We start from the raw sequence: 60948 nt of genomic DNA on the forward strand, positions 1-60948 counted from the left end.
TCTGGTTCCTGTCTTTTTAAGAATCTGCCCATTCTATCTAAGTTGTTTAATTTGTTGGCAAACAGTTGTTCTTACTATTTGCTTAAAATCCTAATTTTTTTTTTTTTTTAAAGATGACTGGTAAGGGGATCTTAACCCTTGACTTGGTGTTGTCAGCACCACGCTCTCCCAAGTGAGCCAACCGGCCATCCCTATATGGGATCCGAACCCACGACCTTGGTGTCATCAGCACCACACTCTTCCAAGTGAGCCACTGGCCGGCCCTTCCTTCTAATTATTTTAAGATTGTTTTTGATGTCTTCTCTTTCATTCCTGATTCTGGTCGTTCGTGTTCTCCGTCTCTCTCTGCTTGCTTTGGGACGCTATTAGAGATCAACTGTCCCGTGGTCCCAGGATTCAGAAACGTGGAGCTGAACACAGACAAGCATCGTAAGATAAGAAGTAGCAGATGGATCGGCTGAAAGGGGCTGATTTGGGGGAAAAGGAATAGGAGCTGGGGCCAGGCGATGGAAACCTTTTCAGAAGGAAGCCTTGTAGGAATATTTGTACTCTTGACTGTGAACACGCGACTTCCATAAACATAAGAATCACCTTAAAAGAAGACCAGTGCTGGCCCGTTAGCTCATTTGGTTAGAGCGCAGTGTGGTAACACCAAGGTCAAGGGTTCAGACCCCTGTCCTGGCCAGCTGTCCCCCCAAACACCGGTTTTTATTTCCCCATGCACGCGCACACAAGGGGCCGTGGGATGCTTGGGGAGGTCAGTGGCCACTTTCTCGTGGATGCGCTGGTTTGAACATGCGGGTTAAACACGCGGGTCAGCCGCCGTGAGACCTGCCCCGCGTCCTTGGCGGGGCTCAGCTGTGGCTCTGCGGACTTCCCTTCAGTCTCCCATGGGGAAGGGGCGCTCCGGGAAGGGGCCACCGAGGGGCTGGGGGAGCAGCTGGGGTGATGAGCTGGGAGGGACGGGCGCGTCCCCCTGTCTGAGTGGGAGGAGGGAGCGGGGTGTGGACATGCTCGGGTTGTGGAAGCAGGAGGACAGGCAGGTCACAGGGGCTGGGGGAGGACGGGGTGCAGTCCGGTCTCCCACGGCTGTTTTTCAGGAATGCCGACGTGCGGCTCGCTCCGTCCTCCAGCCCTTCTGCTAGTAACGCTCGTGTTGGTTTTCTTCGGGTAAGAGACATTGACCTGCGCAGCTGGCCCAGCTTGCGGGAAGCTGACAAAGCAGCCAGCCCGACCCTCGTGGGGATCCCCTGAGCCGCCCAGCCCCGAGCATCACAGGATGCTGAGGGCCCTGATGACGGGTGTGGCACATGCCTGGCTCCTGCCAGCCGGTGTGTCCCCCTTCGCCTGCTCCCTTGCTGAAGCCTCACCTGGGGAGCGGGCTTGTCTCCCTCCCGTTTCACAAACAGGGGGGCTGGGGTTAGGAGGCTGAGAGCAGCTGCATGGCTGGGGGTGGGGAAGACAAGCCTGGGGGCCCGAGCTGTCAGCCATAGACTCTCCTGGAGCCACAGATTGAGGTCACTGGCCAGCTCTCCTAGGGCATCTGTGGACACAGCCAGAAAACGCTCCAGGGTGGCCTTGGGGGCTGCACTGACCCAAGTAATGGGAACCCCCTGCAGCTGCCATAGGTGCCCACACATGGAGCACAGTCCCCAGGGACCTCCTTCCTGTCGACCCCCTGGTGTGGGATGTGGGAAGTCACCTGGGCTTTGCCCAGAACGCACCTGGCCCTGCAGCAAGGCCTTGCGGCCTCCCTGGGAAGGTCTGTGCTGGCTCCAGCACGCGTTGTTCGGAGGGAAGGCTGGACAGGTGGGCGTTGGCTCAGTGTCCTGAACCGCTGCCTTCGGTGCACTTCCTCCCCACAGCTACGGGTTCCTGAGCCCCAGAAGCCAGACGCTGGGTAGCCCGGGAGCTGGGGACAGGTGAGTGAGGGGGAAGCACGTGTGACTCTCCGTGCTAGCCCTGGGGGACTGGCTCCACCGGTTTTCCCTGCCCTGCCAGGGCCTCCTCTTCTCTCCTCTCTATACTCTGCCTGGAGCAGCCTCAGCCACCTCCATGGGCACCACTGCCTCCACATCTGTGGCTCAGCCTCGACCTTCCTCTGACCTCCACCCCCAACTCCACGCTTACCCGGAGAGGTCCCATGCGTGGCCTCTGCTCCCTGCCCGTGCCCCTCCCCTGAACAGCCCACTCAGTGGATGGCTCTGCCTTGCCCAGTGCCCATGCTGGAGGCCTGACCATGCTCCTGGCTCTTCCTTCCTCCTCACCCCTATGCAGGGTGGCTCCAGATCCTGTTGGCTCTGCTTTTCAGTGTTTCTCATGCCTGTGGCTTTGCCTCCATACCCTGCTCCGGTCGAGGCTGCTCTCAGCTGCAGCAGCCTCGTGCTTGTCTCCCTGTCTCTCTCTGCCCCGACTCCCATCCTCCTTGCAGTAGCCAGAGAGATCTTTCTGGAACATAACGTAGCAGCCCTCTGTGGTCTGACCCCGCCTGCCCAGCCTCTCCAGCCTCATCTCTCCCACCACGGCCCCCACTCTCTGTGCTGCAGCAGAGCAGCCTGTCACCATTTATCCATGTGCTGTGTGGTCCTGACTCCAGGCCTTGGTCCCTGCTGTGCCCTCTGCTGGACCACTCCTGTGTCCTGCTTTCTGTATCTGCTAACTCCCACTCACATCGCTTATCCACTAGTGGAAAACACTCGCGATCCTGGCTTGCCATCTCTCCCTGGGTTCCTGGGGCTGCTGGGGCTGACTGGGTTCAGCTGGGCGGTCCTCCATGGTCTCTCCAAGCAGTCCTAGGCAGATGGTGGCTGGCGCCAGGATCATCTCAGAGTTCCTCATGTTTCTGGCATTGATGCTGGCTCTTGGCTAAAACACCTTCCCGGGGGCTCCGCATGTGCCGTGGGCTCCTCTCAGTTTGGTTGGGAGGTTCCAAGACCAGCATCCCAAGAGACATGAGACAGAAGCTGTATCGCCTTTCAGAACCTGGCTTCAGAAGTCACCCTGCATCATTGCTGTCGCATTTTATTTCCTAGAAGAATGGGGAATCAGACCCCACCTGTTGAAGGAAGGGGGCTTCAGAATTTGCAGACATGTTCTGAAACCTACACCCTGTTCAGCCTCAGCTTAGGAATGTCTGGTGGATGTGTGAGCCATGTGGATCTGCGGAGGACAACCTACACTGCAGTGTGTGATGTTGTGGTGGGTGGGTACCTGGCAAGGACACGGGCAAGTGCCACAGCCCCTTGCCACAGTGGCAGCTGTGCTGTGACTGTTTCAGACAGATTCACTGCACATTCCAGGCCACCGCTGTACCCCTTCCACCGGGACCCCCCGCTAGATTTCCTGCTCTTGTGCCCCTACAACCCCATCTCCTATGTTCTCATTCCGCAGTGTGGCTGTTAGAGAAGTGGATGGCCTGCAAGTTGTAACACTGTCAAGGTATAACGTCTTCATTGGGTGCCCCCCACATCCCAGAGTTGCCCCCCAGCGAGAACGGCTGCTCCTTCCCAGGTGTCCCCGCTCTGACTTTGCCCTCATCCTGCAGTCAACGAGAGACCAAGCTATAGCTGATGCTTTTGTTTTGACCAGCTGCGTGTCATTGGCTTTGAAGGAGGCTGACAACTATATTAGTCCATTTTCTGTTGCTTATAACAGAATACTTGAAAGTGGGTGATTTATGAAGACCTGAAATTTATTTCTTACAGTTTCGGAGGCTGAGAATTCTAAAGTCCAGGGGACACATCTAGTGAGGGTCTTCCTCTAGGTGGAGACTACGGTGACGCAGGGTGTCACATGGTGACAACGGTCTGAGCGAGAGTGAGCTACCTGCTCACCTGCCCTCCTTATAAAGCCATCAGGCCCACGACCATTACTCCATGAACGGATCCATCCATTCATGAGGGCACAGTCCTTACAATCTAATCACTTCTCAAAGGCCCCACCTTGCAAACACCATAATCAGATTTCCCACCCTCTTAGCACTGTGACAGTTGGGGTCAAGTTTTCAATACATGAACTTACGGGGACACATTTAGTCCATAGCACCAACTGACTTCGTTTGCCTGGGACTCAGGGAGCAATTTCCTGGGATGTGAACCTTTACTGGTGCTGAAACGGGGACAGTCTCAGGCAATCCAGGCTGAATTGGCCACTCTGCTCTTCATGTATTTATTTTTATTTTTAACTGTGGTAAAATACACGTAACGTGAAAGCTCCCACCTTAGCCATTTTCAAGTGTACTGCTCAGTAGTGTTAGTTACACCCACATCTTTGTGCAGCCAGCACCACCGTCCATCTCCAGAACTTTTTCATCTTCCCAAACTGAAAGCCTGTCCCCATGAAACAACTCCCCGTCCCCTCCCCCAGCCCCTGGCACCCACCAGTCATTCTGCTTTCTGCTGCTGTGAGTTTCACTGCCCCAACTACCCTGTATAAGTGGAATCACACAGTATCTGGGTTTTTTGTTTTTTGTGTGTGACTGGCTTAATTCACTGGGCATAATGTTCATCCATGTTGTAGCATGTGTCAGAATTTTTTTTGCTTTTTAAGGCTGACTCCCTACTTTTAAATTCCATCATTGGAAATGCAAATTATAGCCATTTTTTACATTGAAAATGGCCCACTGGCTGCTGTCTCCCGGGGGCTCTACCGTACTCTGGGTGGGTATCCACTGCTCACACATTTCCACAGGCTATTGCACCTGACAGTGCTCTAAGCCACCGTGGGAACTGGACCCATGAGGACCGAGAGAGGGAGGTGTTACTCTCCCATTTCCCAGACAGGAAGCCTTGGCTCTGGGAGCCATAAGACCTGCCATGTCACCAGCCAGTGAAGGGGCAGAGCAGACTTCAGGCCCAGGTGGGATACTCTGTGATGACGGCCTTTCCCTGGGAACTACCAGGGACAGAGGCCAGGTCCGACACCCTCCCTGCCCACAGTGAATTAAAACAGAACCCCTTAGGTCTCTTCCAGCCTGAGTCAAGTAGAAGGCACCATGCCCTGAGGTGACTTCATTCCTCTTCCATTAAAAATGCTGAATCGGAGGCTCTAAGCTTCAGCCCTTCCCCAGGGCCTGGGATGATGGGATGCTTTCATTAGCGCAGCCTGCATGGGATTGCTCGCCCTGGCCAGAATGCAGGAGCTCAGTCACATTTCGGCAGCTGTACGTGCCCCACCTACTACGTACACCCCACATAATTTTCATTCAAACTCACGTTATGCTGTCTTGCTTTTGCAGGATGGTATATCCCCAGCCAAAGGTGCTAAAACCTGCGTGAGTAAATTTATTGAAAATTTAACATAGAACAAGGTGCTGTTCTAAAGATACTAAAGGGTGGTTTTCTTCATTTCAATCTCAGTATCAGTTTGCTTTGTCAGAGTCTTTTCCTCTTAGGTTTTCTGATATCTGAATTTGCAGGCCCACTGTTGACCTAAAAGTAACTGACGCCAAATGTTTGAGTACGGGGTCTACTGAGCCCGTGTGATGGCTGCAGCCAGGAAAGACATACGTCAGGTGGCCAGGTGGCAGCAGAGCTCGGCATTTTATGACACAAAGGTGGAGAATCAGAGAGGAGAGGAGAGGACAGCCCCTGATCATGACATCAATTTTTCTATTGGCTAGTACCTATGTGAGGGGTCTTCAAAAAGTTCCTGGAAAGATTCACGTTATTTTTTAACCCTATTTTTCTATGAATTTTTGGAAGTACCCTCACAGATAGATTTTGGATCATTCCTAAGTTACATCCTACATGCAGGAATCTAGGGTAAAGTTTACAAGAAACATTCTAGGTTATTTCGTTTCTTCTTCTGGTGCCTGTATGTCTGGCTTCTTAAGTTAGAATGTCCTTATGATTCCATTTTCCAGAACACGTGGATGTGACGGCTAACGTATCCCAGATTTCCCAAGGCACTACAGCTTAGCTGACCTGGTCACAGCAGATGTTTTTTAGTTTATCAACCCGTAGAGGGCCAGCCCGTGGCTCACTTGGGAGAGTGTGGTGCTGACAACACCAAGTCTAGGGTTAGGATCCCCTTATGGGTCATCTTTTAAAAAAACGAAAACAAAAACACATAGGATTCTCTTTCCCTTTTCTCTTTGACTTGGGTCTTGTTTCCTATCCCTTTGTCCACCAAAGAATGTGGAGAGGTGTGATGGGCCCTTCTTTCTCCAGCGGGGATTCCTGCCTCTTTGCTGGCAGATCTCAGCCTCCTTTGTGGTCCAGCAGAGTCTCACATTCAGTCAGATCTGACAGTGATCTGCCCAGTTGGAGTCTGGATTTGCCTCTGGTTGGTGTTCTGGCGAGTGCTAGCTCTGTCTGGAAGGGTGGTCAGCTCTGGGGGTTGCTGAGGAGACAGAGGCTGAGTGGGGGGCCGGGGGCAGAGGCCAGCAGCATGTGTGTGTGGTCACCCCTGCTGTCAGCTCACATGTTGCTGCGTGGCTTTCCCTGTGCAGTAGAAATGATGTCCTCGTTGTGACTCCTTGGCTGGCTCCCATTGTCTGGGAGGGGACCTTCAACATCGACATCTTGAACGCACAGTTCCGGCTCCATAATGTCACCATTGGGTTGACCGTGTTTGCCATCAAAAAGTAAGTAGGTGAGGTGACTGAGTGCAGTGACCTGGGATATGGTGAGTGACTGGGGACTTCAAGATCTGTCCTTATGTTCAGGACACAGTGGGGCGGGGATAGTCTTGTCCTCCCAAATGGTACATGTTAAGGCTCATGTGCTCCATGGTCATACCAATCTCTTGTGGGCTCCCTGGGTGAATAAAACCCAGCTGCTTCTCCTGAGGCTGTGTCTCACCCAGGGGTGGCAGCTCCAGCCTGCGGCTCCCACTCTGTTCCTGTCAGAGGTGGGGGACAGAGAATCCCAGGCAGTCCCCCTTCTGAGCCTGGCCCAGCTGCACCCCCTCAAGACAGGTCCCTTTCACTGACCAGAGATGGCAGGAAGGGGGTAGCCTGTTTGCTGTCCTCGGACCAGTATGAATAGGATGCCCGCAGAGCTGCAGCTGCTCTGTCCAGATGTAGGATGAGGCAGAGAGGGAGGGGCAGGCCAGGCACCTGTGGAGGCAGCTGATCAGTGAGGTCTTGCAACTGGGTCCGGCCAGCTTCACTGGGAGCTGGCGAGGCCGCTGCAGGCGCGCAGTACCATCCCTCGGAGTCTGTGGAGCGGGGCTGGCAGCACTAACCAACCCCAGGGACTGCTGTGGGGCACGGTTCCTGCGTGCTGAGGTGCCTGCATGCGGGAAGGGTTGCAGGAGGGAGAAGCCTCCTTCCCTCACAGGCTGGACACCTGCAAGGTGGCCCTGGGGCCTTTGTCATCCTCTTTACCAATTCAGACATGGGGGCTGGCCAGTTTAGCTCAGTTGGTTAATTTGCACAGACTGAGGGCAGAGAGGTCGGCCTGAGAATTCCTACTCCAGCTCCCAGGGACAAAGGGCTGTGGAGTCAGCCCCCACTAAGCACACCGCCCGCCTCCCATGGCCAGCACAGGGCTCTGTCACAGCACTGCCTTGCTGTCTGTCTGTCTACCCTCTCGATCCCGGGCGTGGTCTGTGCCACGTGTGGGCAGGTGCTGTGCCTTCATGGAGCTCTGCGTCCCCAGCCCCTCTGAGGGAAGTGGCCGCACAGCCAAACCACAAGCCCTGTCACCCATCCCTGGCGGCCAGGCCTGGAGCTGCACCTGGCAGCCTGGCTCTCCTGTCTGAACTCCGGGGGCTGGGCTTTGTCATCCCATGCGTGTGTGGGTGTCCCCTAATTAACCATAGTGCCTTCCTTCCCCTTGTGAGGGATTTACCCACCAGCCGGGTGAGGGTAAAGCAGCCACGGTGTCTGCTCCAGACACTTAGGGTCTCACAGGGGGCACAGCACACTCTCTGGGAGCCCCTGTCCCCATGGTGGGGAGCACATAGTCCTGGGGGGCCTCAAGGAGGGACCAGCCATCTGAATGAGTTGGAGAAAACTTCCCGGGGTGGGGGGCCTAAAACATTTTACCTCTGGATTCAAGGTTTGAGGCCTAAGCAAGCCCTTACATGTCCCTTCTTTCTGGGACCCCCTTTCCCCCCTTCCCCTGTTCACAGTGCTGGACCTGATCCTTGATCCAGTGAAAGAGTTCAGGAATGACACCCTCTTAGGAGCATAAGCAGTTTACTGAGGACCTTGTCAACACAGCACCCTGAACCCTCCAAGGGAGGGAGCTCTAGGGTGTAGAGACAGGGGAGGGGGCCCCAGGCAGAGCCCACCGCAAGTGAGGGCAGCAGGTGACGGCCCCCGCTGTTCCCAGCCAGGCCGGCTCTGCCAGGGCAGCAAAGGGGGCGCGTGCCGGACGCTTCCTCAGGCCAGCCAGGGAGGGTCTGCCAGGGGAGCTCGGGCGGGGGCGTGTGTCCCACCTCTGGCTCTGCTGCCTGTGGGCGGTGGCAAGTTTCCCAGCCTCCTCAGGCTCAAAGCTCCTTCCCTGCTGAGACGGGGGTGCTGATGGGCCCGCCACCTCTGGGCGGGTCACAGCCCACGCTCTGGCTCAGGACAGGGCAGGGGAATGTGCGCCTGCTGCTCTGAGCCTTCGCGAGGCGGCTGGATCCGCGCAGGGCCCGCCTCTTTGGGCACCGAGGTGGCCCTGGCCCTGATGTCCCCCGTCCCTGCTGTGGCTCCCCTGCAGGTACGTGGTCTTCCTGAAGCTGTTCCTGGAGACGGCGGAGAAGCACTTCATGGTCGGATACCGGGTCAACTACTACGTCTTCACCGACCGGCCGGCCGAGGTGCCGCGCGTGGCCCTCGGGGACGGGCGGCGGCTGGAGGTGCTGGAGGCGCGCAGCTACGCGCGCTGGCAGGACGTGTCCATGCGGCGCATGGAGGTGATCGGCGACTTCTCGGAGCGGCGCTTCCTCCGCGAGGTGGACTACCTGGTGTGCGCCGACGTGGACATGCAGTTCCGCGACCACGTGGGCGTGGAGATCCTGAGCCCGCTCTTCGGCACGCTGCACCCCGGCTACTACGGCCGCGGCCGGGAGGCCTTCCCCTACGAGCGCCGGCCCCGGTCCCAGGCCCACATCCCCCGCGACGAGGGCGACTTCTACTACATGGGCGCCTTCTTCGGGGGCTCGGTGCCGGAGGTGCAGCGGCTCACCAAGGCCTGCCACCAGGCCATGATGACCGACAAGGCCAGCGGCGTCGAGGCCGTGTGGCACGACGAGAGCCACCTGAACAAGTACCTGCTGTACCACAAGCCCACCAAGGTGCTGTCCCCCGAGTACATGTGGGACGAGCGGCTGCTGGGCTGGCCCGCCGTCATGAAGAAGCTGCGCTATGTGGCCGTGCCCAAGAACCACCAGCAAATCCGCCACCGCTGACCGCGTCCGGGAGCGCAGGGGGGCCGGGCCCGCGGCCGCGTCTCCCCGGGACCCTCCTAGACCCGGGCGGGCTGAGCCGGAGCTGCGCTTCCTTCTTCTGCCCTGTTGACAGGAAGGGCTGCAGCCTAGGCCGCGCCACCACCTCACGTTCAGACAGGCCTAGCAGCAGGACACGCGGACACGCAGACACGCAGACACACGGACACAGACCCGCGGGCGCGCGGACACGCAGACACAGACACACGGACACAGACCCGCGGGTGCGCGGACACGCAGACACAGACACACGACACAGACCTGCGGGTGCGCGGACACGCAGACACAGACACACGACACAGACCCGCAGGGGCGCGGACACGCAGACACAGACACACGACACAGACACACGACACAGACCCGCGGACACGCAGACACACGGACACAGACACACGACACAGACCCGCGGGCGCCGGACACGCAGACACAGACACACGACACAGACCCGCAGGGGCGCGGACACGCAGACACAGACACACGACACAGACCCGCGGGCACCGGACACACGGACACGCAGACACACGGACACAGACCCGCGGGCGCACGGACACGCAGACACAGACACACGACACAGACACACGACACAGACCCGCGGGCGCCGGACACGCAGACACACGGACACAGACCCGCGGGTGAACGGACACACAGACACAGACACACAGACACAGACCCGTGGGTGCCGGACACACAGACACAGACACACGGACACAGACCTGCAGGGGCGCGGACACGCAGACACAGACACATGACACAGACCCGCAGGCACATGGACACACAGACACAGACACACGACACAGACCCGCGGGCGCCGGACACGCGGACACAGACACACGGACACAGACCCGCGGGCGCACGGACACGCAGACACAGACACACGACACAGACCCGCGGGCGCCGGACACGCGGACACAGACACACGGACACAGACCCGCGGGCGCACGGACACGCAGACACAGACACACGACACAGACCCGCGGGCGCCGGACACACAGACACAGACACACGGACACAGACCTGCAGGGGCGCGGACACGCAGACACAGACACATGACACAGACCCGCAGGCACATGGACACACAGACACAGACACATGACACAGACCCGCGGGCGCCGGACACGCGGACACAGACACACGACACAGACCCGCGGGCGCCGGACACACAGACACAGACACAGGACACAGACCCGCGGGCGCGCGGACACGCAGACACACGGACACAGACCCGCGGGTGAACGGACACACAGACACAGACACACGACACAGACCCGCGGGCACACGGACACGCAGACACAGACACAGACACACGGACACAGACCCGCAGGCGCGCAGACACGCAGACACAGACACACAGACACAGACCCGCGGGTGCGCGGACACACGGACACAGACACACAGACCCGCGGGCGCGTGGACACACGGACACAGACACACAGACCCGCGGGCGCGCGGACACACGGACACAGACACACAGACCCGCGGGCGCGCGGACACGCAGACACAGACACACGGACACAGACCCGCGGACGTGCAGACACGCGCGCACAGAAACGCGGGCACACGCGTGTACTTAGCCCCAGTTAGTATCTGCGGTGGCCGCCACCTTCGGCCTCCCTGGGCGCTCCGCGGCTCCTTCAGCTGGGAGGGTCTCAGCTCCTGACAACATCAGAGATGAATTCTCTTCCCGGACAAGGAAGGACACTCTGGGACACAGTGTCACAGGGGGTCTGCTTGGCGCAGTCGTCTTCAGCTTTAGGTAGAATTCTTTCCTCTTCTCCGTCCCCTGCTCCTCCCCAGGCCCCCCCAGCTCAGGAGATGGCAACGCTGGTCTCCAAACTGTCAGCAGATCCTGCCAGCTCTACCTGCCCCAGACGTTTTTGATCAACCTCCACCTCTACCGACCTGGGCCAGGCCAGTGCCACTGCTGCCTGGACGGTAGGAATAGCCCCACCTGGTCGCCCTGCTGTCCCCCGGGACCCCTCCAGTCCACACTCCCCTCAGCTGCTGGAGTGATCCTGTGCGCGGCTCCCTCGGGGTGCTCCCCTGCTGCCAACCCTGTGCCCACGTGCTTCCAGTGGCCTCCCTGAGCCAGCCCCCCACCACCTGTCCTCCTGCCCACTCAGGGATGGAGCCAGGGTGGACGGGGCCCAAAGCTCGGGGGCTTGGAGGGCTCTTTAAGGAAGAGGATAAGCACTAGGCACAGATGTGACCATACAGAACGAGAGGAGGAGAGGAGGCCCCGCCAGGAGCTGCCAGCCGCAGGCACCTGGCTCTTCCTCCACGCCGCAGGCACCCTCCTGCCTTCAGGCCTTTCCCTGAATCTTTGCATCCTGCTGTCACTTGCATACGATTTGTCCCCACCTAAACTCGTGTTGGAATTTGATCCCCAGTGTGGCAGTGTTGGGAAGTGGGGCTAGTGGGAGGTGTTTGGGTCATGGGGGCGGGCCCTTATGTGGAGGTTAAAGCCCGCCCTCAGGGGTCAGCAAGTTCTGGCTGTGCCAGTCTCCACCAGGGTGGGTTGTTCAAAGAGCCTGGCACCCTTCCCCGTTCTGGCTCCCTGTCTTGCTGTGTGATCTCTGCACACGCCCGCCCCTTCCACTTTCCTCCATCAGCGGAAGGAGCCCGAGGCCCTCGCCGGGCATGACTTTCCAGCCTGCAGAGTCGTCAGCCAAACAAACCTCCTTTCCTTACAAATGACTCAGCCTCGGGTGTTGTGTTATGGCAACACTAACCGGACTCACCTGGCCTTCCCTGCCCAGCCGCTCTAAAAACAGGACTACACCCAATACTGCTGCCCGAGTCTGCTGTTTTTCACAACACAGCGTTCTGAAAACTTTTTATTTTGAAATAATTACAGACTCACAGGAAGTTGAAGAAATGCTGGAGAGAGGGGTCCCACGTACACTTCCCCCAGTTTCACCCACTGGTTGCCTGTCATGTAACCACAGCAGCATATGCAAACCTGGACGTTGCCATCGGTGCAGGGTGTACAGTTCTGTGCCGTTTTAGCCCATGTGCAGATTCCTGTAACCACCATGGCAGGCAAGACGCAGAACTGTCACCGGCACAGAGATCTCCCTTGCGGTCCTCTTTTATACCCACGTGACCCCTCACCCCACCAACGTCCCCACCTCTGGCTTTGTCATTTTGAGAATGTAATACAAGTGGGATCATTCAATATGTGACCTTTTGAGATTTGTGTGTATCAAGACTTAATTCCTTTGTGCTGCTGAGGATTTCATGGTCTGGATGTACCAGTTTAACCATTCACCTGTTGAAGGACGTTTTAGATATTCCCAGTTTGGGCGATTACAAATCACGCTGCTGTGAACATTTATGTGCACATTTCTGGGTGGGCATAAGTTTCACCTCCAGTGGGTAGATAGAAAGGAGCGTGGTTGCTGGATTGTTTGGTAAGAGTATCTTTAGTTTCGTGTGAAACTGCCAAGCGGTCTTCCGCGGTGCCTGTGTCATTCTGCATCCCTGTGAGCGGTGCCCGAGAGCTCCAGTTGATCCACGCCCTCGTCAGCGTTTGCTGTTGTCAGTGTTTGGGATTTTGGCCATTCTAACAGGTGTGTGTCTCGTCATTTTAATTTGCATTTCTCTGATGACATTTGATGTGTAGCCTCTTTACATATGATTGTCTGCAATCTGCGTGTCTTCTTTGAAAACGTGCCTGTCCAGATCTTTTGCCCAATTTTTAATAGAGGGGTTGGAATTTTACCGTTGAGTTTTAATTCTTTGTATATTTTGGATACCAGTTCTTTATCAGATATGAGTTTTTATCAGATATTTTCTCCCAATGTGTGGCTTGTCTTTTAATTCTCATAATAGTGTCTTTCACAGAGAAGATTTTAATTTTAATAAAGTCAGCTTACCAATTTTTTCTTTCATGGGTCATACTTTCAGGCTTGTATCCAAAATGTTATTACCAAGATCACCTAGGGCTTCTCCTGTGTTATCTTCTAGGGGTTGTGTAGTTTTGCCTTTTACATTTAGGTCTATAACCCATTCTGAGTTCATTTTTGTGAAACATGTACCATGCATGTGTGTTCTTTTATTTCTTTAGCACGTGAATTCCAGCTGGCCCAGCACTGTTTGTGGAAAAGACTGTCTTTCCTCCACTAACTTGCTTTTGCAGCTTTGTAGATGACCGTATTTCTGTAGGTCTCCTTTTGGGTTCTTTGTTCTGTTCCACTGATCTAGGTGTCTGTCCCTCTTGCAGTATCACATGGTCTCAATTACTGCAGCTAGACAATATCTTAAAATCAGGCAGAAGGGTGACATCAAAAATGTGAGTCCAAACTTTTGGCTCTCCACAAAAGTAACAAGTGACCTGGCAAAAACTGTAAGAATCAACTTTTTCTGAAGTCAGGAAACTAACCAAATATTTGCCATACTTAGGGGACTGCTTAATCAAGAAAAATCAGCTGAATCTCAGTAGGAGATCTGTGGCATTTTAACTGACCCTGGTTCTGTCCCACTCCCCAAATCGGTGGTGATCTTGAACAACAGCCCACATTCCCGGTGCAGGTACTAGTACCAGGGGGAGCAGAACATGCTTTATTCTGGAAAAGTTGTGATACTTTGTTTTGACCTGTCTGCCTGGTGGCTCCCTGTAGGACTGGCTCAGAGGGTTTGCCTTTATCTCACCTCCCTTGGAACTCTCCCAGTGGTGAGGCAGATACCCAGGGGCCATTGGTTTATTAGTTGTTTTGTTGTTGGCTGGCCATATGACCCTTGACCTTGTTGTTACCAGGCTGTGCTCCAACCAACTGAGCCAACTGGCCAGCCCCCCAAGGGGCATTTGTTGAAAACATTTACAGATGGTTGTTAGTCTCTGCTACCTAGAGCACTGGGTAAGAGTTGGGGCAAACAATAATCAAAAAGACTGGGGAAGAGCTGGGGAATGAGGACCTTAGCAGAATAAAGGCTTTGAGAAGCTCTGACATATTCTTGGGAATCTAGAAGGCCACCTACATACACTTGGCAGAGCACATGCTTAGGAAAGACCTGAGAGGGCCCTCAGCTCTTACCTCTGGCTGACCTTTAGGCTCTGTGCAAGCAAAAAGTGAAGGCTTAAGGCAGAGCTGAAGCAGCCTGGCTGAGTGTGGGACGTATGCCCCAACACGTACACAGAATCCAGTATGCAGAAAGCAATGGACCAAAGGAGAAATAAAAATAAAAACCAGAAAATTGTTTGAGACGAGCAAAAAAGAAAGCACAGGTAGCGAAATGCACATGGTGCACCAGAAACAGTATCAGAGGGAAACCTTCATACATAAACATCTATGTTAAAAATAGAGCGATCTTAAATCAGTCACCTAGCTTTCCATTACAACAAAGTAGAAAAGTAAGAGCAATTACACCCAAAGCAACCAGAAGGAAAGAAACAAAGACCAGAACACAGACACAGTAAATGAGACAGAGAGTAGAAAACCGACAGTGAAGACAAATGAATGAAACTAACAGTTGGTTCTGGAAAAGATAACAAAAATCACAAACTTTTAGCTAGACTAACCAAGAAAAAAATACATAAGGTATAAGTTACTAAAATCAGAAATGAAAGTGGAAACGTTACTATTAGCCTTACAGAAATAATTAGGAATTATAGGACAATAGATGAACAGTTGTATGTAGACAAATTAGATAGCCTAAATGACATGGACACATTCCTGGAAGCAGAAAACTACCAAAAGTGACTTAAGAAGAAATGGAAAATCTGAATATGCCTATAGCAAGAAAAGAGATTGAATCAGTAATCATAAACGTCCCCCCAAAAGAGTTCAGAAGCAGATGTCTTCACGGGTGAATTCTCCCAAACATGTAAAGAGGTAGCACCAATTCTTCTCAAACTCAGGGAGAGAAAGAGAGAGAGACAGACAGACAGACAGACAGACAGACAGACTCTCAAAGCCCTCAGAACCGTGCCCCTGACCACCATTTTTTTTTTTAAGATGACCAGTAAGGGGATCTTAACCCTTAACGTGGTGTTGTCAGCACCACACTCTCCCAAGTGAGCCACGGGCCGGACCTCCTGACCACCATTTTTAATCCATTCACTACTGCACAGTCCTACAATCCAATCACCTCTTCAAGACCCCACCTTTCAATTACCATAATAGGATTTCCCACCCTCTTAACAGTCACAGGGGGGCCATGTTTCTAATACATTAAACTTGGGGGACACAATTCAGGCTTTAATGAGTTTGGGGGGTACATAATTCAATCCACTACACCAGCATTACCCTAATACCACAGACAGACAGAGACCTCAGGAGAAAAGAAAACTACAGACCAATATCCCTTACGAACATAAGGCAGAATTCTTCATCAAAATGCTACCAAAGAGAACCTAGCAGAGTACTGAAAAGATTACACATCATGGTCAGGTGTGATTTATCCCAGGAACGCCAGGGTTGTGTAACAATGGAAAGTGCATCAGTGTGATGCACCACGTCGTAGGATGGAGGGAAAACCTGCAGCATAAGCTCAGTGGATGCACAAAAAGCATTTGACAAAATCCAACACTCTTTCATGATAAAAAAAACTCAACAAAACTAGGAATAGCAGGTGTGGATCAAAATCAAGGCCATTGAGGCAGAAATAATTTTGTAAAGGTGTATTGAAAGTCCAGCTTGAGGATTGACCCAAACAACACAGGTCAAGAGAGCTTGAAAGTGCTCTGAATTCTACTACAAGCAAAGACATTTTATAAGGGAGTTTAAAAAGGAGGTTTCAAAAGGGATGGGGAAAGTTCCAGGCACAGCTGTCCTTTTCTCACAGAACACCAGAATTGCAATCACTGGTTACTGACTACAACACGGACACCAAAAATGTCTATGTGCAACGTGAAGCAGCAGGTTCACGCTTCAGCTGTTCTTAACAACATTTATTTTATTTATTTTTTTTTTTAAAGATGACCGGTAAGGGGATCTTAACCCTTGACTTGGTGTTGTCAGCACCACGCTCAGCCAGTGAGCGAACCGGCCATCCGTATATGGGATCCGAACCCGGGGCCTTGGTGTTATCAGCACCGCACTCTCCCGAGTGAGCCACGGGCCGGCCCCTTAACAACATTTAAATGGCTTATTCAGAACCAGCAGGTCATGCATTAATTAATAAATCAGAAATTCTAATCACACACATTGTTTATCTTAAGAATAAGATGTCAACATCGAGGTCATGAACCTTATCCCAAGGCAGTGAGTTTTGAAGAACCTGTTTCATTTTGATGATTTCCTCCTTCACAGGGTGTGTCCTCACCGTGATAAACGGTGTCTGTGGAAGCCTGCAGCTAACTAGTGTCACTCACAGTAACAGACTGACTGCTGTCCCCCCAAGATCAGGTACAAGACAAGGAGGTCTGTTCTTACCGCATCTACTCAACATTGCACTGGAGGTTTTAGCCTGAACAAGTAAAATAAATAAAATACTTCCAGGTTGAATAGCAGGAAGTAAAACTATCTTTATTTGCAGATGATATGGTCTTATATTTAGAAATCCCTAATAAATACAGAAAAAAAAAATCTTTCTGAGGTCACATATATGAGTTGGGTAAAACTGCAGAATGCAAGACCAGTATACAAAAGTCAATTGTATTTCTATGCACTAGCAATGAATAAATAGAAAATGAAATTAAGAGAATGATCCTATTTACAATAGCATTCAAAGAATAAAATAGTTAGGAATAATTTTAACCAAAGAGATGCATGATTCATACATTGTAAACAACAAAACATTGTTGAAAGAAATTAAAGATGACCTAAATAACAAAAAGACATCCACTTCTTATGTATTGAAAGTCTTAATATGGTTAAGATGGCTGTTTTACCTACATTGATCTCCGGATTCCTGTGCAGTCCTGTCAAAATTCCAACTGCCTTTCTTTTTTCTTTTTATTGCTCCCCATCACCAAAACCTCCCTCCCTCCTCCCTCCCCCCTCTCCCCACCGATGTCCCCTCTGTTTGCTTGTCATATCAACTTCAAGTAATTGTGGTTGTTATATCTTCTTCCACCCCCCCGTTTTTTTTTGTTTTTGTGTGTGTGTGTGTGTGTGAGTGTGTGTGTGTGAATTATATATTAATTTTTAGCTCCCACCAATAAGTGAGAACATGTGGTATTTCTCTTTTTGTGCCTGACTCGTTTCACTTAATATAATTCTCTCAAGGTCCATCCATGTTGTTGCAAATGGCAGTATTTCATTCGTTTTTATAGCTGAGTAGTATTCCATTGTGTAGATGTACCACATTTTCCGTATCCACTCATCTGATGATGGACATTTGGGCTGGTTCCACTCTTGGCTATTGTAAAGAGTGCTGCGATGAACATAGGGGAACAGGTATACCTTCGACTTGATGATTTCCATTCCTCTGGGTATATTCCCAACAGTGGGATGGCTGGGTCGTATGGTAGATCTATTTGCAATTGTTTAAGGAACCTCCATACCATTTTCCATAGAGGCTGCACCATTTTGCAGTCCCACCAACAATGAATGAGAGTTCCTTTTTCTCCGCAGCCTTGCCAGCATTTATCGTTCATAGTCTTTTGGATTTTAGCCATCCTAACTGGGGTTAGATGGTATCTCAATGTGGTTTTGATTTGCATTTCCCGGATGCTGAGTGATGTTGAGCATTTTTTCATATGTCTGTTGGCCATTTGTATATCTTCCTTAGAGAAATGCCTACTTAGCTCTTTTGCCCATTTTTTAATTGGGTTGCTTGTTTTTTTCTTGTAAAGTTGTTTGAGTTCCTTATATATTCTGGATATTAATCCTTTGTCAGATGTATATTTTGCAAATATTTTCTCCCACTCTGTTGGTTGTCTTTTAACTCTGTTAATTGTTTCTTTTGCTGTGCAGAAGCTTTTTAGTTTGATATAATCCCACTTGTTTATTTTTCCTTTGGTTGCCCCTGCTTTTGGGGTCGTATTCATGAAGTCTGTGTCCAGTCCTATTTCCTGAAGTGTTTCTCCTGTGTTTTCTTTAAGAAGTTTTATTGTTTCAGGGTGTATATTTAAATACTTAATCCATTTTGAGTTGATTTTAGTATACGGTGAGAGGTATGGATCTAGTTTCATTCTCCTGCATATGGATATCCAGTTATCCCAGCACCATTTGCTGAAGAGGCAGTCCCTTCCCCAGTGAATAGGCTTGGTGTCTTTGTCAAAGATCAGATGGCAGTAAGTGTGTGGGTTGATTTCTGGATTCTCTATTCTATTCAATTGATCAGTGTGTCTGTTTTTATGCCAGTACCATACTGTTTTGGTTATTATAGCTTTGTAGTATAGCTTAAAGTCGGGTAGTGTTATGCCTCCAGCTTTATTTTTTTTGCTCAGCAATGCTTTGGCTATGCGTGGTCTTTTATTATTCTATATAAATGTCTGGATAGTTTTTTCCATTTCTGAGAAAAATGTCTTTGGAATTTTGATGGGGATTGCATTGAATTTGTATATCACTTTGGGTAGTATGGACATTTTCACTATGTTGATTCTTCCAATCCAAGAGCATGGGATATCTTTCCAACTTCTTGTATCTTCTCTAATTTCTCTCAGCAGTGGTTTGTAGTTCTCATTATAGAGAATTTTCACCTCCTTGGTTAACTCAATTCCTAAGTATTTTATTTTTTTGGTGGCTATTGTAAATGGGCAGGCTTTCTTGATTTCTCGTTCTGCATGTTCACTATTGGAGAAAAAAAATGCTACTGATTTTTGTGTGTTGATTTTGTATCCTGCTACTGTGCTGAAAGCATTTATCAATTCCAAGAGTTTTCTTGTAGAGGTTTTAGGCTGTTTGATATATAGGATCACGTCATCTGCAAACAGGGACAGTTTGACTTCATCTTTTCCAATCTGGATGCCCTTTATTTCCTTCTCTTCTCTGATTGCTCTGGCTAGTACTTCCAACACTATGTTGAATAGCAGTGGTGAGAGTGGGCATCCTTGTCTATTTCCTGTTCTTAAAGGAAAAGCTTTCAGCTTTTCCCCATTCAGGATGATATTGGCAGTGGGTTTGTCATATATGGCTTTAATTATGTTGAGATACTTTCCCTCTATACCTAACTTATAGAGGGTCTTTGTCATGAATGAGTGCTGAACTTTATCAAATGCTTTTTCAGCATCTATAGAGATGATCATATGGTCCTTGTGTTTGAGTTTATGAATATGGTGTATCACATTTATTGATTTGCGTATGTTGAACCAACCTTGCATCCCTGGGATGAATCCCACTTGATTGTGGTGTATAATTTTACGTATGTGTTGCTGTATTCTGTTTGCTAGTATTTTAGTGAGGATTTTTGCATCTATATTCATCAAGGATATCGGCCTGTAGTTTTCTTTTTTGGTTATATCTTTACCTGGTTTTGGTATCAGGATGATGTTTGCTTCATAGAATGAGTTTGGGAGATTTGCGTCCGTTTCAATCTTTTGGAATAGTTTGTAAAGAATTGGTGTCAATTCCTCTTTGAATGTTTGGTAAAATTCTGCTGTGAATCCATCTGGTCTTGGGCTTTTCTTTGTTGGGAGCCTTCTGATAACAGCTTCAATCTCCTTTATTGTTATTGGTCTGTTCAAATTTTCTATGTCTTCATGGTTCAGTTTTGGGAGCTTGTGTGTGTCCAGAAATTTATCCATTTCCTCCAGATTTTCAAATTTGTTGGCGTATAGTTGTTTATAGTAGTCTCGAATGATTCCTAGTATTTCAGATGAATCAGTTGTAATATCGCCTTTTTCATTTTTAATATTTGTTATTTGAGTCTTCTCTCTTCTTTTTTTTGTTAGCCATGCTAATGGTTTGTCAATTTTATTTATCTTTTCAGAAAACCAACTTTTTGATTCGTTGATCTTTTGAATTGTTTTTTGGGTTTCAATTTCATTCAGTTCTGCTCTGATCTTAATGATTTCTTTCCGTCTGCTAACTTTAGTTTTGGATTGTTCTTGTTTTTCTAGTTCTTTAAGGTGAAGTGTTAGGTTGTTCACTTGCCATCTTTCCATTCTTCTGAGGTGAGCATTTAATGCAATAAATTTCCCCCTTAATACTGCTTTTGCAGTATCCCACAGGTTTTGGTATTATGTATCATTATTTTCGTTAGTTTCAATAAATTTCTTGATTTCCTGCTTGATTTCTTCTTGGGCCCATATGTCATTAAGTAGAATGCTGTTTAATTTCCATGTGTTTGTATAGTTTCCAGAGTTTTGTTTGTTATTAATTTCTAGTTTTAATCCATTGTGGTCTGAGAAAATACATGGGATAATTCCAATTTTTTTGAATTTGTTGAGACTTGATTTGTGACCTAATATGTGATCTATCCTGGAGAATGATCCATGTGCTGATGAAAAGAATGAATATTCTGAGGTTGTTGGATGGAATGTTCTGTAAATATCTGCCAAGTCCAATTGGTCTAGAGTCTTGTTTAGATCTTGTGTTTCTCTACTGATTCTTTGCCTAGATGATCTGTCTAATATTGACAGTGGGGTGTTCAGATCCCCTGCTATTATGGTATTAGTGTCTATTTCCTTCATTAGGTCTAATAGAGTTTGTTTTATAAATCTGGCTGCTCCAACATTGGGTGTGTACATATTTATGATTGTTATGTCTTCTTGATGGATCAGTCCTTTTATTAGTACGTAGTGTCCCTCATTGTCTCTTTTTATGGTTTTTAGTTTAAAGTCTATTTTGTCAGATATAAGAATAGCTACTCCACCTCGTTTTTCTTTTCTGTTTGCATGGTAAATCTTTTTCCATCCTTTCACTCTTAGTCTATGTGAATCTCTATGGGTGAGGTGGGTCTCTTGTAGGCAGCATATAGTTGGGTCCTCCTTTTTGATCCAGTCAGCCCGTCTGTGTCTTTAGATTGGGGAATTTAAGCCTTTTACATTAAGAGTTGTTATTGAAAGGTGTTGATTTATTCCTAGCATTTTATTGGTTGTTTGGTTGTCTTAGGTGTCTTTTGTTCCTTGCTTTCTGATTTACTGTTTGGTTTCTGTGTTTGTTGGTTCCCTAGGTTGTAGATAGCGTTTTTGTTTGATTGTTTTCTCTTCATGAATGCCATTTTTATTATACTAGTGGGTTTTGATTTTTCTTGGGTTTTTATGGCAGTGGTAGTTATTTTTCAGGAACCAAACCCAGTACTCCTTTGAGGATTTCTTGTAAGGGTGGTCATGTGGTAGTGAACTCCCACAGTTTTTGTTTGTCTGAGAAATATACTATTTGCCCTTCATTTCGGAAGGATAGCCTTGCAGGGTAGAGTATTCTTGGCTGGCAATCTTTGTCTTTTAGTATTTTGAATATATCATCTCATTCCTTTCTAGCTTTTAGGGTTTGTGATGAAAAGTCTGATGTTAGCCTGATTGGGGCTCCCTTATAGGTGATTTGACGCTTCTCTCTTGCAGCTTTTAAGATTCTCTCTTTGTCTCTGAGTTTTGCCAATTTGACTATAACATGTCTTGGAAAAGGCCTTTTTGGGTTGAATACGTTTGGAGATCATTGAGCTTCCTGGATCTGAAGATCTGTGATTTTTCCTATACCTGGGAAGTTTTCTGCCACTATTTTGTTGAATATGTTTTCAATGGAATCTCCATTTTCCTCCCCTTCTGGAATACCCATGACTCAGATATTTGAGCGCTTAAGGTTGTCTGATATCTCTCTCAGAATTTCTTCATTGTCTTTGATTCTTTTTTCTTTCTTTTTGTCTGCTTGTGTTATTTCAAACAGCCCATCTTCAAGTTCAGAGGTTCTCTCTTCAACTTCGACAAGCCTGCTGGTTAAACTCTCCATTGAGTTTTTTATTTCGCTAAATAACTTCTTCAGTTCAGCATGTTCTGCTACATTTTTTTTCAGGACATCGATTTCCTTGTACATTTCCTCTTTCAGGTCCTGTATACTTTTCCTCATTTCATCATGATGTCTAGCTGAGTTTTCTTGTATCTCATTCAGTTTCCTTAGAATTATCACTCGAAATTCCTTGTCAGTCATTTCAAGGGCTTCTTGTTCTATAGGATCTAGAGTTTGAGATTTATTAACATTTGGTGGTGTACTTTCTTGATTTTTTGTATTTCTGGTATCTTTTTTTTTGATGTTTATTCATTGTGGCAGGGGGTTTCACAGTCCACTGGTTTGAGACTATTGACTAACTAAGATGTTGCTGTGGTTGCTAATTTGGTATGGCTACCTCCGTGACTGCTCAGTTGGCCTCTAGTGCCTTGTGTGTATGGTTGCCTCGGGTCTTGGGCCTCTCCGGGGAGCCACCTTTCTGGTCAGCTTGGACTCTGCTGGGCTCCTGGATCACGTACCACAGGGTGTGTGATCTCTGTTGAGCTTTCACTTCCCGTGCAGGACTTCTCCCTGTTCTGTGTGCTCTGGCCCGGGCTGTTGGATTGTGCAGTGGCAACCCCACAGGGTGTGTGGTTTCTGTCGAGTCTCCGCCTCCCTGGCCTCACGTCTCCCCGCTCTGTGTGCACTGGGCTGGGCTGGGACGTGTCTTCTGCAACCCTCGTCTATCAGCTGGGCCTTCAAGACCCTGCTCAGCACTGCCTCGCCCAGGAAGTCTACCAGGTTTCTGCTAGGCACAGACGACCGGTCACTCTGGGTGCCTTTGTAGCACTGTGTAGATCTTTCTCGGGACTTATCACCTTCCTCCTGGTATCGCGGTTATTTGTGTACTTGTCTTATCTCCCACACCAGAGCGTGAGCTCTTCGGGGGAGGAGCCCGCAGCACACAGTTCAGATTTGTATCCCCCTGTCATGGACCGAGTCCAGTGCCCACCTGCAGACAGCTCTCTGGCAGGTTTAAGCAGACTTGGGAACTCTCCTACCACACTATTCCCAACCAGAAATTGGTTAGGCGTTTTTCCGAACTGGTGGCTGCAGAGATGGTATCTGCCTCCCAGTAACAGGAAGTTTACCAGGGGCCGGAGCCCAGGGTGTGGTGGAGTGACAGTCGGCCCTGCCCGTACTTCCTTGTCCTCCCGACACTGGCCAGGGACGCCCCATGCCACCAGCCCCGCCATTGAACCACAGAGGGAGTGGGAGGGGAGGCCAGCCCGCAGGCCCCGGAAGCCCCGCGCTGGGGCAAGCAAGTGGGAAGGCTCAGTGAGGAGCCGAGCCGGGCAGGAGCTGCCACCACCTGAGAAAATGGAGGCAGCCCCGGGGCAGTGAGTGGCCCGGTGATGCAGGCGGAAGCCGTGTAGGTGTCAGCCCCCCGAGCAGGGCCGGGTCGGGGGTCACTCACAGGGCTGTGCCAAGTCGGGCGCTCACTCTCTGCCTCTGGTTTGTCACCTTCCCCATTCTTGGTTCCCGCCGCCTCGGGCTGCTTGCTCAGTCCCACGGCACGGTTCGGGCACTCCCAGGAATCTTCTTTTATGCCAGCCTGAAACCTCGAATCCTGAATAGGGCAGCTGGCCGCCAGGTCCCTACAGCAGCCCTGGCGCCGTGTTCCCTGTTTAGAGATGCACTTTTACAGCTATGAAACAGTTCTTTTCCTGCTCCATACTTCAAAGCTGTTGCCTGTAAATGAGGCAGCCTCTCCTGCCGAGGGCAAAGTGGCGGTCAGCCCCCACGACCAGCCACCAGCAGCGGTCCTCCCTTAACCCAACTGCCTTTCTTTTGCACATGGGCAAGCTTATCCTAAAATGTCCATAAAATTGTAAGAGACCTCAATAACTAAAACAATTTTGAAAAAAGAACAAAGTTGGAAGACTCACCCTTTCCAATTTCAAAACTTACTACAAATCTACAGCATACAAAACAGTATGAAACTGGCATAAGGATAGACATGTAGATTGATGAATAGAATTGAGAGTCCAGAAATAAACCCACACATCTATAGTAGACTGATTATCAACAAGGGCAAGGCCATTCAATGACAAAGGATAGTCCCTTCAAGAAACAGTACTATGACAGCGGGTAGCCACATGCAAAAGAAAGAAGTGGAACCCTTATTCACACTAGGTACAAACATTAACTCAAAGTCTACTGAAGACCTAAGTGTAAGATTTAAGACTATAAAACTCTTAGAAGGAAAAATAGGTGTAAACTTCATGACCTTTGATTAGGCAACAATCTCTTAATTATAACACCAAAAGCATGAGCAACAAAGAAGTAGGTAAGATGAGTTTCATCACAATCAAAAGCTGTTGTGCATCAGAGGACGTTCTCAAAAGCGAAAAGACAACTCACAGAATGGTAGAAAGTGTTTGCATATCATACACCTGATAAAGGTCTAATATTCAGAATATTTAAGGACACTTACAACTCAGCAACAAAAAGACAACTCAATTAAAAAATAGGCAAAAGTCTTGAACAGACATTTCTCCAAGGAAGATACACAAATAGCTAATAAGCACTTGAACAGATACTCAACGTTATTAGTCATTAGGAATATAAAGATCAAAATTACAATGAGATACGACTTCACACCCACTAGGATGGTTATTTAAAATAAAAATTAAAAAAAAAAAAACAGAATATAACAATGTTGGCCAGGATGTGGAGAAACTGGGATCTTACGCATTTCCAGCAGGAATGTAAAACGGTACAGCTGCCGTGAAAACAGGTCGACAGCTCCTCAAAAAGTGAAACACAGAATTACCAGATGACCCAGCAATTCCACTTCCAGATTATAAACCTAAGAGAAATGAAAACATACCTACACAAAAACTTGTTCAAGAATGTTCATAAGCAGCATTATTTATAATAGCCAAGAAGAGCAACCAACCCAGACATCTACCCATCAACTCATGACTAGATAAACAAAATGGGATCCAGTCTGCACAATGGAATAAAATGTAATCATAGAGAAGGAATGAGATATTGATACGTGCTATAACATGGTTGAAGCTCAGACACATGATGCTAAGTGAAGGAAGCTAGACGCAAAAGGCAATCGATTGTATGATTCCATTTCTACGAAATGTCCAGAATAGGCAGATCCATAGAGACAAAAAGTAAATTAGTGGTTGCCAGGGGCTTAGAGAGGAAAGGGGGAGGCATTGCTGAATGAGTGTGGGGTTTCTTCTTGGGTGATAAATGTTCTGGAACTAGATAGTGGTCACGGTTGTGTAACGTGGTGAATATACTAAAAATCACATAATTGTACCCTTGAAATTGGGTAGAGGTAAATTTTATAGTATGTGAGTTTTCTTTCTTTCTTTCTTTCTTTCGTTCTTTCTGCGGCCAGCCAGTCCAGGGATCGAACCCTGGACCTTGGTGTTATCAGCACCATGCTCCAACCAACTGAGCTAACTGGTCAGCCCATGGTAATTTTATGCAACAAAAGAATACAAGTAAAAGAAGTTAGGTAGAGTGATTTCTGAATCTTTATTATTCTTTTGAAAGCTGTTTTAACGGCCGGCCTGTGGCTCACTCGGGAGAGTGTGGTTCTGAGAACACCAAGGCACTGGGTTCGGATCCTATATAGGGATGGCCGGTTCGCTCACTGGCTGAGCATGGTGCTGACAACACCAAGTCAAGGGTTAAGATCCCCTTACCGGTCATCTTTAAAAAAAAAAAGAAAGAAAGAAAGCTGTTTTAGCTATTCTAGTTCCTTTGTCTTTCCATGTAAATTTAAGAATAAGGCTGTTTAAGTCAACGTAAAATCACGCTGGGAATCGGCAGGAATCAAGTTCAACCTGTAGCCCCATTTGGAGAGGACTGACATCTTCACTATGTCCAGTCTTCAACCCATGGATGCAACACGTCTCTCCATTCATTTAGATTGTCTTTGATTCTTCTAATTGGCATTTTGTAGTTTTCAACATACATGGTCTATTAGATTTATACCTAAGTCTTTCAGTTTTTAAAAGCAAGTGTAAATGATTCTATATTTTTAATTTTGGTCTTCACATGGTCATCGCTATTATATAAAAATACAATTTTAAAAAATGTTGTTCTTGTATCCCATGTGAAAGTTGTCAGAATCAAAATGGAGTCACTTGTGTTTAAAAACCAACCAACACACACACACCCTGACCAACAGGCCACGAAGGGCGGGTTCTCATGCACGAATGCTTGATAACAGCAACTATCACAAAGGGCTCTGCAAAACCACAGCCTTGCACAGAGGCCATCGCAACCTTACACAAAAATGCTTCTGTGAGGACATCTGCCCAGCGACTGCCCATCCACCCGTGCACTGGTGTCGGCCTTCCTTAATCTCCCCCAATACACAGACCGTCTACATGGCTCACGTATTCCCACTGCAATGCCCTGTTCCTGACTAACCATCACTTTCTTTTAGAGAGCCTCTCTCTGATTGTTATCTAGGTTGACAATAAATCGTGAGTACAGACCCTGAGTTCACAATCTTGCTGAACCCACTTACTAATTTTAGTGGTTTCCTTATCCATTCATTGATAGGTTCCATGTAGACAATCCTGTTATCTGAAAATAGGGGCAGTCCTATGTATTTATTTCTCCTCTCCATGTCCTTTACCTCCTTTTCTTTCTTGTTGTCCTTGCTTGGATTCTCATTACTATAAGCGTAAGTGTGGACAGAGCAGACGTCTCGGCCTTGTTCTCCAGCTAGGAGGAAAGCACCCAGTCTCTGACATTAAATATAGTAGCTACGGATTTCTATTGACATTCTGGACCAAGCTGAGGAAGCTCTCCCTCTATTTCTAGTTTTCTGAGAGTTTTTAATGGGTGTTGAATTTTATCAGATGCTTCTTGTGTATCGAATAATGTGACCATGTGGTTTTTCTTGTTTAGCCTGTTAATATGGCAGGTTACACTGATTTTCAAATATTGAATTAGGCTTGCATCCTTGGTCATGGTGTGTAATTATTATTATTATTTTCTTGCTGGCTGGTACAGGGATTGAAACCTGGACACTGGTGTTATCAGCACCATGCTCTAACCCACTGAGTAAACTGGTCAAATTCTCTCTCTCTCTCTCTCTGCTGATATTTTATTTGCTGATATTTTGTTTATAATCTGTGCATCCATTTTCATGAGGAATATGGCTGTAGCTTGTTCATTTGTTCTGTGCTGCTTTTTTCTGATTTTTGTATCAGGGTATTATCAGCCGCACATCATGAGTCAGGAAGTATTTCCTTCTACTCTATTTTCTGAAAAAGATTGTAGAGTTGGTTTAACTCTCCCTTAAACATTTGGTAGAATATAACAGTGGAAACATATGACCTACTGTTTTCTTTTTCAGGTGTTTTTAAATTATCAGTTCAATTTCTTCAATAGTTATAGGGCTGTCGAATGATCTATTTCATGCTGGTGAGCTGTGGTTTGTGTGGAACCACACCTTACACCTACATGGTGAAATTCATGTGTGGAGCTGTTCACAGTATTGCCTCTGTTATAGTCACACACAGGTCAGGATGGACCCACACCCACAATGTGGTTTAGATGCTGACACTGATTTGGACGCACACACACCAACAGCGTGTGAAGGGTGTTATGACTTCCACAGCTGAGGTCCAGGGAGAGTAGGGCAGGCCTCTCCAACAGCAAGGAAAAGACTGGCTGGTGGTTAGGGGAGGGCAGGGCTGGGGGTCCTGCACCCAGGGAGGGGCTCGCCTGACTTGAGTGTCCCACCCACACTTGAAGACGGTCACTGGCCTTTACCTGTCATATCAGCCAGACATGGGGCTTAGGGTAAGAGGCAAAGGGAGGCACAAAAGCTGTCAGCAAACACCAAAAAACAGAGTCCAGCTCCTCATTACACCCTGTTACTCTTCTGATGTCTGATAGTGTAAAAGAAAAATATAACTTTAACATGCGCAATTTGCTTCTGTACTAAATGCTTGCTAAAAATGGGAAAACATAAAGGCAGCTTCTAAGGCACCAAGCAGGCGGGCCCAGGCACACTAAATTCCAGGAAGGGAGGGACCACCAACCAGTTCCAGGAACTGACCAGTTCCTTGTCTAGAGGCCACCTGGCTGCAAGGAAGATAAACGATTGGGAAATACACTATTCCTTATCGGTGTGCCAGCCCGCTAAAGCCCACCAATAAATCCAAAGGTCACCTCTGATAACCTGTAAACAGTAAACAACTCATTCTGTTGCCAAAGTCTATCTAAAAAAAAAACAACTGTATAAAAAGCTCTGTGTTAAAGGCTCGGGATCGCTTTTGTCTTGAATCCTGAGTGACCCCAGCATGCTGGAATAAACTCCTCTTGCTTGATTGCAGCGGTCTCTGTCTCGTGGTCTTTGTGAGGTGAGCCATCCTGATGTGTGGGATTTGTGCACAGCACAAGTCTTACATTTTTGGTGCACTGGCCAAGAAATGGCTCTCTCTCTCTGGGACCAGAGACTAGAGAACGGAGGATCGCTCGAGCAGGTACCACGGTTGTCTGTCTTTGCGTCTTTGTTGTCTACTGTAATCTGGTTTCGGTTTTTCGGTGGCTCCAGGAGGGAGTCATCTGTCTGGTTTTGGCTTTTCGGTGGCTCTGGGACAGAGCCATCGGTCTGTTGTGGTCATAGCGGTGGGTAGACGTACTGGCACGTCGTGGCCACAGGAATCCTGGAGGACGCTCCAGATTCCTCTGTGGGAGACGAACAAGTTCGGCTCCACGGGAGATCTCTAGGAAGGAGACCCCTCCCGAGTTCTCTGATTATATGGTTGTGGTGCCTGTGGCAGGAGCGCGTCAGTGTTTTGGTTTTTGTTCATCTGTTTGCCTGTGTGTGTGGACTGACGATTTTCTAGGGCGACATGGGGCAGACTGTCTCAACCCCTTTAAGTCTGACTCTGAAATACTGGGCTGATGTAAAGGACAGAGCTAATAATTTGTGCAGGTCAGAAAGAATAAGTGGGCGGCACTTTGTTCCTCAGAGTGGCCGACTTTCCAACTCGGGTGGCCCGCTGAAGGTTCCTTCTCTCCACCACTGATCACGGCAGTAAAAAGAAAGATATTCAGTTCTGAAAGTCACCCAGACCAGATACCTTATGTCATAGTCTGGGGAGATCTAGTCACGAATCCTCCTCCGTGGGTCCGTCCCTTTGTTCCCCTAACAGGTCCGTCGACTGTATTTGCCATCCAAGAAATGGAAAAGAAACCGGAGGTCCTGCCATCCACTGACCCGGACTGGCTTCTTTCTGATCCTCCCTATCCTCCTTCCCTTCACCCACAGGCAGCCCGTCCTTCGGCCTCGCCAGAGCCTTTGGCCCCGCCAGAGGATCCACAAAGAGCACAAGAAGGTCCTGCGCAGGGGACGCACAGTAGACGGGCAGCTTCTCCGGAGGCAATTCCTATCTTCCCCCTGCAGGCTTATGGCCCTCCTGATGAAGAGGGCAACCAGCCCTTACAGTACTGGCCTTTCTCCTCTTCCGATCTTTACAACTGCAGATCTCAAAATCCCCCTTTCTCTGAAAACCCCCAGGGTCTCACTAACCTTGTAGAATCCCTTCTCTTTACTCATCAGCCCACCTGGCATGACTGCCAGCAGCTCCTCCAGGTCCTGTTCACCACCGAGGAGAAACAATGGATCCTCCTGGAGTCTCGAAAGAATGTTCCAGGAGCCGATGGGCGACCTACCTCCTCCCTGATGTCATAGATGCAGGGTTCCCATTGACCAGACCTAACTGGGATTTTAACTCGGCAGAAAGTAGGGAGCACCTGAAGGTCTATCACCAGGCTCTAATGGCAGGTCTCCGAGGGGCAGCAAAATGCCCCACCAATTTGACTAAGGTAAGAGAGGTAATCCAGGGGCCCAATGAGTCTCCGTCAGCATTTTTGGAGAGACTCATGGAGGCGTTCCGTCAGTTTACCCCGTATGATCCTAGTAGTGAGGAGCACAAGGCTACAGTGACAGTCGCTTTATTGACCAGTCTAGTAGAGACATCAGGAAGAAACTGCAGAAGCTTGAAGGGTTGCAAGATAAGTCATTGAGGGAATTAGTGCAGGTGGCTGAAAAGGTTTATCATAATAGAGAGTCAGAAGAAGAAGGAAGAGAGAAAGCAGAAAGAGCAGGAAGCTAAAGAAATAAACAGAGAAAAGCGCCAAGAGAGAAATTTTCACAAAATTCTGGCCACTGTAGTCAGGGAAACTAATAAGACAGTACCGGGCAACAGGAAGGGACCCCTAGCAAAAGATCAATGTGCATACTGCAAGGAAAAAGGACACTGGGCTCGACAATGCGCCAAGAAAAAGAAAAAGCCTCAGGCCCCCAAAGTCTTGGCCCTGAAGGAGGACAGTGATTAGAGGGGACGGGGTTTGGATCCCCTCCCCTAGCCCAGGGTAACTCTAACAGTGGAGGGGAAGCCTACTCGGTTCATGGTAGATACTGGAGCCTAAAACTCAGTGTTACAACAAGCAGATGGACCCCTTCTCAAAAAGAAGTCGTGGGTACAAGGGGCTACAGGGAACAGACAGTACTCATGGACTACCTGAAGAACGGTGGACCTAGGCGTGGGCCGGGTATCCCACTCGTTCATTGTCATTCCTGAGTGCCCCTACCCACTACTGGGAAGAGACCTCACCAAAATGGGTGCTCAAGTTCATTTTGACCCCGAGGGACCTCAGGTGTTAGATCGACAAGGAAAGCCTCTCCAGGTACTAAGTCTCAGGTTAGAAGATGAATACCAATTGTTTGAAAAACAAGGGCGGGAGACTGGGCAGATGGACTGGTGGTTAGAAAACTACCCCCAGGCATGGGCAGAAACTGCAGGGATAGGGAAGGCTAAAAACCGGCCCCCCGTCCACGTAAAGCTGAAGGCTCAGGCCAGTCCTATAGCTGTCCGACAATACTCAATGTCCCAAGAGGCACACAAAGGCATCCGACCCCACATTGCCCGATTGCTCCAGCTGGGGATCCTATGGAAGTGCCAATCAGCCTGGAACACGCCCTTGCTACCAGTCTGAAAACCTGGGACTAATGACTACCGACCGGTCCAAGAACTTCGAGAGGTAAATAAGCGGGTAGCTGACCTCCATGCCACCGTCCCTAATCCCTATAATCTTTTAAGTTCTTTACATTTTTTTTTTTTTTTTTTTTGTGACCGGTAAGGGGATCACAACCCTTGGCTTGCTGTCGTCCACACCGCACTCAGCCAGTGAGCGCTCCGGCCGTCCCTATATAGGATCTGAACCCACGGCAGGAGCGCCACTGCACTCCCAGGGCTGCACTCTCCTGAGTGAGCCATGGGGTCGGCCCTAAGTTCTTTACTTCCAGACAGGACCTGGTATTCGGTACTGGATCTCAAAGATGCCTTCTTCTGTTTACCGCTGGCTGTAAAAAGTCAAGATTACTTTGCCTTCGAGTGGAAGGATCCAGAGACTGGCCTAGCAGGACAACTCACGTGGACCCGCCTGCCACAAGGGTTCAAAAATTCGCCCACCATCTTCGACAAGGCCCTCCACCAAGACTTGGCTGTGTTCTGGGCCTCTAACCCCCAGGTAACTCTGTTACAGTATGTAGATGACCTCCTCCTGGCAGCAGCCGATGAGGAACTGTGTCTGGAAGGGACAAAGCATCTCCTCACAGAGTTTGGAGAACTGGTCTATTGAGTCTCCGCCAAAAAGGCTCAGATCTGCAAGTGACAGGTCAGTTACCTGGGGTACCTTCTTAAAGACAGGAAAAGATGGTTGTCTGAGGCCAGAAAAGAGACAGTGTTTCACATCCCGCCACCCGCTAACCCAAGACAAGTCAGGGAATTTTTAGGTACTGCCGGGTCCTGCCGCCTATGGATACCTGGTTTTGCTGAGATGGCAGCCCCATTATATCCCCTCACTAAAAACACTCAGCCCTTCAAGTGGGGAAAAGAGGAGCAACAGGCTTTTAACAACATCAAGACGGCCTCGATGTCCGCTCCGGCCCTAGGGCTCCCCGACGTAACCAAGCCCTTTCACCTATATGTGGCAGAAATAAGGGGGTTGCAAAAACTAGGCACCTGGAAAAGGCCTGTAGCATATCTGTCTAAAAAACTAGAGCCAGTAGCCTCGGGGTGGCCAGCTTGTCTAAGAATCATAGCGGCAGTAGCAGTTCTGGTAAAAGATGCTGACAAGTTGACTATGGGACAGAGTTTGGTGATCTCGGCACCTCATGCCTTAGAGAGTATTGTCCGCCAGCCCCCCGACCGCTGGCTCACAAATGCTCACATGACTCACTATCAGACTCTGTTACTGAATTCAGACTGGGTTACTTTTGCTCCCCCGGCGAACTTAAATCCAGCCACGTTGCTCCCAGACCCTGACCTTGACCCTCCTATCCATGACTGCCAACAAGTGCTTGCTGAGGCACATGGATGGCGGAAAGACTTGTCGGATCAGCCTCTGATGGACGCCGAAGCCACCTGGTTTACTGACGGCAGCAGTTTCCTGGAAGAAGGAGTACGAAAGGCAGGAGCCGCTATAGTAGATGGCCAGAACCTGATATGGGCACAGGCCTTACCTGCAGGAACGTCCGCCCATAAGGCAGAACTCATCACCCTCACGAAAGCCCTTGAACTAGGAGAGGGCAAAAGAATCAACATCTATATGGACAGCAGGTATGCCTTTGCCACTGCCCATGTGCATGGCGCTATCTATCAGCAATGGGGTCTGCTGACTTCTGGAGGAAAAGAAATCAAAAACAAGGCAGAGATCATAGCCCTGCTAGAGGCCCTTCACCGACCACTAAAAGTGAGTATTATACACTGCCCGAGCCACCAGAAAGGGGATTCCCCCATCGCCAGGGGAAACAACTTGGCCGATTCTGAGGCAAGGGCGGCAGCCCACGGGTCCTCGTCTATTCTGTTGGTTAATGTCCCTGAGCTAGAAAAGCTCAAGTTTAAATACTCTGCTGAGGACATAGCAGTGATCTCAAGGGACTCTAATAACAACTATGATCAGGAAAAAGGGTGCTGGCATGCAGCGTCAGGCAAGCCTATCTTGCCACAAGAACAAGCATGCGCCATGATAAAACAAATGCACCAATGGACTCATCTGGGAGTAAACAAATTGGTCCAAACTGCCCTAAGGACAAAATATCATATCATAGGGCTAAAACAATTAGCAGAGCAGATAGTTAAAAATTGTGTACCTTGTCAAAAAGTAAATGTCTACAAAAATACAGCAGGACCTGGCAAGAGACTCAGCGGAGACATATCAGGGATGTATTGGGAAGTAGATTTTACAGAGATCAAGCCAGGCAGATATGGTTACAAGTATCTTCTAGTTTTTATAGACACCTTCTCTGGATGGGTAGACGCATTCCCAACAAAGCAGGAAACTGCCACCGTCGTGGACAAGAAAATCCTGGAAGAAATCTTCCCATGCTTTGGGGTACCCAAGGTAATTGGGTCTGACAATGGACCTGCCTTCGTTGCCAAGGTAAGTCAGGGAGTGGCCAGATACCTAGGGGTCAATTGGAAATTACATTGTATCTACAGACCCCAGAGTTCAGGACAGGTAGAAAGGATGAACAGAACTCTAAAAGAGACTCTGACTAAATTAACCATGGAGACTGGCGTGGACTGGGTGGTGCTCCTTCCCTCGGCCCTGTTTAGAGCTAGGAACACCCCCTCCCGGTTCAACCTGACTCCCTTTGAAATTCTCTATGGTACCCCTGCCCCCTTGACTTTACTGGGGGATGCCTTTGAACCCGCTTGCCACAGTAACAGTGACTTATATGCCAGGTTGAAAGGACTACAAGCAGTGCAGAAGGAAGTCTGGATGCAGCTGGCAGTCACCTGTGAGCCTGGGACCCCTGAAGTTTCTCATCAGTTCCAGGTTGGAGATACAGTCTGTGTGAGACAACATCGCTCCCAGACCCTGGAGACCCGTTGGAAAGGACTTTACCTAGTGCTTTTGACCACCCCAAGGGCTGGATCTCCGCTTGGATCCATGCCTCGCATGTGAAACCCGCACCGCTGGAGGACCAAGGACCGGAAAACGCCACCTGGAGAGTCCAGAGTTCCAAGGAGCACCCCTTAAGACTGAAAATTGTTCAGACACCCTAAATCTTGTAAGATGAAAACTCTCTTGCTCCTCTTATGCCTAACAATTCTCTTCCAGGGCCCAAGAGCTAGCAGCCCACATATCCCCAGAAATTTCACTTGGTATGTTGTAAATGGGGTGAGAGATACAATCTGGAATCAATCCAAGGTGACTACAGGAGGATGGTGGGCCTGCACTACTGGGGTCACGCCCTGTGTTAGCTTACAGGTCCTAAAAGGGACCCAAGATTTCTGTGTCTTGGTTCAGTTGTTGTCCCGGCTCGTTTATCATCCCTATGAAGAACTATTATCATATTGGGATGAAAATAATGGGAACTACCGAACCAAAAGGGAGCCCCTAAGTATCACGCTCTCTGTCCTCTTAGGCTTAGGATTGGGAGCAGCTGGGGCAGCTACAGGAGCCTCAGCTCTAGTTACTCAACGTCAGAATTACCAAAGTTTGCAGGCAGCCATAGATGCTGATATTAAAGAAATAGAAAATTCAATTACTAAATTACAGGAGTCCCTCACCTCTCTTTCTGAGGTGGTCCTACAAAATAGAAGGGGGCTAGACCTCTTGTTCCTTCAGCAAGGGGGACTCTGCACTGCACTAAAAGAAGAATGTTGTTTTTACATTGATCACTCAGGAGTAATTAAAGACTCCATGGCCAAAATTAGGGAAGGCCTAGCCAAGAGAAAAAAAGAAAAAGAACAAAATCAGGGATGGTTTGAGTCATGGTTCAACTCCTCCCCGTGGCTGACGACCTGTGTGTCTACCCTGCTAGGACCACTAGCTATTTTAGTGTTACTTCTGACCTTCGGTCCCTGCATTTTAAACCGCTTAGTAGCTTTTGTTAGAGAACGTGTTAGTACTGTTCAAATTATGATGTTAAGACAACAATATCAAGCATTAAATCAACAAGAGACAAGTATTTCATGATTGAAATGCGCACAAGAAAAAGGGGGGATTGTAAAAGAAAAATATAACTTTAACATGCGCAATTTGCTTCTGTACTAAATGCTTGCTAAAAATGGGAAAACATAAAGTAAGGCAGCTTCTAAGGCACCAAGCAGGCGGGCCCAGCACACTAAATTCCAGGAAGGGAGGGACCACCAACCAGTTCCAGGAACTGACCAGTTCCTTATCTAGAGGCCACCTGGCCGCAAGGAAGATAAACGATTGGGAAATACACTATTCCTTATCGGTGTGCCAGCCCGCTAAAGCCCACCAATAAATCCAAAGGTCACCTCTGATAACCTGTAAACAGTAAACAACTCATTCTGTTGCCAAAGTCTATCTAAAAAAAAAAAAAACTGTATAAAAAGCTCTTGTGTTAAAGGCTTACAGTCGCTTTTGTCTTGAATCCTGAGTGACCCCATCATGCTGGAATAAACTCCTCTTGCTTGATTGCAGCGGTCTCTGTCTCATGGTCTTTGTGAAGTGAGCCATCCTGATGTGTGGGATTTGTGCACAGCATAAGTCTTACAACAGATGTGTAGTGACATCCTGTTTCTTTCCTGGTGTTGGGCACTCGTGCCATCTCTCTGTTTTCTTTGTCATTCTGGCTAGAGCTTTGCCAAATGTATTGGTCTTTTTCAAAAACTAGGTTTTTGTTTTATTGATTTGCTTATGGCTTTTCTGTTTTCAGTTTCACTTTTTCTGCCCTTCATTATTTCCTTCCTTCTGCTGGCTTCGGGCTTAGTTTGCTCTTTTTTTCCCCAGCTTCTTTAGGTGGGAGCTGAGATTACTGATTTGAGACACACCCTCTCTTCTAAGGTAAGCTTTTAGTGCTGTGAAGCTTCCTCTCGGCACTGCTGGAGTGTGTCCCACAAATTTCATGTGTCATATTTTCTGTCCATCCAGCCCAGTGTCCTCTTTGATTTCCCTTGAGACTTCCTGATTGAACATGGAATATTCAGAAGTAAGTGGGTCTAGTTTCCACATGTTTAGAGATTTTCTTACTATCTCTCGGTTATTGATTTCTCCTTTGGTTCCATTTTAGTCAGAAAACACACTCTGCATGATTTCAATTCTATTAAATTTCTTGAGATTGGGGGCTGGCCGGTCAGCTCAGTTGGTTAGAGCATGGAGTTAGAACACCAAGCGTTGCTTTGCTTCCCACGGATTTGTCACCCCTTTTCCCCTGGGTGACGGAGTTGCCAAAGATTACTCAAAGCCAATCTCTTCTGAGCAGTGAGAAGGCCTGAAAAGGGGTTAATGTCCCAGAACCCTCAAGAGAGAGGCATTCCTTCCATTTGAGAAATTAACCACAAATTGGGGTTCTCTTCCCACATTTATTCTCCAGACCAGGAAGTTACAGGAAGAGAACGTAGGTGGGGCTTTTTCTAAGTACAGTTTAACAAGTTTAACAATAGAAGCTGGTAACATTCAGTAAGACAAGCAAGGTGACATTCTACAATGCAATTAATTCAATCCACTAACAAAAGCTTGATTTTAGCAAACATTCTCTTCTTACAGCAGTTTCCCAGTATCTTTATCTATCAGTCAGTAACCTGTCTGTCTTTGAGCCAGCAACCTTGCTGTGTTACAATTCCTCATCTCACAACAGAGACTATAGCCCAGGGGAAACTTCCTGTCCTCCGCAAGGTCAATGTTTGAAACTGCAAGGCTTTGGAAAACCAGGCCCTGTGAAGTACATTGGCTTTATGCATATTTCCACCACCAAGATCAAGTGTTCTGATCCCTTGACCTTGGTGTTATCAGCACTATGCACCAACAAACTGAGCTAACTGGCCAGCCCATGTGAATTTTATGCTATAAAAAATACAAGTAAAAAAAGTTAGGTAGAGTGATTTCTGTGTCTTTATTATTCTTTTTAAAAGTTGTCTAGCACATTTAGGCTTGTTTTATGGTCTAGGATATGGTCTATCTTGGTAAATGTTCTGTAGGTGTTTGATAGAGCAGGCTATTAAAATTTTTTTTATTTTTAATTGACACATTAAATTGTATATATTTCTGGTGTACAACATGATGTTGTGAAAATGTACACATTGTGGAATGACTAAATTGAGCTATGTAACATATACATTACCTCACATACTTACCATTTTTTTGATATTTAAAGTCTACTCTCAATGATTTTCAAACAATACATGGTTACTAACTATAGTCATCATGTTGACAACAGATCTCTTGAAATTTTTCCTTCTATCTAACTGAAATTCTGTATCCTTTGACCGACATCTCCCCACCCAACCACGCCTCCTCACCCTCAGCCCCTGGTAACCAGCATTCTGCTGTCTGCTTCTGTGAGGTCAACTCTTCAATTCCACATATAAGTGAAATCATGTAGTATTTGTCTCTTCGTGCCTGACTTATTTCACTTAACAATGTCCTCCTGGTTCATCCATGTTGTCACGAATGACGATTTCTTTCCTTTTTTAAGCTCAGTAGTATTCCATTGTGAATATATACCATATTTTCTTTTTCCACTACGGACATTTAGATTGATTTAATATCTTGGCTATTGTAAATCATTCTGCAATGAACATGGATGTGCAGACATCTCTTTGACACACTGATTTTATTTCTTTTGGTATATACCCAGTAGTGGGATTGCTTGATCATATGGTAGTTGTATTTTTAATATTTTGAGGAACGTCCATACTGTTTTTCAAAATTTTCTGCACTAATTAACATTCTCACCAACAGTGGACAGGGCTCCCTTCTCCCTGCATGCTCTCCAGCACTTATCTTTAGTCTTTTTATAACAGCCATTCTAACTGGTGTGAGGTGATATCTCATTGTGGTTTTACTTTGTATTACCCTGATGATTAGTGATGTTGCACATTTAAAAAATACACTTGTTGGCCATTTGTATGTCTTCTTTTGATAAATGTCTATTTCTGTCCTTTGCCCATTTTTAAATAGGGTTAGTTGTTTCCTTCCTATTTAGTTGTTTGAATTCCTTATATAGTTTTGTAAATATTCTTTCTCAATACATAGGTTGTCTCTTCACTCTGATGATTGTTTTCTTTGCTGTGCAGAAGGTTTTAGTTTGATGTAATCCTCTTTGTCTATTTTTGTTGTATTCCTGTGCTTTTGGGGTTACATCCAGCAAAATCGTTGCCCAGACCAGTGTCATGGAGCTTTTTCTCTATGTTTTCTTCTAGCAGTTTTACAGTTTCAGGTCTTACGTTTAAGTCTTTAATCTATTTTGAGTAGTTTTTGCATATAGTGTGAGATAAGGGTCTAATTTCATTCTTCTACATGTGGATGTCCAGTTCTCTCCACAACATTTACTGAAGAGACTGTCCTTTTCCCACTGTGTGTTCTTGACATCTTTGTCAAAAATCAATTGACTGTAAATGTGTGTATTTATTTCTGGTCTCTCTATTCGGTTTCATTGGTCTATATGTCTGTTTTTATGTCAGCACAGTGCTGTTTTGGTTACCACAGCTTTGTAGTATATTTGAAGTCAGGTAGTGTGATGACTCCAGCTTTGTTCTTTTTGCTTAAGATTGCTTTGGCTGTTTGGGGTTAGTATCTCCATACAAACTTTAGTACTGTTGTTTCTATTTCTGTGAAAAATGTCATTGAAATTTTGATAGTGGTTTTATTACTCTATAGATCATTTTGGGTAGTATTGACATTTTAACAACATTAATTCTTCTAATCCATGAACATGGGATATTTTCCATTTATTTGTTTTCTTCAATTTCTTTCATCAATGTTTTATAATTTTCAGTGTACAGATCTTTCACCTCCCTGATTAAATTTATTCATGAGTATTTTATATATTTATTTTGTAAGTATTGTAAATGAGATCGTTTTCTTGATTTCTTTTTCAGATAGTTTGTTATTGTAAAGAGATGCTGATGATTTTTGTATGTTGATTTTGTATCCTGAAACATTACTTAGTTTATTTGTTCTAACAGGTTTTTTTTGTGGAGTCTTCAGGGTTTTCTACATACAGGTTGTGTCACCTACAACCAGTGACAATTTAACCTTTTTCTTCTTTTCCAGTTTGGGTTTCATTTAATTTGTTTTACTTGACTAATTGCTGTGGCTGACAGGAGGCTTTCTTTTTTTTTTTTTTTTGGTCTGTGTCCATTGGTGTTTTACTTTGCTGGCTTCTCCAGCTGCCAGTCAGGGATGTGTGAAACCCAGGAAACCCCTGCCACATCATTCCTCAGGTCCCAAGGTCCCTACCTGGTCACCTTTTTCTCTCCACCGTTCAGTGTTTTCTTACATATATATTTTTTATGTATAATATCAAGGAATTTTACGTGTAATATCAAGGGATTTTATCCTTCCCTGCAGAGGTTGCGGTGTCTCCCTTCAGTCTCTCGGCTTCAAGTCCTGCCTCCCCGGGGACGTCCAGGGGCTGCCGTGCAGCTCAGTGAGGTGGTGTGGGGGGAGGGACTGTGGACACAGCAGGATTAATTCTAATGACCGGATTCCAGCTGCTCCCTCCCTCCACAGTCCTCCTCATGTCCCTGAGCCCTGCGGGGCACCCAGGCCAATGCCAGGTGGGGCTCCAGGCAGGAGTTCAAGTCCCAGCTGACCCCTCAGGAGGGTTGAGTTTTTCCAGGAGGGCTTGGGAGAGGGTGGCCCCAACCCGTCACCCTTGATGGCTCTTCGTCCCCATAGCCCATCTTCTACACGGGCTCCTGCTTGCCCAGGTTTGGGTTGCTTTTGTTCGCTAGCTCCTCCCTGCTCTGTTTGGTTTTAAAAAACAAAACATAAACCCGCAGGTGGGGCAAGGTGAACCTGGACACACCTCCACCCCCAGCAGAGCGTCTGAGCCCCTGGACCCTCCATGGGGTGACGACTCAGCCCCTGCTCAAGGTCAAACAAGATTCTGCAGCCCCTGGGCTCCCACACAACAAGCACATCATCATTGGGCTGCTGTTCTCAGCGATGTCCCAACAGTCGCCTGTGTGTGAGACTTGGGTTAATGCAGTGACAGTGGCCATTTCCCGAGCTTCCTGTTTCTTGTTCTGTTTTGGTTTAAACATCTCATGTAAGTGTTGACCAGGGAAAATGAACTGCAACCGTTGGGAGGAAAAACAAGTGGGTTTTAAATATTCCTGGTTAAGAAGCCCAAGGAAATAATGAAACATCAAATGGAACAAACGTGCTGTCCACCCCCCACGCCGCTTCTACCCCGGAACGCAGCTGGAGCAGTGGGTCTGATCTCGGTGGCGCATCAGAGTCACCGGAGCGCTCTTGAGACCCACCTTGCCCGGCCCCACGCCTGAGCGGTCTCACTGAATCGCTCAGCCCAGGCATCCGCATTTTTTGAAGTTCCCCTGGTGATTCTAAAATGCAGTCAAAGTTGAGAACTGTGACGGTTAGTTTCAGGTGTCACTTTGGCTGATTGGATGAAGAGAACCGGAGGCGTGTCATCTCCGGAGTGTCTGTGGGGAGTTTCCACAGGAGGCTGCAGGAGTCTGCGGGGACCGGGTGGCGCAGGTGGGACATCCACGCCATCCAGTCTGCCAGGCGGGAGAGAACAACGCACAGGGGAGGAGACGGCCTGTCTCTCCTGGAGCTGAGACTCGCCCGTCTCCTCCTGCTCCTGGACATCAGGGGCCCAGCTGCCGGGTGTAGGGCTCCAGGCCTGGCACCGCCGTGCACGGGGGCTGGTGCAGATGTTGTGGCCTCCTCCTGCGAGTCCAGGCCCCTCTGGCTGGCTGCATGTCTTCCTCCACGTTCCTTCTCCTTGCTCAATCCCACCCAGCGTGGAAGGCTCATGTTCCTCATGACTGAAAAGGTGATACGTGCTCACTGCAGGAAACAAAGCCAGACAGCAGTAGGCGAACCCAAAGCAAAACCTCCCCTCCCGGGAGACACCACGGAGAGCAGCTTCCCATGCAGACAGCAGGGCTTGGGCCAGCGCGGACCCCAGACCCCGGCGGCCCAGCTTCCAATCCCTGCTCAGCTGCTGGATGTCGTCTTGTCAACCCTGAATCTGCGATTCATCACCTGTGAGACGGGGATGACAACACAACCTGGGCCTCAAGATGAGGAGGAGTTGGCTAGAGAGACACGGCACGTGCTAGAGACCGGTGCCTGTTGCTGCTCTACGCACCTGCACCTGCAAAGCTGCTGTCAGAAACGTCAGTGGTGTCATTCTGTACACACCATTTTGGTTTCCCAACCCATGCAGGTGGCTAAGCTTGCCTGTTGGTGAAGAGAGAGCAGCCTCTGGATCACGCTGGTGCAGCTGGGACTATCCCTGGTGTCCCCAGCAAAGCCCAGTGTGGAGACTCCAGAAAGAGCTCCAGCCCTGACCCTGGAATATCTGTCCCTTAGTGGGGATAACAGGACCTCAGAGGCTGTGGGGAGGATGACCAGGGGGCTCAGGGGTAGCCCCTGCATGGAGGGAAAGGAGAGGGCCTCGACTGCATGTCGTTTTATCTGCAGGACAGTCGAAGGCGCGTGTCCTGTTATGCTTCCTGCCTGACTTCCCTGTGCCACCAGCTCCGTGTGCACCTCTCGTTTCATCTTAAGGAGTCCCCACCTGCAAATAGCACTTGTCCCCGTGTTGACGGTGGGAGCTGGAGGCTCAGGGGGTGCTCGTCAGCACCCACAGCAGTAAGTGCATCTGGCATCACAGAGAGCATCGCTGGGATCTGTGCCTGCTGAGCTCGGCAGGTTCTCACCCCTGTCCAGGGCGGCGCCGCGTCCCTGGGGGGCTTTGGGAAATGTGGAGGGCATGTGTGGCTGTTTCTGTGCCTGGGGGTATGGTGGGGACAGAAAGCACCAGCACCGAAAAATTGTCCCGACCCCCCAGCCCCATGCCGGGGCTGCCCAGTCAGGACCACCAGAGGCCTGGGGAGGAGCGCTCTGCTCTGGCCTCACTGGGTGGGGCCGAGGAAGACGCTCAGAACCGGTGCGAGAGGCTGGTCCCCGTCCTTCCAGCCACTGTGTCAAGAACACGGAAGCACCTGGAGCCACAGGGGCCAGGTCCTTTCACCTGGTCTAAGAAATGGCCTCGTGGCCTTGGAGCTGGTTGGAAGCTCAGCTTGTCAAGGGCCCCTGGGTCCCCCTGACTGCCCAATCCAGGCAGCTTCTCTGGGTCCCCTGACACCCTGTGCTACTGAGCACCTTCCAGACCCAGCCCTGCCCTCAGGACCCCTCCTCTTTCACCGCCGTCCCCTCTCCTGCCTCCCACCACCCACTCTGATCCCCTGCTCCTCTACAGCTGTGCCCACCTGTGACTGCAGGTCATAAACCAGGCCCTGCCAGTCACTGGAGGGCCACTGCTGGCTGTCATCACCCTGGCGGGGCGCCGGCAGCGACGGGGTGGAGCGTGGGGTCCGCGGGCCATCAGGGCAGCGCTGCGGCCTCTCCCCTCTCTGCCTTCGTTGTTACAAATGCCGGGCTTTTCTCACGGCAGGTGCTACTAAAGAATGAAGAAGAAAGTAAAAATGACGCCCAGCCCTCCCTACAGCTGACACTTTGCTACATCTTCGCCAGGCCTCAGTGGGCCATGCACGTGGCAGCTTTATATCTCGTTTTCTTCCTAACTTCATAAGCATTTTCTGAGACCAGTACAAGTTATTTGAAAACATTCTTCTGAACCCCTGTGCAAGTTCCACTTTTTCCTATTACCGGTGACCCCGTGGATAGCTGGCAGGACTTTGGATACGTCCCACGCTTGGGTAGCAAGTGCCCGCCCCCCCGCCCCCTGTGACAGCACTTGTGCTAATACCCACATGAGGGTCCCGGATCTTTCAGCCAAAAACAGAACATTTTTTCCCCCAAACTAAGGGACACCTGGGACCAAGACATTGTAAGGACAGAAAAGCATCTGTCCATCTGTGCTGTGGGTCTGGGGGTGGGAGGCCCGTCTGGACCTCTGCATGTCCACATGGAGGGCACCAGTGTCTGACTCTGGAGATGGAGGAAAGTGGACAAGGCCTGGCTGCCCCTTTTCCTTCTGTTTGACCTTCATCATGCCCTTGAAACCTTGGAACCTGTCTCCCTCTGTGCAAAACAGACTGTCAAAAGGCCTGGAGATGGAGTTTCAGGATGACCCAATGGGACAGACAGGGTATGGAGAGTGAGTGGTCTGGATGGAACTGATGGTGGCCGTCGTGACACCATGGTCAGCTGCGGTGACATTCCTTCCTGAAACCTTTGAGCTGATGTGGAGGGCGAGACAGTGAACCCTCCAGCCACGAAGGTGCAGAGGGGCGAGGCTGTCTCTTGTTCTGTCCACCTAACTTCAAGCACCTTCCTCGATGCGTGAGCTGGAACCTGTCAGCACCAGGAGCAAGAACCTGAAAGTGTCACTAAAAGAGAACGTGTCTCTCTCTCCCTGCCTCTCTCTCCCTCGCTTTGAAAGAGGTCAAAGGCTCAGAACTCAGGGCTCCAGGCTCCAGGGGAATCATAATGAGAAGGCTTTGAGTTCCAAGCTAAGTACCCTCCACCCCACGTAATCCTCCTGAACGCTGCTCCGACCGCCCACTCTCCTGCTCACGAGTCCTGCCACCTCTCAGCCTGTCCCTGGATGACCACAGGGGCCCCGCGCTCTCCTGAGCCCACCTTGACCTCGGCGTCAGCAAACTCCCACTGCGCCCGCCCAGGCCCTTCCCCACCCCGCTCCCTCCACCTGATCCTCCATCTCCAACAGCCCAAACCCACCGTCCTCCAGTCCTCTTCCGGGGCACCTTCCCGTCCACTCCCTGACGCTCCTCTCACCTCCCTCACCCCTGCCCCCCAACACCCCCCACTCCCCCGAAGGTGCTTGTAAGTTGATTGGGGTCAAATGCAGGAGTTCCGCGCGTCCTCCTGCGATGCAGGTCCTGCAGGGCGGGGACACCATGTGCATTCTCGCTCAGCGTCATTTTCCTGGGCACAGCACCTGGTGTAAAATTCAGACTTGGCGAGGGCACCCGGCCTGGACACGGGAGCACCTGGCACGTCCTGGTGTGCCTGTCCCGGAGTCGGGCCCTATCCCCACAGACCCAGGCGGAGTCTGCACGGCCAGAGCTGGAAATGCTCAGCCCAGGGTTAGTATATATACGGATGCCCGGCTCTGTGTCACAGTCCCTCCTGGGCAGGGATCTTGTCCCCAGTGCTGATGTATGCTCCAGGACGCCTTCTGGGCTGAGGTGGAGGCTCAAGTGGTGGGTGAGAGGGGAGCTCACCGTCTGTCCTCTGAGGTCATTCTGGTCGCCTGGGATGCAGCTGTAGGTCATATTACCACCCCATTGCTTGGGGGGGGGCACTGAGCCCCTAGGGATTAAGGGACCTGCCCAAGGGCTTCCAGGTCACAAAGAGCCAGGCCTCTCATTCTGACTAAGTGACATTGTTATTGCAGATGATTAGAAAATAAAAACCCACAATAAAGAATATAGAAATGACCCATAATCCCACCCCTGAGAGTCTACCTTCCCTGACTCCCAGGTTTCTTCACGTTGGCATCTGAGTCCCATTAGGACACTTGTGTTTGCCGTGGATGGCCTTTCCACTGTCCCCCAAGTCTACAATGCTGGAGCTGCATGGACTAGCCGGCCAGAGCTGACCTGGTGTGTTCTCTCCTGGGTCTATGGTCGGGTAGGAGGCTGAGACGGGGATGAAGAAGGGGCCCCCTCCTCGGGACCCTTCCTCCTGCACCCCAGCATCAGCCCTGACCTGTCCCCTCAGCCCTCACCTTGACATGGTCTCTGCTCTCGGTTCTCATCCATCTCCTCCCTGTGTCCTGGGCGACAATCCACTGTCTTCCTAATCCATAGAACAAAGAGCAGCAAGGACAACCACAGGAGCTATTGTTTCCTGAGTTCTTGCCGTGTGCAGCGAGGGTTAAATCCTCTCAGTAACTAAGAGAGAGGTACCACAGCCAACCCATTCTACAGACGAGGACACTCAACTTTTCTATTTCTGCAAAAAAAAAAAAAAAAAAGTGCCATTGAGGTTTCGATAGAGATTGCATTGAATCACTTTGGGTAGTGTGGACATCTTAACTCTATCAAGTCTTCCAGTCCTTGAACACGGGACGTCTTTTCATTTATTTGTGTCGTCTTTAATTTCTTTCAGCAGTGCTTTGCAGTTTTCAGTGCAGCAGTCTTTCACCTCCTTGGAGTTGTTTATTTCTCAGTACAGTCATGTGCTGCGTAACAACATTTCAGTCAAAGGTGCACTGCGTGCACGACGATGGTCCTGTGAGACTGTCGTGGCCGTGCCATGGCGCCCAGGTGTGCGGTAGCCCGTACCATCCCGGTGTGTGCACGCAACTCTACGATGTTTGCACAATGAGGAAGTCGCTTCCCAACACATGCTCAGAGTGTGTCTCTGTCATTAGGTGACGATGAATGTACTTTACTCTTTTGATGCCATCGTATTTGGAGTTTTCTTACTTTTCTTTTCAGGTGGTCGCTGTTTAGAGCATAGAAGAGTAACTGGTTTTTGAGTCTTGGTTTTGTGTCATGCAACTTTGCTAAATTCATTTATACTCCTAGCCATTTTCTGGGTAATCTTTAGGCTTTGCTGCATAGAAGATTATGTCATCTGTGAACAGAGATGATTTCACTGGTCTCTTTCCTACTTGGATGTCTTTTATTTCCTTTTCTTGCCTAACTGGCCTTCGATGAGTTTCAACACTGTGTGGACTACAAGAGGCAAGAGCAGTACCTTGCCGTGACCCTGACCTGAGGGGAGCTGTCGCCCTTTAAGTGTGACATTGACGTGGGCTTTTCACTAAAGGCCTGCGTCATGTTGAGGTAGTTTTTGTTGTTTTTTTTTAAGTGCGAAAAAATGTTGAATCTTTTCAAATGCTTCTTTCTTCCTCAATGGCTTCATGTGGCTTGTCCTACGCTCTGCTGATGTGGTTACACATGGACTGATTCTTGTACGTCGAGCCATTTGCAGAACGTACTTTATAATACGTCTGAATATCTCGTAGGGGAGTCCTCCAATGTCGTGCTTCAAGATTCTTCTGACCCTATTTTGGTCCTTTGTATTTCTACACAGGTTTTAAAATCAGCTCATCCAATTCCACACAGTGGTATCTGCCATGGAATTTTTTCAGAATTGTATTGAGTCTCGTGGTCAATGTGGGAAGAACTGACATCTTCATGCTCACGGGGTGTGGGGAGAGAAAGCACCATAACTTGGAAAGGAAGAAGCAAACAGCCAGGAGCAAGTGCTTGTGACTCATGTCTCAGGCAGAAGGGCTCAGATCTGCAATATGCAAAGAGCTTCCACAAACCAATAAGAAGAAGAGCAGCCACACTGTAGGCACATGGGAGAGAAAAGACAGCACTGCGCTCCCACGTGCAGAAGAGACATACGAGAAAGGAAAGTGGCCCAGAGCAACCTGAGCCATGTGAGGTCCCCTGAACTTATCGAGCCCAGAGAGATACGAGCATGGGGCTGCAGTCACACCCCTCAACCACGTCCAGGAAATTTCTAAATAGCACCTTCTGCCAGCTGTTTGCAGACTAGCTCCTGCCCCAGTGGGTATGAACTGCTCAGGTGTTGTCACAAGTTGTGCAATGTGACCCTCACCCTTTCTTTCTTGCAGGGTTCTTGGAATTAGACACGAAGAGAGATGTATAGCTAATCAGGAGCTCATGTTATTTCAGTAAACCAATGTACATGCTTGGCAAAGAACCATGGAAACTTTCTCCCTTTAAAAATCTGTGCACAGCCGCTGCCGGGTGGCGCACGGACACCAGGCAACTGCTCTGTGTTTGTTTTCCCGGCTACTGTCCTAAACCTTCGCCCAAATGAACTGTTTTATATATTTTGCTTCAGTTTCCTTTAGGTCAACATGCAAAACCCTTAATCACATGAAAATTTGCCCCATCTCAGTCATAATATAACAAAATTATGAAGTCCAAAGGTCAGGCATCGGATCCCGTGGCTGCAGACACGGGAACCTTATTGCTGACGGGAACACACACTGCCGTCCAGCGGAGGCGGTCTGGCCATATTGGTCAAATGACAAATGTATTTACCCTTCGATCAGGCACTCCCAGTTTGGGGAGCTTAACCCACAGACGCACATCTACGCTTGGCACGTGTGCACGGTGGTTCCTGCGGCCTTCTCATGACAGCGGACACTGGTAACAGCCCGACTGCCTCCCACAGGGTCCTGGGCAAATGACTGATGACTGTCTGCACAGTGAAATACAAAGTAGCGGGGGAAGAAAATAAGCAAGAAAGAGAGAGGGGAGGACGCCCTGTTTGTAGCGATCTGGAAATCTCTCTCGTTGGTCCCGACAGCTGGCAGGGCTGACCTCGCTGGTCTGTGCCTCAGGTCAGGCTGGCAATGTGAGCACCTTGAGAAGTCATATGACCAGTTAATACTTGTGTCATCATAGCCTCTGGGGGGGACATAGCCCAATTCCCCGGTAAACTCAAACCCCAGCCTTCTGGGGTTACCAGTGGGAAGACAGAGCACAAAGAGTCCTTTGTCTGCCTCACAGGACCTGGGCCAGCTTCATAGAGGAACCAAGGTGGATTTACTCACATGCCCATTTTACAGATAGGAAAACTGAGGACCAGTGAGGGGAATGGCCACATCAGGATCTCAGGTAGCACAAGGGTTCAGACCAAGGACCCCACATCCCTCCACCACAGGCCCCACCCCGGCTGGTCCTGAGCTGCTGGACAAGAACTTGTACATGACCTGCCCATCCAAGCAGCAGCTCTGCAATGACCTCAGACCACATGCCTGAGACCCATGTTCCCTCATTTAACTCCTGCTCAGGCCGGCTCCACAACAGCGGGGACTCTGCTTGTTCACTGTGGTCTTCCCAAGCCTCTAGACAGCACCTGGCACACAGGAGATACTTAGTGTTTAATGAATAAATAGATGAATGAATCAGTGTGAAGCCCCCAACAGCCCTACCAGGTGGGTGCTCCTATTTTACAGATAAGAAGCCTGAGATAGAAAGTAGCCTTGGGTGAGTTCATTCATTCACGTACACATTCATTCATTCATTCATTCATTCATTCATTCATTCATTCATGCATCCAGCACCCAGGTGCTGCTCCCTGTTGTGGGCAGGCACCTGGGATACAGAGGTTTAGTAAACCCCAGACACCATCTGCCCTCGAAGCTCACAGCCTAACAGGTGGGACCGCATCTCACCACAGCCTGTGGGGGAGGGGGGGTTGCAAAGCTAGAGCCACCTCCAGCACGGGGTCTTGCACCAGCTCCAGAGCTAGAGTCAGCTCCAGCACGGGTCTTGCACCAGCTCCAGAGCTAGAGTCATCTCCAGCACGGTGTCTTGCACCAGCTCCAGAGCTAGAGTCTGCTCCAGGATGGGGTCTTGCACCAGCTCCAGAGCTAGAGCCAGCTCCATCACGGGGTCCTGCACCAGCTCCAGAGCTAGGGCCACCTCCAGCTTGGACACTCGGGCCAGCTCCAGAACTAAGCCAGCTCTATCACCAGTCCTTGCCCCCCTTCAGCTCCAGCACCAGCTCAGGCACCAGTCCCTGTACCAGCTCCACAGCCAGAGCGCGGCAGCCTCCGTGTCAGTCCCAGCGCTCAAGCCAGCTCCGTACTGCCTGCAGCACCAGCTCCTGAGCCACAGCCAGTGATAGTGCCAGCAACAGAGCTTCACTGCCCCACCCTGTGATAGCAACGTTTTCCTTAATTTTTTTTTCAATTTTATGTTCTTCATGGATTATTATCTTTTATGCTTTAAAATTTATGTAAAATAAAATCTAACCATTTAATCATTTCCAATTGTGTGATTCACTGCTGTTAACTGCACCGCCAGGCTGTGCCGCCATCAGCTGTGTCTCCCAGCTCTGGCACACTCCCAAGAGCCAGATCCATCTGCACATGCGGTGACAGAACCAAAGCCAGCCTCAAGCCAGAGGTGCTGCCATGTTGGAAACAGTACCAGCCGTCTGCAGCTGTGCCGCTGAACACAATCAATTGGACACAAGCCAGCTGCACAATCAATTCCACCAGCAACCCTGGGGACAGCACCAGCACAGGTCACCTCCCCCCCGGGGAGCTACAGTGGGCTCTGGCCCAGCCTCCCTGCTGGAGCCGGCTCCACGGGTGAAGCTGGAGCCACTCTAGTACCAGACATGGCAGCTGCTGTGCAGCTGGAGATAGCTCTGCATTGAGGCAGAGGGAGCCCAGCCCAACCTGGGGTCCATCACCAGCTGCGGATCCAGAGCCAGCTCTGCCAGGTCCCTCCGTGCCAGCTCCTGAGCCACACCCACCACCAGCCCCAGAGCTGCCCTTCCCCTTGTCCATGATGGCATCTTTATTTATATTTTATATAAAAGGGAGGGGATGACCTGACCTTTCCCTGCCCAGACTAGGTGTCCACTGTCACCTCAGGTCCCCCCGAGCCCAGCCATGCACCCAGCTGGCCCCTGCAGGTGCAACTGGTGATCATTACACTGGGTTGGGGGATATATTTCACGGCTCTGGTGTCCGCAGTTCTTCGTGCCCACCCACCAGTGCTCTGCACCCCCCGGCATGAGGGTGAATCTCGGGCACCAAGCAGTGGGGACGGGAAACAGGAGGACAGGCCATTTGTGGGGCCGTGGTGCGGGGTGCCAGCGTGGTGAAGTGGGTGACTGACACGCTCCATCTCTGTCCAGCACAGACCCGTGGGTGCCGGGCCCTTTGTGCCCACAGGAAGAGTCCGAGTGTGCCCCAGAGAACCGTCCGTCATGTCCACGCGGGGTGGGGCCAGCCACATCCACGCCCAGGTCCACGGCCAACCCCTGAGAGAAATAGGGACTTGCCACCGCCACATGTGGGCATATTCCAGAGGAGTTCCCACCTCCTAGGCCAGCTCAACCCTCCCATGGGGTTTGCTTTAGGAATGGGAGCCCTGATAATCCTGGGGACCCCTGGCCATTGCTTCCCATGTGGGGCCCTTTCCTGTCCAATTCATACTCTTGTGCAGGCACAAAAACACACTCACACAGCCCAGGAGGGGGTCAGAGGAGGACAGGACACTGGGCAGGTGACGAGGGAAAGAAGGAAGAGGTTGGAGGAGCTCTGCCCCGGGCTCACAGCACGGGAGCGAAGACATGCCAGGCTGATGGCCAGGGGGGTCCCCAAGACTCTCAGGGTCTGCCTCAGCCGGAGCCATCCCCAGGGCAGCCTCGAGGAGACAGATTGTGGGGTCCTGTGTGCACCGACTTGGTCACCTGGACATAGGATGAGAGCCCCTTCGTGGAGAGGGGGACATGTGAGAGGAAGCCTCAGATTCCTGCTGTGTAAGTTGGGGTGCGTGAAGATGGTGACCCAAGGGTCCCTTAGGCTAACAGAAGTGTCGATTGGCCTTGGTTCTCCATGGATGGCCCACAGCCCTCCCAGGCCCTCGGGAAATGCTTTCTTCTACCTGGAGATCCTCCTGAGCAGAGAGCAGCCTGGGGTTGGAGGACTGAGGACCTGGGGAGGGGCAGAGCATGGCAGAGGCCACATGTCTGGGGTCCAGGGACAAGACCATCCTTGTTGGAGCCTCGGAGTCCTCATTTGGAAGTGGGGCTGGGGTCATTGCCCTGGCTGGGGTGAGGAGGCCTGGTGAGGGGACTGGACACTCCAGGGCCAGCAGAGGGAACGAGGGGAGTGCGTGAGGCTTCTGAGGTTCCTTGCATTACCCCTGGAGCCTGCAGGTCCTGCTCCTCTGTCCTGCTGGGGCCCCATAGAAGCGCTACGTTAGCAGCACCCAAACAAAGGTGTGTTTTGTTTCTGGGTTTCCTGCCTGGGGCTGCAGTGCTATCACTGGCCACCAGGGGATGGCAGTACCCACTGTGCTCAATGGAGCGACTGGAGCCAGGAGGAGATTCCCAGGGTCATTCTGGGGATCCCCCGCCTCCCATCCAACGTGCGCCTCCCATTACCAGCATCCCACGGTGTGAGCTGCTCCATCGGGGAGGCAGCTGAGAGATCCTCTCAGATCCAGGTGGGGTCAATGGGGGCCTCTGCCCCACGTGTCTCAGGAGGCTGGGTCTGGGGGCTCCACTGAGGCTCTGCTGGGCAGGACCCGCCTCTGAGCTCATTCACATGTTACTGGAGCTTTTCACCTTGGACTGAGGGCCTTAGTCACTCTGTGACTGTTGGCCCAGACTCTCTGCTGGTTCCCTGCCATGCAAGCCTCTCTATCAGGCAGCTCATAACAGCAGAACTTGATTCCGCAAAGTGAGGGATAAAGATGGGGTGAAGGGCAAACGAGAGAAAACAAGCAAGACAGGAGTCACAATTTTTAATAAATCTTAGTAGTGATCTCACATCACTTTTGCTGTATTTATTGGTTAGAAGCTTGTCACCTCTGAGCTCATTTGGCTGTTACTGGCTCCCGCAGTTTGGGCCGAGGGTTTCAGTCCTTCCTTCCTTCCTTCCTTCCTTCCTTCCTTCCTTCCTTCCTTCCTTCCTTCCTTCCTTCCTTCCTTCCTTCCTTCCTTCCCTTTTTCTTTCTTTCTTTTTTTTTTTTCTAACTGGCTGCTGGCTGGATCCGAACCCTGACCTTGGCTCAGTTCTTTTCTGCCTGTTGGCCAGGACTCTGTTGATTCCTTACTGCTGGGGCCTGTCCATAGCGCAGCTCGTACTATCTGAGCTTGCTTCCCTAGAGTGAGGGACGAGAGAGAGAGAGAGAGAGAGACAGAGAGAGAGAGACAGACAGACAGAGAGAGACAGAGAGAGAGAGACAGAAAGACAGAGAAATGCAGGAGGGACAGAGCCAGACAGTAGCCACAGACTTCTCATAACTCAATCTTGGAAGCGACGACTCATCGGTTTTGCCGGATTCTTTTCCTTAGAGGCCAGACACTGAGTCCCGTCCACTTTTGAGGGGAGGGGATTACACAGCCACTTGGGTCCAGGAGGTGGAGATCGCTGCCCCCACAAAGGAAGAGAGGAGGCACTTGGGCGCCATCTAAATATCACAAGAAGCCACTGCAAGGTTTGGGCCACAGGGGACGATTTCCGAATTTGGGTTAATTTCAACTTCCCATGGGGTGAATGCGGGTTGTGCTGGTGCAACTGTGTGCGGTTAGCACGTGGCGGGGGAGGGGCGCAGTCAGCTCCAGCAGAACTCGGAACCTGGTTGCCAGGCACCCACAGTCCAGACACAGCCCCCTACCCAGCTCACTTGGCCGGAGTCACTGGAGAGAGACACATGCTTTCCTGTTCTGTCCCGATGTGCCGAGGCTCAGGCCTCAGGAAACCCAAGAGCGGGAGCCTGTGCCAACGCCTCAGGCGCTGGGTCAGCCCTCACCTCCGACACTGGTGGCCTTTTGCCCGGAGGAACCCAAAGGTAACACGGGGCCGGCCCGTGGCTCACTCGGGAGAGTGTGGTGCTGACGACACCAAGTCAAGGATTAAGATCCCCTTAACAGTCATCTTTAAAAAAAAATACCAAAGGTAACACGGGGCAGCTAGGCCAGGTCAGCCCAGGCCAGGCCACCACCAGCCTCTGGCTGGTGACAGGGGTGACTCACTCCACAGTCCCAATCCCAGGGGTCTGGGCCTCCTCCCTTCCTCCACCACCACGTCTGGCCCCAGCCTGGCCAGGTGCAAGGTCACTTCTCACACACCTGTAGAAACATCCAGGAAGACACCGTGTGCTGTCCCTGTCCCCACAAGCCATTCTGGTGACAGGGACTCTGCGTTTTGCTACTGATTTTGTGTGAGCTGCTCTTTCTTGTCCCCACCCAGGATGAAAATGAGTCAGGTCCAAACCTGGATGACACCTGCAGGGTGGGGACTGTCACGGCAGGCACTCTGGAGAAGCTGGTGAATCACCTGGTGCCTTCCCTGCAGAGCGGGGACCCCTTCTTCGTCCCCACCTTCCTCTGGACCTACAGGAGGTTCGCCACCACCCGGCAGGTGCTGGACCTGCTGTTCAAGAGGTGAGCGTCCCCCCCCGCAGCACAGTGGGGACTCGGCCAGCCACTGCTGTGGTCCTGGGAATGCCACTTCACCTCTCTGAGACTCAGTTTGCTCATGTGAGGACAGGGGTGCTCAGAGGAGACCCTCCTAGGGCCGTTGTAAGGACAGTGGGGTGAGCCGTGGAAAGAGCCCCCACGCCCGGCCCTGTGGGATGTGCTGCCCCGGATGCTGCTGCTTCTTACTCCTGATTTTCCGTCCCCGTGGGGAAGCTCTCTGCCTCCAGCGTCAGTCACATGTGACATCGGGCAAAGCAGTTTCCCATTTGTAGAGGAGGTTCCAGGTTCCATCTGGGGGTCCCTGTCTGTCCTGGGTGTAGCCAGAGCAGGGACCCCTGAGGGCTGGCCGAGGGACCCCAGGCCCACTCAGAGACCTGGGAAGGAGCTGGTTATGGTCCATTCATTCAGCAAACATACATGAAGTGCCTACTGTATGCAGGCACTTAGCGTAATGCAGTGAAGGGAGCAGACAGTGCCTGCCCTCCGGGACGTCCGTTCTAGTCAAGGCGTCACCCAGTCCCACTAGAGCTCCTGGAAGGCAGTGGACACAGGACATTAGACGTGACGCCCTCCTGACCTCCTCTAGGTACGGATTCTTCTGCCCTGACCGTGAGGAGGACGACCAGCTGAAGAAGTGAGTGGGCTTTGGGACAAGAGGGAGGGATCCTGTCTCCACAGTGGGGACATTTGGGGGCTGTGTCTTGGGAGGGCTGGGCAGAACCCCAGCCCCGCACATCTGGGGGTTCCCGCTAAAGGGCTGAGGTCTGGGGCTTCCCCCCAGGTGGAAAGGAGGCAGAGAGCTGGGGCAGGTCCCGGGCACCCTGGGGAGCAGAGGGGAGGCTGGGGGCTCAGAGCCGGCCCCTGTGACAATCCATCCCCACAGTCCCGTCCCAGCCACGCTTGCCCACCCCCGTCCTGTATCGGGGGCCGTGGACAGGAGGTGTGGGGAGCGGCCGGCTCACACTTGGGCCTCGCTCTCAGCCCTCCGGGTCCAGCGGCACGTGGGCCGGGGTGGCCTCTGACTCTGTGCCCGCCCCACCGCAGCGCCGTCTGCTCCTTCCTGGGCTGCTGGCTGGACCTCTTCCCGGAGGATCTCTGCCAGCCCTCGGACCTCAGCAGCCTAAACCAGGTGATGGCCTACGTGCTGCTGAACGTGCCCCGCTCGGCCCTGGCGCTCCGCGTCCACCTCCTCCTGACCCAGCTGGAGGACCCGGAGCCCAGCCAGGCAGAGCCGTGCTGACCCCACGCCCACCCAGGTCCCCACGCTGGTGGCCTTCCACCATCCTTTCCTGTTGCCCATTGTTATTTGTATTTATGTTAGGAACTTGGTTTTTAATAAAATTTAACTTTTCAATTATTTAAAATTGTACAGTTCAGGGACAATTACGTGCATTCATGGTGCTGTGCAACCACCACCCCATCTACTGCAGAACGGAGCCCCCAGGCAGAGCAAGGGGGTCCTCGGGAGAGGACCCTCACCAGGTCTCCCCGGAGGAAGTGAGAGAAGCCCCTGGTTTACGGGGAGCAGGTGCATGTGGAGCCCGTGGAGGAATCCGGGAATGTTGCCGGGGCTGGGGCAGCGGGAGCTGGTGGACCCTGACACTGAGCTGCCCTGATGGGCCTCCAGGACAACCCGCTTCCCTACAGGCCTGTCAGACGCCATGCCACATGGGGTCTGGCCCCTGATGGCTCCCACATCTCCCTAACTTTCCCTGTGGCTCCATCTCCCCTCTGAGTCTCAACAGGCCTCCAGGGAGCCAACACCAAGGTCCCCTTTACAGACAGGCCGAGCCCAGGGCTGCTGCTGAAGCTCTTTATTTGGAGTCAGGTGGGGGCGGGGCTGCTGCTGTGGCAGAGGCCGGTCCTGGCGGGGGTGGGGCTCTGTGTCCGGCAGCAGGGCGGGCTCCGGAGGTGCAGCCACGGTGGCTGCTGTGATGGGAAGAGGAGCAGAGGTCAGCGGGGCCATGTCGGGAGCACTGGGCAGGGGCAGGGGCTGCCACGGGAGCCACATGCGGTCACTGCTGTGCCAGGAGGCTCGAGAGCAACCCCGGCCCCTCCACCGAGCGGGCAGGCTGCTGGCCATCCTCAGTGGGTGTGCGGGCTGGGGATTGGACCGAGTGGAGACCAGGTGTTGAGCTGACATGGGATAGAGCCTGCCACGAGGCCTGGGCTGTGCAAGATCCCAGAGGACCTCCCTGGCTAGCCAGGTGTGGGACGCACATAAAGTAAAGGAATGTCCACATGTCCCAGGAGTCACACTCAGGTCAGATTCCTGAGGTGACAGCCAGGCAGGGTCTCTCCTGCCTGTGTGGGATGGGAGGGGGACAGAGCAGACAGACACTTGAACTCCATGAACCCAGCATTTTCCAACGTCCTCCCAAAGAATCACTTACTCTAAGATCCCCGGGGAAAGCAGCTTTCTGTAGGAACAAAACCCCAGCGGTGAGAGGACGCCCTGGTCACCAGCCCAGACCCCATCACTGCCCACAGCTCAGACCCTCGACAACCAAGACCCAAGGCAGGGCCTTCGCACCCCTGTGACACATCACTGTGATGCCATTTCCCCCACAGAGGGGAGAGGGGGGTACACGGGGGACGTGGGTAGAGCCTTCCTCTCACCCATCTGCGTGGGTATGAAAATGTTGTCCTCCAGGAGTCCCTTGCGCTGTATGAATTTCTTAAATTCTTCCAGGGCCTCTGGGTTCACGTCGGGACTCCTACCTGTGGGTGAGTTGGGCAGGTAAGCCGAGTGGGGGACGGCTGCACAGCTCTGCAGGGAGCCGATGCCGTGAGGAGACGGCCACCACCCTGCATCGGGGGCTTCGCCGTGGGGTGGCCAAGGGCAGGAGGGGAGGCCACAGAGTGGATGCGGAGCTCAGGGATGGGGACAGGGGATAGAGGAGATGGCTGATGCCCGGCTGACAGGGCCCCAGGAAGGAGAGCAGTGGGGACACCCCAAACCACTGAGCAAACTCGGGGGACCCAGGAGGCTCTGGAAGCTGCCCTGCTGGGTCATGCCCCTGACCTGGAAAGACATTCTGTCCCAAAGGCATTGGCTGCCCTCCCACCCTGGAGGGTCCCTGCCCCACGGAGGCCTCTGTCAGGATGCTCCCCCTAACACCCAAGACCCCAGGAAGCAGCGCTCGGCAGCTGTGAACCCCCTCGTGAGTGGTTAGGTCACCGAGGGTCATGTCTGGCCCTGTCCCGGACAAGCCTCGCCCCGTCCGCCTGGTTCCCACTCGGGGAGCTTGGGTTGGCCGCCGGGCAGCACAGGGTTCCAAGCACAGGAAGGCCAGTGCGGGGGGCTTTCTATGACCCCCAAGCACGTGGCTGATGCTGGTTCCACCGGCTTCTGGAAAGAGAGACATGTGGGTGGGAGACGCAGGTCTCCAGGGCCCCTCACCCATGAGATTTCCGATGAGGTGCACTTTCCCGTGGCGGTGGTATTCGCAGTACCAGATGTCGTGGTCCTTGACTGGCAGCTCTTGTAGATACACGAGCTTCTTGCCCCCATCTGTGCACGACAGAGAAAAATAGACCTTTAGTGTCTTCCTTTTGGAGAAAGCACCGGATACCTCATGAAGGGGCACTCTGGAATATTTCGGCGGTCACCAGGCAGCCAGCCAGCCTGAGCCCCGGCCTTGCCGTTCCCCTCAGCCATGGACCCCGACACTGGGGGAGGAGCCCCCTCCCACAAAGCTCCCAACCCAGGCCACAGAGTCACCCAAGGCCAGATCTTGGTCGTCCAGCTCAACTTCCCTGATCCTCAACCCGTCACACCTGGTGTCTCAGGTCAGGGCCACAAGACCCTGGGAGGGAGAGGTCATCCCCACCTGGCAGGTGGATGAGGCAGGGACCCTCAGGCAGAAAGACTGTGCAGGAGATACCCTGCCCTGCAGGTGGGCTGGGGACAGCCGCCCGGGACTCACAGGTGCTGTATTTGCCCGGCTCCTCGGTTTTCTGCATCAGTACTTTCTTCTGGTGGCACTGACCCTCCTTCCTGGAAAACAGGAGTCATGTGGCAGCGACTCTGAGACACATCTGAGCCGGCCTCAGCTCACCTGGCACATCGGCCCTGACCCCGTCAGCCCGATAATGTCGCCCCCGCGTGAGCTCTAGGATGCCACCTGGGAACGATTCCGCACAAAGTCAGGGGGGCCTTTTACACCAACACCCAAAACTTAGATGGGGGAGGGGGAGATAAGGGGGCCTTAGTGGCCGGTGGGGGGTGACACTCACATGATGGTGAATGTGGTCTCCAAGTCCCCACCTTCCAGGGCTGTCACTGTCACAGGGGACACCTTGCTGGGCCTCTTCCCCTCCGGCAGGTCCCTGTCAGTCACTATGGCCTTCACGTACCAGGTCCCTGTGAGCTGGAACAGGCCGAGGCGTGCGTCCTCCTCAGGCGCAGCCCAGACTCTCCTCTGTGTCCCCCTGCACATGGGCTGCGGCCGTAACCATACACCCCGGGGCCCCGGCTGCAGCCCCCAAAGGCAGGCGGGGTTCCCGCACACCCGCACCTCTGTGCTCAGTTAGAGCAAGCCCAGAACTCGTGACCCCAGGCCCCCAATGGAAGCAGAAGGTGTCTGCCACCCCACGGAACCACTTTCTGCTGGGACTGGGCCCGGTACCGGGTGCGCCCTCACTCCAGAGGGCCCTGCCCTGCAAGGCCTTCGGGTTCTGGGTGTCAGTGCAGTAGGACCCCTGAGCCAAACCTGCTGCCCTGCTCCAGCCCTGTGCCACCAGAGGGGCCGTGTCTACTGGCAGAATAACAGAACCCCCCGTCCTCTGACCGCTCCAGGCAATGAGTGCAGGGTCGGAACCCCGACCTTAAATGATGCCTCCTAAAACAGGGCCCCACGGCCTTTCTCCTACACCCACCTGCCGGCCCAGCCTCACATCCTGCTCCTCTGAGGTGAAGGACAGGGGGTCCTGGGCCTGCTGGGCAGCGACCAGACCCAGCACAACGGTCAGGAACAGGGTCTCCATCTCCAGGGATCTGTGGTCATGGCCGCCGGCTGGTCACCTGAGGTGTCTGGACTAGGCTGGGCCGGCTCCTCGCACGACACCCCTTATAGCCCCTTGGCTGGCGGCTGTGAGCACTTGGCACAGACCGCGCCCCGCCCCCATCAGTGGTGGCCAACTCTGCATCCGGGAAGGTGGAATGTCGGTGTCATTGGGATCTGATGAGTAACAATTAAGTGTCACCCAGAGGATAAAAGATGTTGACAACACCTCAGGTGTGCACTCATAGGTGAGCCGTCCACAGGGGACTCATCGGTGTGGGTGTGCGGGGGCACGGCGGGGCACTTCAAGCTGCACAGGGGGACCACCTTCCCACTCAGTGCTACAATCCACTCTTGGGGTATGCTCTCTAGATCACTTGTCACTCCAGGGTCACCTTGTCCGTTCATTCCTACACGTACTCACAGCCCATCTCTGTTGCTGGAATTTAAGTTCCGGAAAGTTGAGGCTTCATTACTGTGATTCACACAATTCTCGTGCCTGCAGGGAGAGGTCCGGCCACTTGTCGGTGGTCATTTTATATTTTCCCCCTAAAGAAATAAAGCAAATTACTTAATCTCTGCCAACCTCAGAGGATTCTTCTCTCACAAGGGGACCTATGCCTTCCATTACTGGAGATCATCGTGAAGACCTGTGATTACAATGCAGGGAGCCCCCAGCTTCCCTGACTTGAACCGGGCTCCGTCAATGCTGGTTTCCTTCCCACCATCCCACCGGGGCTGACATTCAGGGAGCAGGTGGCACATCACCTGCCACGAATACACACCTGTGTATCTCCATAACTTTAATTCCTCTAGAATGAGAGCCTCGATCTCCCCAGGGCTTTCATCTCCCTCATCAGGTTTGATAGTCCAGGTTCCCCCAAGGCAGGCCTCGTGTCTCCTACCCTCTGGGTAAATGGGCACATGAGGCACACAGGCCACATGCTGGCCTGTGTTCAGTTCACAGCTGAGCTCCTCTGGGCAACCAGCTCTGTTGGCTGCAGCCCTGGCCACCTCCTGAGCAAGCACATTGCCTTCCACCACCTGACCCTGCAGTTCCCGGGCCTATGTCATCTGCTCTGAGACCCAGGGTTGACCCAGGCACTGTAGGCAGGTGCTGGGGCTCTACAATGGTGTCATTGTGCCTCTCTCTCCCAAGATTGGGTGCCCCAGGTACTCACTAAATAATCATAATAAGCACTGTCTCATGAAGACTGGGGGCTGTCCTGAAGGTGCTGGCATGATCGAGTGCTGGACCCTGTGGGAGGTACTGCTGGGCAGAAAGGCTAGCCTCCCTGGGTGGCTCAGGGCAGGGCCTGTGCTCTTTTAGGACCAGAAATCAGTGATCAGGCTGGAGCCTTCACATCACCGGGAATATTTTCTTTTCCCTGTTCTGTTTGACTGGACCCCAGTCATATGGTATTTAACTTGTTATTTATGAATCACTGCCCTAAGCACTTTACAATGTTGGCACGTGGAATTCACTCCTTGCAAAAGACAGTGGAACAACACAGGCAGACGACTGGGGAAACAGTGCTGCCAACCATAGATCCTGTGCTCAGTGTGAATGATCATGTCCAGGTTCATCCCATGGCCCACCCATCTTACCCCACCCATTGCTGACCTCTAAGGAGTCTCCAGCTGTGTTCTTTTTAGATGCGGGTTGGGCTAAACTGGTGCAGACACCTCAATAGATGGTAGGGCAGGAGGTCAGGGTCAACACGGGGTAGATGCTGTCAGGAGACAGTAGGGCAGGAGGTTGGGGTCAACACTGGTAGGGGAGAGATATCCTGCCCCATTGCTCTGTGGCCTGAGGCACCTCTCTGAATGGCTGTGTTCCTTTCTGATGGTGGTCCCTGTTGGGCTGTCCCTACTCCACAGCATGAGCTCTCACCACTTCTGGTGACATTGCTCACTACCCTTGCCCTTGAATATCAAGGTGGTCACAGCTTTTCAGTGCTGCTAATTCCTAGGTGCCTCACTGCTTGGGAGAGTACCTGGCTCTACTCAACATTTGGGTATAGAAGGTTTTGAAGGACCCACCAGACAAATACCCAGCCAGAAGGCAGGCTGGCTGAGATTGCGGTGCATTTAGAAGGCATGAGGTACCTGGATTAAGATGAATAATGAAGGCTGCAATTCCAACTGGACAGTGGGGACTGTAGCTTGTGTTACTACCATCTATTTTAATTATTTTAGAGTCTGTGGCTGGCCACCCTTTTTAATGGACTCAACTTGGAGCATGAGCAGGTTAGTGCAGTGCAAGGGGTGGACTGTGGTTGAAGCTGTTGATCACCAACCCTCTCAGCCCACCTGCAGCTATCGTAGACACTTCCTGGCATAGTGACAGATTCACTGCATCCTTCCTCAAGTGCCTGCTTATATGTGTTTCCCCTGCCGTGCACTGGTGAAAGCCAGATGTGCAGGTGAATCAACCTACCCAGTCAATATGGATAGCTATGGATCGGATAAATGGCCTGGGCTCTTCCTTCATAGTAGGACAATCCAATATAGTTCCCCCCCCATTTGTCAGAACTGAGATATAGTTGGTCATGATAATAACTTTCTCATTAATATACCTTTTATTGGATTTCCTACCTTCCAAATCTCACTTGATCTCAGACTTCTGGCTGCCAGAAGTGTGAGAGAATGTATTTCTATGCTTCAAGCCACCCATTTGTGGTACGATGTTACCACAGCCCTAGATAAGTAATACCAGACCTAACATATTAACCATTATATCAAATGTAAATGGTCTAAATATACCTATTAGAAGACAGTGACTAGCTGAATGGATTGTAAATGATGATACAACTCTATGCTGTCTATGAGAAACTTACTTCAAATAT

The 60948-nt window shown here is 50.8% G+C and overlaps 2 protein-coding genes across 2 annotated transcripts; one reads left to right on the forward strand and one right to left on the reverse strand.

Moving 5' to 3' along the window:
• Positions 1-1688: 1688 nt before the first annotated feature.
• LOC134365515 (histo-blood group ABO system transferase-like) lies at positions 1689-9345 on the forward strand. Its single transcript, XM_063081642.1, has 6 exons — positions 1689-1762; positions 1866-1922; positions 3391-3438; positions 5237-5272; positions 6452-6586; positions 8655-9345. The coding sequence occupies exons 1-6, from the start codon at positions 1689-1691 to the stop codon at positions 9343-9345; spliced, it is 1041 nt and encodes a 346-aa protein (XP_062937712.1).
• Positions 9346-55108: 45763 nt separating this feature from the next.
• LOC134365516 (odorant-binding protein 2b-like) lies at positions 55109-58082 on the reverse strand. The gene is made up of 6 exons (XM_063081643.1): positions 57993-58082; positions 57333-57466; positions 57023-57093; positions 56497-56607; positions 55713-55814; positions 55109-55194 (listed from the first exon to the last, which is right to left on the reverse strand). Exons 1-6 carry the CDS (start codon positions 58080-58082, stop codon positions 55109-55111), a joined length of 594 nt encoding a protein of 197 aa, XP_062937713.1.
• Between the last annotated feature and the right edge of the window lie 2866 nt (positions 58083-60948).

This window comes from Cynocephalus volans, chromosome 17 (genome assembly GCF_027409185.1).
Source record: "Cynocephalus volans isolate mCynVol1 chromosome 17, mCynVol1.pri, whole genome shotgun sequence".
Taxonomy (NCBI): Eukaryota; Metazoa; Chordata; class Mammalia; order Dermoptera; family Cynocephalidae; genus Cynocephalus; species Cynocephalus volans.

Excerpts from the sequence above, each read along its gene's own strand:
- LOC134365515 (XM_063081642.1), top strand. The coding sequence starts at position 1,689 with ATGTGGGAAGTCACCTGGGCTTTGCCCAGAACGCACCTGGCCCTGCAG. Across the intron at positions 1,763-1,865 it reads CTTGCGGCCTCCCTGGGAAG|CTACGGGTTCCTGAGCCCCA; the intron begins GTCTGTGCTGGC and ends TCCTCCCCACAG. Across the intron at positions 1,923-3,390 it reads AGCCCGGGAGCTGGGGACAG|TGTGGCTGTTAGAGAAGTGG; the intron begins GTGAGTGAGGGG and ends CTCATTCCGCAG.
- LOC134365516 (XM_063081643.1), bottom strand. The coding sequence starts at position 58,082 with ATGGAGACCCTGTTCCTGACCGTTGTGCTGGGTCTGGTCGCTGCCCAG. Across the intron at positions 56,608-57,022 it reads GCCGGGCAAATACAGCACCT|ATGGGGGCAAGAAGCTCGTG; the intron begins GTGAGTCCCGGG and ends TGTCGTGCACAG. Across the intron at positions 55,815-56,496 it reads CCTCATCGGAAATCTCATGG|GTAGGAGTCCCGACGTGAAC; the intron begins GTGAGGGGCCCT and ends ACTCACCCACAG.